The sequence below is a fragment of the Prosopis cineraria genome, unplaced genomic scaffold (genome assembly GCF_029017545.1).
Source record: "Prosopis cineraria cultivar Desert tree isolate PC_DT_omini unplaced genomic scaffold, ASM2901754v1 PC273, whole genome shotgun sequence".
In the NCBI taxonomy this organism is placed as follows: domain Eukaryota; kingdom Viridiplantae; phylum Streptophyta; class Magnoliopsida; order Fabales; family Fabaceae; genus Prosopis; species Prosopis cineraria.
The window spans coordinates 1-57,955 of NW_026555600.1; the positions used below are offsets into that span (position 1 = coordinate 1).

The 57,955-nt window shown below is 32.2% G+C and overlaps 4 protein-coding genes, 1 long non-coding RNA gene and 1 pseudogene across 12 annotated transcripts; 2 read left to right on the plus strand and 4 right to left on the minus strand.

The window, feature by feature from the left end:
* Window positions 1–5,517: 5,517 nt before the first annotated feature.
* LOC129296171 (uncharacterized) lies at window positions 5,518–13,709 on the minus strand. 5 transcript variants are annotated; one of them, XR_008589712.1, is made up of 6 exons: window positions 13,501–13,709; window positions 12,641–12,756; window positions 11,791–11,916; window positions 11,501–11,674; window positions 9,874–9,984; window positions 9,473–9,527 (listed from the first exon to the last, which is right to left on the minus strand). It is a non-coding gene; the product is annotated as an uncharacterized LOC129296171 (long non-coding RNA). The 5 variants fall into 5 exon arrangements; XR_008589709.1 differs by lacking the exon at window positions 9,473–9,527 and adding an exon at window positions 5,518–6,004 and having other exon boundaries at window positions 11,501–11,916; XR_008589708.1 differs by having other exon boundaries at window positions 11,501–11,916.
* Window positions 13,710–17,047: 3,338 nt separating this feature from the next.
* Window positions 17,048–20,258, minus strand: LOC129296169 (shikimate O-hydroxycinnamoyltransferase-like). Of its 2 annotated transcripts, none has more exons than XM_054934759.1 (3): window positions 20,135–20,258; window positions 19,576–20,004; window positions 17,048–18,172 (listed from the first exon to the last, which is right to left on the minus strand). In XM_054934759.1, the coding sequence occupies exons 2-3, from the start codon at window positions 19,984–19,986 to the stop codon at window positions 17,276–17,278; spliced, it is 1,308 nt and encodes a 435-aa protein (XP_054790734.1). In that variant the 5' UTR covers window positions 19,987–20,004; window positions 20,135–20,258; the 3' UTR covers window positions 17,048–17,275. The 2 variants fall into 2 exon arrangements, with proteins under 2 accessions (XP_054790734.1, XP_054790735.1); XM_054934760.1 differs by having other exon boundaries at window positions 19,576–19,999; window positions 20,135–20,250.
* A 4,799-nt stretch (window positions 20,259–25,057) lies between these two features.
* LOC129296173 (probable protein phosphatase 2C 21) lies at window positions 25,058–34,093 on the plus strand (annotated as a pseudogene).
* A 6,700-nt stretch (window positions 34,094–40,793) lies between these two features.
* Window positions 40,794–43,298, plus strand: LOC129296168 (chaperone protein dnaJ 8, chloroplastic-like). 3 transcript variants are annotated; one of them, XM_054934757.1, is made up of 4 exons: window positions 40,794–40,851; window positions 40,982–41,396; window positions 41,626–41,694; window positions 42,529–43,298. In XM_054934757.1, the coding sequence occupies exons 2-4, from the start codon at window positions 41,181–41,183 to the stop codon at window positions 42,712–42,714; spliced, it is 471 nt and encodes a 156-aa protein (XP_054790732.1). In that variant the 5' UTR covers window positions 40,794–40,851; window positions 40,982–41,180; the 3' UTR covers window positions 42,715–43,298. The 3 variants fall into 3 exon arrangements, with proteins under 3 accessions (XP_054790732.1, XP_054790733.1, XP_054790731.1); XM_054934758.1 differs by having other exon boundaries at window positions 40,824–40,851; window positions 41,203–41,396; XM_054934756.1 differs by lacking the exon at window positions 40,794–40,851 and having other exon boundaries at window positions 40,858–41,396.
* Window positions 43,299–43,305: 7 nt separating this feature from the next.
* LOC129296167 (uncharacterized) lies at window positions 43,306–44,229 on the minus strand. Its single transcript, XM_054934755.1, has 2 exons — window positions 44,053–44,229; window positions 43,306–43,968 (listed from the first exon to the last, which is right to left on the minus strand). Exons 1-2 carry the CDS (start codon window positions 44,195–44,197, stop codon window positions 43,337–43,339), a joined length of 777 nt encoding a protein of 258 aa, XP_054790730.1. The 5' UTR covers window positions 44,198–44,229; the 3' UTR covers window positions 43,306–43,336.
* Window positions 44,230–45,089: 860 nt separating this feature from the next.
* LOC129296172 (uncharacterized) lies at window positions 45,090–51,216 on the minus strand. The gene is made up of 4 exons (XM_054934761.1): window positions 51,037–51,216; window positions 50,538–50,610; window positions 49,641–49,744; window positions 45,090–45,614 (listed from the first exon to the last, which is right to left on the minus strand). The coding sequence occupies exons 1-4, from the start codon at window positions 51,214–51,216 to the stop codon at window positions 45,090–45,092; spliced, it is 882 nt and encodes a 293-aa protein (XP_054790736.1).
* Between the last annotated feature and the right edge of the window lie 6,739 nt (window positions 51,217–57,955).

The window sequence follows — 57,955 nt, forward strand, 5'->3', positions numbered from 1 at the left end:
TATTGACAAAAAATTAATTTATTCCAAATTTAAATTTTATTTATTAAATTATTAAATATATAATAATCTTAAAATTTTGAAACTACAATCAAATCTAAAGTACTTAATTGAAAATTAACTTGAAAATTTATAATTAGTATTTGTTCAATTAGTCCAAAAATTAAATGTACTGTTTGTTTAACAAAAGTTTATGATCAAAATGTAACTATACTACAAATATCACAATAAAAATAAAAGAAAGCAAGAGGCAACAATAAAAAAATTGATGGATAAATTTAAAAATAAAATTTTTTCTCTAAATTCTCCCCATATCTAAAAAAAAAAGTTGGAGGTAAAAAATATAGGTTCATATATTTCTCTTACTTTTCTCTCCCTGTCACTTTTTCCTCCTACCAACCATAGCATAAGGGATGAAATTCTTTTTTTTTTTTATACTCATGGATATCTTCTTATTGAATACAATTATATTTAAAATAATATTAGGTATTAAATATATGCATATCTTTCAATAAGAACTCAAACCTTTGTTGTGAGGAACTATAACACTTCTCCATAGACTCAACCTCCTTAGTCCTTAAGGGATTAAGTTTTGTAACTGAATAGAAATTATGGAGGTTAAATAATTAATTTTTCCTTTATTTAAAGATATGATTTGGAAATCGGCTAATGAATCCCATGTGGTGATGGCGCTTATATTCTAATTTTGTCAAAGAGTATTATAATTCAAGACTGGCGGCGCATGAATATTCTTTTTTTTTAAGTTTAATTTAATTTTACTTGAATTGGTATGACTTTGATATTAATTAAACAAAAAAGAAAGGAAGGAAGAAAGCTGGCGGCGCATGAATATTATTTGTTGTGTAAACATGGAGGGTGTTGCATGGAAATAATTAAACTGTGTGGCGGGTGGGTGTCAAGGGGTGGTTGTGGAACGATGAGGTGTCAGAGTTAATTGCCGGTGGTCTCCGCCGCCTAAATGGGTGGTGTTGGTGGCGCCATATTAATTCCGATCACATGCCTAATTATTCTATGCCTATTTTTTGTTCCCTTTTCATGTTTAATTTGTTCCTAATTTTTTGGGCTGGCAGCCTCAGACCACACCCCCACCCAACTCAGTCGATCACATCCTCCCAATTTAAGAAATATTTTTCCATTCCTAACATATATTCTTTTATTATTAGAGATAATTTTATTCAAGATAAAATTAAGTATTAAATATGAACATTTTTATGAATATAATAGGCTTTGTTTCATCCTTTTTTTTTTTCATACAATCTATAAATTACCGATATTTTAAATGTTCATATCTTACTTCACAAATTCCTTTGTGCTTAACATTTCGATATGTATCTATAAAATATCAAATATTATTTTTAATTAAAAAGTATTTTAATTTCTGACATGTATCTAACATTTTTAAATTGTGAGTCAATAATACTTCAAAACCAAAACTTTTAGACAATTTTTTTAAGAGATTAAGTTTTATTCAAGATTGCTATATTAATCTTTTTATTTTTAACATCATTTCATGATTTTTTTTAAAATTGAAGATTAAAATTGCTTAAAAAATCGGTTCTTGTATTGTTTTTCAAAAATAAATATTTTCTTTATTTGTTGTTATCTTTCTTTATAAGCAAAAAATTTAGAAAAATTGGGTTTCAAGAGTTTACTGAAGTGAGAACATATCTCTAAATTTAAAAAACATTTATAAAAATACTTACATATTACCCACCAACAAAATATATTGACAACAAAATTTAATCACATAACCTTGTAAATTATGAATCAAATCTTTACCAATCTTTTTATGCTTACTTGCTAATATTTTTATTATTTACTTTAAAGTATTTCTATACTTTTTGGTTATAAATTAGTTTTTGGATTTTTATTTTATTTCAATATCTTCTATGATAAAGAAAAAGTAATATTTTGAAATAAATGATTTTATTTAAATATATATTTATAATATGTGTGTGTCTCTACATAATTTAGATGTATCGTATCTTATATCTTTTCATAATAAAAGTATTGATGTATTGGATTTGTGTTGTGTCCAATTCACATATCATGTTTGTGCATCATATAGGATACAATGATACTAATTTTATATTTAAATTAAAAAAATACCAAATCTATTTGTGTTTTACTAGATATATTTTCTTGAACAGATTACAATTAAGTTCTAAATAAGGAGATTAGTTATTTTTTCAACTTATTTACAAGTCAATTTTTTTACTATTTACAACAAGTTGGGACTTGTAAGTAATTAATTTTTTATATGAAACTTATATATAAATAGGCTTTGGTACCCGTGCATTGCACTGGCAGTTTCATGGACAAGCATTTATAACAACATGTAGTTGTATTTATTTTTTTAAATGTTGTAAACATCTATCCAATCATATTACGTAAGGGTGTTCATAGATTTGGTTTGGTTTGGTTTTAAACAAAAACCAAATCGAACTGAACCAAATCAATCGGCTTACTTATTAATGGGACCTTATTGGTTTTTGTTGAAATTGATTTGGTTCGATTTTATATTCGGTTTGGTTAATGTCTGGATCAAATTTTAATAAATTTATTTATTTTTTATCCATATTCATAAATATAACGTTGGTGAGGTGTATATTAAATTAAGCCTAATTTTTTTGACTCCTTTTTTTACATAGAGGTATAAAAATATAATAAAATTTTAATATGCTAACAAGAATTAATCATAAAAATTGATATTAGTAATAGTATTTAGGATTAAAATTATTTAATGTTATGAATTTTATTCAAGGTCATTTAAAAATATTTATCTACATATCTATATTTTAACATGTAATATATAATGAAAAATAACTATAAAAAAATCTAAACAAAATGTTTCTTGTAAATAAATTGAATGTATGAAACTTTTAACTTGTAACTAATTAAAGGATAATCAGAGCAAGTGTGATAAATATATAATTATATATGATGAGGATTATTAAAAAGCTGTTGACCCCGTTTGAATTTTCTATAATTATTATTAAACTCTCTTAGTTAAAAGCATAATTATCATGCGTATTAGAGAAATGTGCAATTGTGCATGTCTGCTCCATGCTATTGCTTTTTGACTTCCTTTAAGGTGTGCATGTGATAAGCCAATAAATATTCAAACATAGAGAAGCAAAAAGTTGCCAAGTGTTGCTGTCTTAATCTGAAGCAATAAGATGATACTAAGTGTTAGATTCTCATTTCTCAACACATACAACTTATGTAACCCCATGTCTTTAACAATCATTTCTCAATATCATAATATCTATCATAATATCCACTTAAACTATATATCAAATGTCTAGCATCCAAAAAAAAATTGACATATTTAATTATAACTTGTTCTTAAACCAAAAAGAGACATTCATATGCTCGAAACTATCCAAAAAAAAAATCATTCCATCTCAAGCATTAATCAATTGTTATGTGAGGTATAACATCTAAAATGAAGGAAGAAAACAAGTTAATACCCAAATAAAAAGAATAATTTTATGACAAATAAAATAATTGTCACATATATAGTACATTAGTACTTACATATATAAAAAGAGGTTAGAAGATCGTGATAGCTAATTATCATCATCTTCATTCAAAGTGACAACACCAAGATCTATAATAATAAAACAAATTATCAAAGCAATGAATAATCTAATAAATAATTAAACTAAATAAACATCACTTTTAATTTATAAAATATTACCAATTACATATACAAAAAGAGGTTAGAAGATTTTGATAGCCAATTATCATCATCTTCATTCAAAGTGACAACACCAAGATCTATAATAATAAAACAAATTATCAAAGCAATGAATAATCTAATAAATAATTAAACTAAATAAACATCACTTTCAATTGTAAAAATATTATCAATTTCTATTTTCTCAATTTCATCCACCTTATCTTCAACATCACTTGCTAATGAAGTAGATCGAAACTAATTATTTGCACAAATAAGGGCTTCAACCGTCTTGATATCCAATGAACATCTATACTCATTTAATATATGACCCCTAGTGCTGAAAGCAGATTCAGAAACTATAGTGGAGATAGGCATGGCCAATACAACTCTAGCAATTTGTCCAATGATAGGATATTTACATGAATTCACTTTCCACCAATTAAGTATGTCAAATTTGGGATTTGTTTTTTCTCTAGTCTCCATCAAGTAGAGGTCCAACTCTGATTGATTCTCAATATTATCATCTTCATTCATAACTTTATCAAACTTCATTGCAAATGAATCTTTTTCACCATCATCATAGGAAACACCTCTTTTTACTTGGGATTGAGTATTGGTTGAACTTTTTTTAAGGCCATGAAAAGACTTGTATCTATCATACATCTTGAAGAGCAACTCTTTCACCTACCTAGTGAAATATTCAGCCATATCTTCATTACAGAGTTTTTTCAAACTCCACTCCACAAATTTTAACTTGTACCTAAGATCAAGCACTACAGCTAAAAAGATTATCATATTCAAATTATCAACATTCCCCCAATACTTGTCATATTTTTATTTCATCTTCCTTGCCATTAAATTCAATAAAGGATCATCACTTAGACACATATCATTCAAAGTTTTTATTACCAAGCAAAACTCATGAAAATATTGAGAAGATGTAACATACAATGAGCCAGAGTCTTTTTTAGTGACATCAAAAAATATTTTCAAGAACTAGACAAAAACATGTGCATTTTCCTAATCTTTTATGGTTGGGGGTCCTTCCTTATCAATTGCAAAAGTAGTATCCTCTTCTTCTAATCTCTTGAATGCCTTTTGAAATTTCAAGGCACTTTCAAGCATCATGTAAGTGGAATTCCATCTTGTAGGACAATCTAACTTCACAATATCCTTTTCTTGAATTCTTGTTTGCTCTACACAAGACTTGAACTTTTGGAATCGTAATGATGATGCACGAATATATCGAACTGCATTTCTAATTCTTGTTAAAGTTTCACCAATCTCTTTCAACCCATCATTAACAACTAAATTCAAGATGTGTGCACAACATCTAACATGCATGTATTCTTCTTTCATAATGTGCCCATTCCAATCAAGTATCCTATCTTTAACATAAGATATAGCAGTGTCATTACTTGAGGCATTATCAACTATAATTGTAAAAACTCTATCAATTCCCCAACTCAACAAATACTTCTCAATCAATTCACCAATAGTTTCACTCTATGATTAGCAATTTGACAAATGTTCAAAATTCTTTTATGCAATTTCCACTCATCATCAATGAAATGTCTAGTGAGACATAAGTAATTCATATTTTGTAAAGATATCCAGCAATCAGTGGTCAAACAAACACTTTGTTTTGATTTACAAAATACATTCCTCAACTTAGCTTGTTCAGACAAGTAAAGACTCAAGCAATCTCTAGCTACTGTAGTACGTGATGGAAAGGGAAATAGAGGTTATGCAATGCTCATGAAATACTGAAAACCTTCATTCTCAATAAATTTAAAGGCAACTCATCAACAATTATCATTCTAGCAAGAGCTTGCTTACAAGAATTAAGATCAAATGTCATCCCCTTAAAACTAGTTCCACAACCTTCTCCTTCTCCTTTTTTTTTCGGTTGGAAGGAAAGTTTAGGTTGTTTAGGATATGTATCTCTAACACTAAATTTCTTGCATCTTTCTTCTAAATGTGTTGCCATGTTAGAAGTGCCATTTCTTTTTTTATGACAAGCATAATCAAAGCCACACCAGTTACATGTTGTCCTTGAAAATTCAGGATCACAACCCTCCATCAAAGTAAAATGACTCCATACCTAAGATTCAAGTCTAGTTAGTTTTCTTTTACCTGTAACTTTTGAATTTTTTGATCACCTTTGTCTTTCTCTTGATCTTTCTCTTTTTGTTGATTTGAGTCTATAGTTACATGAGCATTGTTAATCAATTCCGGCTTGTTATTCTTAGGTTGCTCATCATCATCATGAACATCCATCAACTCCATATATCTTTCTTGCTGAAAAAAACATAAAAAATTATATCAATCAAATATGATACTAAATGCTTTTTGTAAAAAAAATACCATATAAAACATTTACCTCATTTTCACTCATATTGAAATTTTAGGATATGCACTGTGCAAGTGGCTTCCCAAGAAAGATAAATAGTCTATCCTACATTATATTATGAAAGGAAACCTAATTTAATAAAGTAAATTAAATTAAGTTGTTCTATTAAAAAGACAATATGCTATCCTCTTTACTAAAAGGTTAAAAATTATGTTTACTCTATTGCCTATTGGTATTCACGTGCATATCATTGATATGATATCAAAATAAAACAAGTGGTCCCTCTTGGCCTCTTTGCTCTACCGGTCTACCCCACTTGCTTATATTGTTTTAAAATCAAAGAAACAATCTTTATCAATTGCAGAGCAAGTCAACCTAATTAATCAAACACATCATATAAATTATAAATTTAAGTCAACCTAAACACCAAGATAAGAATGATGGCGAGGCAATCAGGTAACGACAAAGTAGGATTAAGAAACAAGAATATTATACCAAAAGAAGCTCGGAGCAACTGAGATGGGGAAGTAAAACTGCAAAAAGTGATTTAGACTGTGGCTCAAATAGGGGTGTTTAATTTGGCCCCGTCCCGATTAGCCCGGTATCGTCCCGATCATATCGGGACGGGTCTTGCCCTGGCCCGAAAATAATCGGGACGGGACAAGAAAGGGGTTCGAGACGGGACGGGACACGGGATTACTATCGGGACGTCCCGTCCCGTCCCGAATATTATATATATTATTTTTTTATTTTAAATATATTAATTATATTAATATAATTTATACTTATATTAATTATATCAATTATAATTTTAATATTTATAATTCTTATTTAAAACTAAAGTATTTTTATATTGATAATTTTAATGGCATGGAGTAAACATGGCAATATCTTTTTTATAATATATTAATTATATTAATATAATTTATTCTTATATCTATCTATTTAATAACTTTTATTTATAACATACTTCTTGCTTATTTTTAGAAGAGTAATTAGCTTAGTATATCTTCACTAAAGTAAAGAACAATTATTTGATGTTGTATTTGACTTGCCTGTTGTTGTTAATTTTATAGCATAAAGATCACTTGTATTTTTTATTATAATATGTAGTTGTGATTAATATAATTCAATAATTAATTTTAAATTATTGTTATTTATGTACTTGTGTTATTTTGATTTTAAACTTAATAAATTATATAATTTAAAATTTTAATGAACATTATTATCCAAATCTTTTTTTGATATTGTTTCATTTATCGGGACGGCGGGACGTCCCGATCTTGTCCCGATCCCGTCCCGACTCTTAACGGGACGGGACGACTTTTGGGACGGGACGGGACACGGGACCAAAATTCAGTCCTGATCATTTTTTCGGGACGGGACACGGGACGGGGGTGTCCCGGTCCCGTCCCGTCCCGTGAACACCCCTAGGCTCAAAGTTGGAAGTGGAACTGTAGAAGCTGAACTCAAGTGGACTCTGTTTTAGGATGCCGCGAGTGGCTGACGGCTATGGCCTGTGTGAGTGTGCGCGACTTGGAAGTGGAACTACAAAAAGTGAAAACCAAACTTGAGTAGCCGACGATGAACTCTACTTTGCGACGAATTCTTTGGTCTGCAATGTTGTGAGTGACCGGCGGGCAATAGCTGTGGCCTGTGTGCGACGCTGTGAGTGGCTGACAACTGTGGCTTGTGTGTGACTGGGGTACTGGACTTCACGTTTGTGTCCGTCGTCCAAGATTGACTCTGTCTATCTCTCGCTTTGCGTCTACATCTTTTGCTTGGTTCTGAGGTTCTCTGCAGTCTGTGTGTGATGCATATTTTGCAAGCCTCAAGGCTCAAGCAACAGGGAAACCTAAACCTAAAGTGTGAGCCACATGTAAAGGAAGATAGGACGTTGTGACTCTAGCTCGTGATTTGTTGAGGCTAACTCGTGAGTTTGAACTCTAATCCTGATGGCTGATGGTCTCGCACTCTCACTATCTCGGACTCTCGACTTGGTCTGATATGATTTAGTGATTAGTCTCCCAAGTCTCAACCCAACTCCAAGCTCTAAAGTCTAAAGTCTCAAGTCAGGCCAGGCTGAAGCTGAACCAGTGAACCACTCCGTGATCGTGATGAATCTGTGACCGTGAGCCATGACGTGAAGTCGTGAAGCCTAGTCTGAGTCTGATGGCCTCCTGATCTCATTTGGGCTTGGAAAGTGGGCTACTAATTAATAAGTTTATTTATTGGGTAATGGGTTGGGTAAGGCATAAGGGGGTTTGGGTTTATTTGGATTGAGATTAATGTTAAATATTTTATAAATAAATAAATAATATTTTGTTAATTAGGTCTGGTTCAGGTCTGGTTGGGTTTTTAATTCTCAAAATCAAAACCTGAACCAAACGATTCGGTTTCCTTATCATAAAAACCGAAGCAGACTTGATTATTGATCAGTTTTAGTCGGTTCTTTTCGGTTTGAATCGGTCCGTTCGGTTTGAATCGGTTTTGAACACCCTTAATATTAGGTTTCAATGCAAAAGAGATATAGAGGTACTATATGTCAGAATAATCATTCATAAAATTTGGTTAAATAAAATTCATTTTTTATTATATGAAATTTTCGACTAAGTAAATTAATTAAAACTAAATAATACATGAATTAATCACACAACACATCATACTTACTTCTTGGAAATGACAGCATTCGTTGGATAAATTATTTATAAAATAGAGACTGAAGTAAATAAGTGTATTTAATTTCTTGATCCTTTAAGAGTCTTGTATGATTTTGCATTTAATGTGTATTAATGTACTGACTAATGGGTTTAATGGAAAACTTATAAATAAAGTTATACAATTTTATATAGTGTGGAGAATATTGTAACATAATTTGTAGCATATTAAATACAGAAAATCATTGCAATAGTGATGTGGGTTTGGTTTTTTCTTACAGTCACGTGGGAAGATAAAATAAATGTAGACATATTAATTTTTAAAAAATACAAGTCAGTCTTAAAACGGGGTCACCAAATAATTGTTAGGACGGTGCATGTCCTTTTTTTTTGGAAAAAAATATTTTTTGTTTTAGTTTTTGGTATATATGAATATATGTATATTTCCGTAGACATCGTTTGTTACAATGTAGTAGATAATGTAAAATTAATAGACAGGTCGCTTTTTATAAATTAGAATGACAAGAATTGAAAAAAAAAACCTAAAATTTGAAAAACCTCGCAACTTATGGTAATTATTCAGGTGTTCATCCCAGTGACCAGCTTTTCTTTTTCTAAACAGAGAAACTATACAATCAGAAAAATTTACTCAAGATATCACACAATAGTAACCAATTACTTAGATTACGTAGTAAATCAGACAAAAAAAAAAAAAAAAGCCAACCAACCAAGCTCAACTGAAACAAAGGAATATCGTTGAAAGCCATATCCTGTTTTCCACTAGAATCTTCAATATATGGGGTGGTCAAGAATCCTAACATGCACAATGGAAAAAACATTCCCAAATCAATTTTCATATAAAGTGATGTCGTCTGTTTTTTGCTACACACTTTGAAATATAAAGTATTAAAATAAGAAAAAGGACCATCAAATGCACGAACATACAAAACAAATATTTTAAATAAATCTATTAATGATTCCCGATGGAACTCAAAAGACTAGATAATAGGTGAAAACTAACCAAACCCTATAAATAGAGAGTTCTAGTTTTGTTTCAGTTGCAACTAAAACAATTCAACAAAAGGATAAGTAATTGGAGCCACATGACCGATGTCATAGGTCATAAGAATAAGGAATAAACGTAAACAAAAATTACAAACCTCCAGAAAAGGATTGGCAATTCTTTGAACATGAAACTGCAGGCACTCCTTGAACTTCTATTGATTTGAGGAGGCCCAAGAATGAAAAGGTTTTTTAATATTATTCATAAGCTGACCTTGCAGGATGAAGGAATGGATTAAGCAAACAATCATGAAAATTGAATTGAAGTCCGAGTAGGGAAAGCATTTCAGAAACAAAATGGGAGGAAACAAAAATGGAGGCGCTTGAGGTTGGGTTTGTATTTTCTGAAATTAAAAAATTTACTGGATAGGACACATTTGGTTTAGTGATAAAATATCTCTTAAATTTTTAATTACTCATAATTTTTTGTTTAGAGGACATGGAAAACATGATAAAATAAAATGTTTTGCATAACACAACTGATTTCTCTTTTTAAATTTATAAGTCAATTACATACAATTAATTTCATAGTTAAACAAACTAGCCATTACTGAATAAATCAACGGGTGACACAAAGGCTCTACATAAGGGAACCTCAACCAAGTACGTAACAGAAAAAAAATATTTCATTCCAAGCACATTAAAATCAATTAAAAGAACAACAAATAGAAATAAAATAAATTACAGATGAAGGAATTTGTGCATGTTAGGATCGAATGCAGTATAACATTACATGTTTTTCGGCCTTCAGCGCTTTTGCTATTGTTCTGATTTATTCTTCTTAAAAAATTAGTCGTGACTTGTTTTGTTGGCATGGACTTAATTGACCTCTTTAAGAAAATTATAGGCAGATAGATCTGACATAAATTTATTTTATCTAAGAGGATATGATTTAGTCTCGTCATAAGTGCGGTGATTGGTGCTAGAAAACATGTACGCACACAAGTATTCAGCAAAAAGTGTAGTCAATTATAAGAACAGAGTAAATAACACAAAGAAAATAAAGATTAAACCTAAAAGAAGAACAATACATTGAATAGAGGATCAGTTTACTTGAAAGAGAGATCTGGGAGGAATAATTACGTAGAGTTGGGAGATTAAAAACGGATAGCAGGTCATACGGAGCGGCGGAAAACAGAGCCTCATTTATATATGTAGCATAAAGCAGAAGATATTGAAAAATGGGAGTTAATCATTTCTTCCAGAATATTCTAAAATGACCTAGACAGATTTTAGAAATATCTACATACTATGGAAATTTAAGATATACTTCCTCCGGTCCTATTTATAAGTTATTTCTACCAACCTCATCAATACCAATACAATAAAAGTACAAGAAATAAAAGTAAGTAAAATTTCAAACATGCCCCTATATAACATATTTAAAAAGTAATATTTTGTTACTTTTTCTCTCTCATAAAGGGTAATTTTAGAAATACCTCTCAAATATTATCTAAAAAAACGGACCATGACTTATAAATGGGACCAAATGAACCTTCTAAAATAGGACTTATAAATGGGACGAGAGGAAGTAATTATGAAGCTAATATATGTTTCTAGAATATTCTAATTATTAGGCGTTGAGATATTTTTGTTTTATTTTTCATCCAAGGTATATGTCTAGATTTATAAACCAAATAGCAAAAAGAAGACTTAATTTGAGAGAGGCAAGGAGGGAGGGAAAGGGGGTAGAGACAAAGAGAACATGGTGTGTGAAAGAGAAACCTCATATAATCGAACAACATTTGGATGCTTGATTAGCTTCATTGTTGCAATTTCCAGGCTGATCTTTAAAATCACATTCAAAAGCATAATGTTCATGGACTCTGTATACTGAAACAATGAAGCCATGTCAGCATCCTACTCTCACGTGCAAAAGCCTTCAGTTTCCTTTATTCTCTGACAAAATTACATAAAGCAATTAGCCTTTTTTTCTTTGTAGGAAAAAAAAACGCAATTAGCTTCATGTTCAACAAACTTGCCATGAAAGAGTGGCTTTATAAGTGTGGATCAACCTTGACATTACACAGCACTTTCAACGATTTCGTGGCTTAGCAGCTGCAGAACTGGCTGTTGTCATAAAAGATTCACCACAACCACACTGATCTTTAGAGTTTTGATTTATAAAAATGAACTCAGATCTGCCAGAAGAAGCAAAAAGATGATTATTGAGTAGGGCAACAAGGTAAAAAACAAAGTCAACATGCAAAGGAAAATTAGTTGGTGCAGGTTGTAGAATCAAGCACAACATTTAAGCAACAAAAACATCCACGTAACACTTCATAAAACTCTTCCGGGTCCAAATGTTTTTCACTCATGAAATCTGCGTTTGGGAAGCCGCTGGCTACCCTCAAAATCAATCATAAAAAACGATATGGCTAATAGCAATAGTCAGTGCCTTTAGTAGTGATGCAAAAATCTGCCACATGTCACATCCAGTATTGTAAAATCACCAACTATCCTGAAAATTGCATATTATTCCAAGGTCCGGGCGGAAAATCACAAATTACTCACTGCACGAATATTCTGTGGCCACATGGCAAAATGAAATTTGCCAGGATATTGGCACGGCAATACTAATTCACTCACACTACAAAAGCACAATGCAAATTAAAAAGAGAAGCATGAATACAAGTTCCAAGCATAAAGGGGGATGAAATTTGTTCACAATTGTAATGATAATTTGTTTGGCATTCTATGTTCATCTCAGAACAGACACAATTGGAAAAGTACGAATATTCTCAGGTAAACATCCAAGGGGCATTAAAGTCATTAAAAAGGGACAGATCTGACTTCTACCCCACAACACAGTACAACAATTCCACCAACTGACCAACATAAAGCAGGATTAAAGAAAATAGTTACCTTAGTTTGTCATGCAAAATTCATTTTAGTCCTAATAACATGCATGAGAGCCTTTGGATCAATCAATATCTTCACACCCTTATCCTCAACCAACTCATCAAATTTCCACTTTTCATCTGTCAAAACAACAAAAATTGTATAGTAAAAAGTCATAATGCATCCATCTCCAGCTCCCCTCAATTGAAAGGCATTTTATGCATGCAAAAAAGTAAACGCACAGGATGATAAGTTTCCATTATGTCAGATACCTATAAGGCAAGCAAAATTCTTTTTCCTTGTTTGAGAACAAAATCCTGGCAGGTCTATTGGAAAGTTCATCAACAACTTGAAGTACAAATGAAAGTAAAACTTAAAACATAATTTTTGTGCAAAATTAGGATGAGTTGTGTTAAGAAATGCTGCTGCTGCTGTTCGAACAACAAATTAAAGATGAAGCTCCAAGATTCATATGATAAAAAAGTCAGCTATTCATTCTGTATAAATTCTACAAACATTATGTCCCAATGTCGACCGGTAAAGCGGCACGCCGTAAAGACCCAGAAGAAGCATTATAGATTGGATGAGGAATAACCTCAAGTTCTGTCTAACAGCATTCAAATGGGCAAGAGAAGCATAAAATTGCAATAGCATGCATTTGATAAGCTAAAAAATAAATGTTCCTTAAATTGCCTGTTCAAGGCTTAGACTACCGGACGGAGAACAAAACGAACATGGAACGTCAAGGGCATTACGGGTCTTCCACTCTGAATGCAACTGAGACCGACTGAGCCAAACAAATCCTTTCAGAAGGGAAAAAGGAATAGGAAACAGACCAAATACAAATGACCCACAATAGTATAGCCGGAGAACGAAACACTCACTTGGAAGGGGCACACACCAACGATCTCTGGTGCTAAAGATCCACCATACTATCATGAACACTAGACAGATCAAGCGAAGTGAGGGACGCTAGTGGAATGAATGAAATGGGCAGACAATCAAAAAGGGAAAGTTCGATTCCGAGACCGTCGGCCTTGTCCAGAATGCAGACGTCGTCGGGGCAAACCAACTACTGAGGTCCGTAAGGGGTTAGGCGCTTCATGGCAGGGTGTTGATAGGTTCGGTTTGATTTGATTACGGGGCAAAATCAGACCGAACCAAATCAATCAGTTTGAACATAATAAAATTTGATCAGTTTTAATTGTACTCGATTTGGTTTGATTTTTATTTTGATTTGATTTAATTTGGTTAAGATTTAGATCAAGTTTTAATAAATTTATTACTTTTTTCTTTTTTCCTATTGCTGTAATAGTAGGATTTTTTTATTTTGAATTGATTTATACATTATTAGCTGTTTTATTATATGAAAGGTTTTTACTTATCTTGTGCTTTATTTCAATCACAATCATAATATATTTATGGCAATTAGAAAGTTTTTAAACTTTGATTAATTACATATCATATGCATACATGTTCATTTTTTTTTTTTTGCTTGGTCTTAAATGTATCAAAGATAAAAAAAATGTTCATATCATATTAATCTTATTCATCTCTTCATTTCATTAACCTTGAATGTACTATATTTTCATGATCTCATCAATCTTCTTCTGTCATCCAATATATATATATATATATATAATGCAAATTAATTTTATGATTACAAGCAGCAAAAAATTAAAATAATGATGATCAATTAATCATCTTCATAATCATATTAGATATATTATTTGAATCTTCGTAGAAAAAATTCATCACCTAATAGTAAGTAGCAAACATACAAATATCTAAAGACTAAATATTCAAAATTTCAAATATCACATTATTTAATATTAATACTTACACCTATAGTTTCATAAATATATATATTCAAAACACAATATCCAATATCCATCTCTCAATGTCATAATATCCACTTAAATTATATCAACTACCTATTATCTAAAAAAGAACTTATATATTTAATTAGATACATATTATATAAATAAATATTATTTTTAATCAAGCTTGGTTCAGTTTTCATATCTCAAAATCAAAACCAAACCAAATCAATCAGTTTGTGTGTCATAAAAACTAAAACAAACTTGATCAATGGTCGGTTTTTATCGTTTTATTTTAGTTCGGATCAGTTTGATTTGGTCTGTTTGGTTTAAATTGGTTTTGAACATCCGTACTTCACAAGTGTTAGGTGCTTGACCCTAACAGACCAAGAATGAAGAAGACGACAGAAGGACCAGGAAAATTCTAAAAACTGAATAGTGAGGCAAATTGAGAATTAATGGGAACCACGTGAGTGGAAAAAAGAAAAAGATGTTGGTTACCTTGATGAATAAAATAGCATCACAGTGTGAAATTGAAGGGTTAAATTATAAAATTTATTAACATTGCTAGTAAATTATTGATAAATTTTATAATTTATAAATATTAATTATAAATTATTAATATTTTTATTAATAATTTATAATTAATATTAATAAATTAATAAATAAAATTAATAATTTAATAACTGATGTTATTATTTATGATTAAATAACTAATATCAAGTTTTATATAATTATTAACATATCAATTCATGTAACTTACAACCTATATTCAAAAATTAATAAGTGAAATAAGAAAATTAATAACTAGTGATTTTATATAACAAGTGAAGAGTATTATAATTTTTAATCTTTTTACCATCGAAATTCTTTTGACTTTCCTCCTCTAAACTAAACTATAATTTTAAAATTTTTTCGGACTCACCAGTTATTAAATTTCTACTATGGTCCTTAATTAAAATTTTCCCTCCATTATATTGATATTAATATCACCAAGTCTTACAAAATTAATTTCTCATATATGATAAATTCATTTCAAGAGGCTAACATTATCACTATTAATATCATCAACATATCATCAATACAAAATATAAAAGCAGAAGAAAATCATATATCATTCATAAACATAAAGCTCTTTGTTTTTTTTTTTTAAATTCTATACATGTGTCCTTTTATTTTTAAATCTTAATTTGCTAGGGTGTGAAGAATTAGCTCATTTCATTGAACTAAACTTCTGTTGATAACATAGAACTGATAACTTTATATAGATATTCCAGGTATATCCTAATTTAGGTGTTTTTAAGTCTATTGCAAAAGATATATAACAAATGCGTCATAAAATTGCATTAATTGAAGTTCACTTTCATATATTTGGAACACCTTTAATAGGCTAGTATGTGCATGCGTTTGTTTCTTTACTCACTCATACTTTTATTTTTTATTTAATTTTTTTACATATTTAAATTTTCGAATATCTAAACTTATAAAGCTTATCCTCCTTGTTTTTGTCCCTCTTTATAACTTAATTTTCTTAACTGACCATCAAAGCGATTCAGATATTTACATTTATATGATCCGTTCCTCTCCAAACGTTCACTTCTTTAGATTTTACTTGCTTCTGTTTTTTTTTTTGGACAATAGCCTTATATACTTAATATACTTCTATGCAATTAAATCATAACATGTGGATCTTAATATATTAGTTTAATAAATAATAAGAATTTATTATAGGATAAATGACTTATAAAAAGATCAACATGTCATTATTTAATTGGATACAAACATTTTAAGTATATAATGTTAAGTATATAAGTTTTCTTCTTTTTTTCCCTTCATCCAAAATATATAACCACTTGATGATGAGATAGAATCCCAAATTGTCTAGATATGGGACCTTAAAAGATGTAAAATGCAAGACCGAGTGTTAAATATCTTATTGGTAAAAGTGCATCTTTAATCTTTTAATTTTATATAAGGTTCTATTTTGGCCTTTTAATCTTATAAAATATTTTTTCAGTTCTCTAATACTAAAACCATTAATTTTATTAATAAAAAAAATCAACATTCAACTTTGATAAATGCTATTAAGTTGAATTTTTTAAAAATAATAATAGGTAGCACAAAAAGTCCTTACATTAGATTAATGATATTAGAATTAAAAGAGTGAAAAATATTTTATAAAATTAAGAAATCAAATCTAACTAACTGAAACCTTAATATACAGTTAGATGACAAAAGTACAATTTCGCCTATCTTATTTCAGAACTTGTAAATTTCTAAGCCTCTGAATACAGCCATGCGTGTGAAATTTATTTAAAAAAAAAACACAAGAAACTTGATTGGCGTGCATGAAACATAAATTTATTTTCTAAATAAAATACAATTAAAGATTTTTTTTTGCAATATATATAATTAAAAAGATTTAATTACATTACCAAAAAAAAGTATTTGGCATAGCTCTTATTAGGAGCTGCTCTGTAAAATTGGTAAGAAACCCCCTTGGACTTCAACGATGAAGTTCCCTATTCAAATTATTTAAATAGGAGCAGTTTATAATGAAGATATAATAATATTGAAATGGAACATGAACCATCCATAACTCTGGAACATGTAGAAGAAGGCTGTATGTTATTTAATCAAACAATTATGGGCAAAAATAAAACAACTAAGCTCATCCATCATCACTCATGATATTCCTTTAATACAATTATCTAGCTTTTCAAGCACTCAGAAGTCAGAAGCCTTCATTTTTTTTTTCCTGAACTTGTAAATGGTTTCCTGGTCCCTATATGGAGTACACTCTGCAACTTCATTATAATCTAATGAAGAAGAAAAAGAATTAAATGTCATACAACAATTCCTGAAACACTTTCATATGGTCAGCCTGGAGAGAAATGGCCAAAGACAAACTACCATCGTCTGATGAGCTTGGTATTATAAAAGACAGTCCCTCGCACGCAATCATACCAGGTCCCATGAAGATAGGCCTTCCCCACCCAAAATCAGCATCATGTATTGGCAATCTAACCCAACTTGTGATACCAAGATTCGGACATTTATACGTATGAGCACCCCGAATAAGCTCTTTCAGATTAGGTTGAAGCTTTAAGTAGTCCAAAGACGATCTCAAATACTCATCGTCCATTCTCACCAAGGAATTATGAATTTTGCTTCCGGCATACCAAGTTGGCTTTGACATGAGTTCACCTGCAAAAGCCATTGGTGTGGCTGCGAATATCACATTTCCAAAGTAACCTTCTGGGAGGGCTGGCTTAAATCTAGACCTTCCATCAGTAGCAATGTACAGTTTGGTTTCTTGATCGTGGGGTAAGGCACGTGCCTTGCACACAGATTTCCACACATGGCCAGCCAAAATCTCATAAGAGCTATAGTTCATTGTGTTGCCATTTTCTTTACACTTAGATTTCAGAAGATTCAGTTGGTCACGAGTCATTTTGAACATGGATATAGCTGGTGCTGATGGTGGCGGCTGCGGCAAGGAGTAGGGAGTAATCATTGCCGGAGGCGGTTTGTATTCGATGTGATCGAAAACCGGCCGAGGAGGGTCACGAGCTCGGAGGAGGGTCCGGTCGAAGAAGGGAGGGATGGTGAGATGATGAAGGGCACGAGCAATCTCAGACCATGTGTTGATGAAGTGAAGACCGGAATATCCATCCGCTACTTGATGTTGATTACCAACTCCAAGTGACACCCCTCCACATTTGAAATGCGTCACCTGAACAAATTTTGTCAGTTTTTAGTTTGCAATTAATACAAATTTAAATATGGATTTAGAGCTTTGATCCCATATTGCTTTTTATTCCCAAAGGTTGTGTTTGGTTTAGGGCATTTGCATTGCAGTCTACTATACGGTTGATTTTATTTTTGTATGAACAGTAAATATTATTTTACTTTATTATGAGATAATATCTTCTAGAAGATGAGTTCACCAGCATTGAAAAAAAATAAAGCATAATTCAATAGTAGCTATTGTAGGTGGCATGTGCGTGGGGCTTAACACAAGTAAATAAGGCTCTGATCAAGTTTTTTAGTGTTAATTTATCTTTGAAGTCTTTTTTAAAGAGCTCTAGATGCCTTAAAGTCATGTTAAAATAAAATATAATACATATTATAATGTTATAACACCTGAAGTCTATGAGAATATTTTTATATATAATATTTATTAAATATTATAATATTTATTAAATATTATAATATTTATTAAAATAAAATATCATAACTCTTTGCGGGGCTCCGAGAATTCTTTTTTTACTATGCAGAGGGATAGTGAGGTAATTTCATAAAAAAATTCTCATAGAAATCCATTATTGGTACCTTAAAGTCATTAATTAGGCCATTTCAAAGTTCTAATAAAAATTTCTTATAGTTTATAAGGATTTTTTTTTTGTTTGGTGATTCTCCCCATAGTTATTAGCATTATAATATATTGAGAAAATCATATTCAAAAACCTCTGAAAAATGTCCGTTACAAAAAAGGATTAAATAATTTTGAAATCATTCTACATAACCAAGAAGTCTAAACAAAATTAAATTAGGTTGGGAAAAAACTAAACTAATCCTCATATTTTTATTTTTAAAAAAAGTGAAATCCCATAGTCACCGGTGTCGGAGATTCTCCGCCGGTTGGCAGCACCCCGGTGAGCGGCAACACATTAATTCCCAAGGTCACCATGACACACACACACACACACACACACACACACACACACACATAATGGAGGGGCTCGATGATAGCATAAGCTTTTGATGGTCAAAGGGTCCTGTTTTCAAAACCCAATGGCCACCTTCGGGATTTAACGAGTTGTTGAGCGGTAATGTGAGATTTCACCTTTATTGTTCTTGCGAAGCTATTTCAAAATTATTTAATCCTTTTTTGAAATGAACATTTTAAGAGGTTTTTAATTAGATGCGATTTTTCCTAATATATTTAAAATCTTCACATTTAACTTTCGTTTTTCTCACAAACTACCATCACTAGGCACCTGAGATTTTCTTAAGCGCGCGGTGAGGGAATTGAGTAGCAGGGACTGGAGAATCAATCAGAAAACTCATTGAATGGTCAATCTTCTTAAAGATTAAATAAAATGTAAAAACCAGAGTGAGGTCACAGGATGGTACCTGCACCACGACCAGGGGATAAGTTTCGATTCCACTGGAATAATCAACGGTGGGGATGAGCTGCCGGAGTTCAAGCGTTGGAGCGAAGTCTCCGAAATCGTCAATGACCATGTCCGTTTCGGCCTTCACGAAGAGGACGCCTTCGCCGTTGCAGTCAATTTCAATGCGGCCGTCATGGTCCCGGCGGAGCCGCCCGGCCATTGGGTAGAAAGGCACTAGAACCTTGCTCAGAGCCTCCTTCAGAACGTTGCCGTCGAAGAAATCTGATGCGCCGGCGGTCGGCCTGTAGAAGTACACGCTCGGCATGTGGATATGCATCACGAGCAAGTCGACGTCGGAAATCCATAGTACCCTCCGCGGCGTCTTCGCCGCCGGTCGGACTATTGTCGACTCCTTCACGTTTATCACCATCGTCGACTCCAACCTGATCTATATATCAAAAGAACAACAAAAACAGAAAAGCTCGTTACTTATTCAGGAGGAGATATGCAAGAAAAGATGAGTCAATGGAAGGAATTGAAAAGGAGATTATGAAAATGGATCGGGAAAAGAGGATCACCGGAAAGGTACAAGTTTTTCTGGTGTGAGGAAGCGTATGGACGGAGAGCTTGCAAGGATAAGCAAGGAGACAAGGAACGTGAGAGCAGCAACCCTAAATTACCAACCTAGAAAAACTAATAAACAATGCAACTGACCATGGCCACGCGCATCAACAATCACTAACGTAACTTTTTATAATTTTATAACTCTTACTCCGAAAAAAATAATTTAAAAAAATAAATAAAATTTTTAACTATATAAAATAATTTAAAAAATTATCATTTAAATGATTGGGAAAATTTTTTCTTATGCACTGTTTTTAAAATTTTAAAATTAAATAAAAGGATTCAAAAGATATTTAAGAAATTAAAGTTCCTCTTTTATATATAGAATGGGAAATAAATGCTATAGGATTGAGAAATAAAAGGAATAATAATGAAGATGTGTTAATTTTAATTATTAAATTATTTTAATTTTGTATTTTCATAAGTTTTTTTAGATATATATACAGCTTATCTTTATAAAGAATGATGTTATTAAGCTAGTATTTTAATATGATATAAGTAAAATTTTGATGGGTGATTACTTTTAATTATAATTAAGCTAAGTTATTATACATAAATAATTATTTACATACAAATACAAATAATTTTTTTCGATGTTGGTTTGGTAATTTTTTACTATGTTTTTACAAGATGATTTCATTAACTTTAACATATTATTAATTTCATTAAAAAATTTTATTCAATATGAGAAAACAATTGTTTCTTTTCAAACTACATATAAATTAGTTTATTATATATAGATAAATAAGTACATTAGGACCAACAACAATTTAGAAAGAGTTTAAGAAAGAGATTCCCAAACAACAAACATGAACGGCCAATAATTGTTGTCTTTTGACTTGATGCGAAAAAAGGTGGGGAAAACTGAGAAAGTCTTGGTGGAATAACTGAGCAAGACGAGAGGCAAATGGGCAAGAGTGATACCACTTATCCAGTACAATTATTGATGGGTAGGTTTGTGGGATATTTGAAAAAATAAAAATAAAAATAAAAATAAGTATCAGTGTTTTAGTGAAAATTAAATGTGACAACTACTTTTCCCTTTCTCCAAAATACCCCATTTTGGATGGGTGCTTTGATTTATATAGGGAGAAAATAATGTTAGGAGAGAAAATGACTAAAAATAGTAAAAAAAAATTATAAGTTTTGACAATTTTTTCTTGTATTCTACTCTTGTTTTTAATTTCCTCAATCCAAATCAAATATAGGATAATAGAGATAAGGGAGAGGGGAGAGAAGGAAAAAAAATTGCCTTCCCTCTCCTCGATTAATTTCTCCAACCAAATAAACTCTCAACCATTCAAGTTTAATTAAGTCCTTTATTAATTGTTGCTTGCACTTTCAAAAAAAAATTATCTAATCATTTAAAAACTAAGTTATAATTGAATTATAAAGTATGGGGATTAATGAATCATAAAACAATTACTTTTTATAGTCTTATGTATAAGTTACTTCAAATATATTTTTAAGAAAAAAAATTTAAAACTCATTAACATTGTGTAAAAATTTAAGCCTTTATACACAATTTAATGATGTAATTTCTCTATTTTTAAATATAAAAAAAATTTAATAAGCTCAAATAGTTTAAGAAAATTAGTTAATCCTAATATATATCTAAAACTGAAAATTTTGGACTAAAATGACCTTGTAATTTAATCCTTCATTTTACCACGTTTAATTATGCTATTATCATTTAATGAATAGCGATTAAGGAAAGATGTCATGAAAGTTGTTGTTTTCCTTATAAAAAATAAGAAATCATAGAAAACTTTTGCTTATATTTAATCATGATGCAGTATTTTCTATCACCAACATTTAATGAGAATAAAAGAAAAAACTTATAATAAAAATTTGATGACATAACTTGAAAATAGAAGCAAATTTTTTTCTCTCTTATCCTTACAAATAATATCAAGGAGTGGACCATTTTTTTTTTGCAAGAAAAAGAGCAAATTTTATTGATCACAAAAAAAAATTACAAAGGCTAATAGCTAAAGCCAAAAAAACATTACAAAAAAAAAAACCCTACACATACAACCTAAAACACGAAAGCACACAAAAAAAAAACCAATTTAACAAAAATAAAAAATCCAAGAAAAAACAAAAAACTGACAAAAAATAAAATATAATAAAAGTCATCAACCAATGCCTTTCTTTACAGAAGATACATTTCTACTAACATTATCAATATTTAATACTTTAGCCTTATCAAAAAGTAAAATTTGAGCTAAGGTAGATGGAGATAACAACAACAAACCAATCGATTATATCTTCCTTTTATCATCCATTGCCAGAAAATCCGCAGCTTTATTCCCATCCTTGCAAACAAGGGACAAACAATAATTCTTCACAGAAGGCCATAAGCAACAAATATCATTGATAATGCCAACACTTTTCTGATCACAAGTAATAGCCATATCATCAGTAACAACCTTGTATAAGATCTCATAATTCCTTTCAACATATATACTCACAGCTCCTAATTTTTTAGCAAGTAGTAGGGCTATTTTTAAAGCCAAAGCTTCAATCATCAAAGCTAAAAAACCTACCATTTTCACTTATACCTATCACAAAGTTATCCAAATCATCTCTTCCAACAATCCCAATATCATCACAATCTTTTATCTCATCAAAAGCTCCATCATAATTCAATTTCATCCTACCTTTACTAGGAAAACACCAAGGCAACTTTACTTTCTTATTTACATCAACCTTTCTCGCAAATTCAGAAATCGGCACATTATTAATTTCACACAAAAGTCTGTCAACCAAAACATTCACCTCAATAGGAGCAAAATTTTTACCTTCAAACACAAATCTGTATCAAAGTTTTTAAATATACCAACAGGTAAAAAATATTCTACACTTAATCGTATCATAAAGGTTGTTATTCATAACCCAAGTAGTATAACCCAATCTTCAATACTACTTACTAAGAATCTTTTAATTTTCCATTCAAGATGACCCCCAAACCAAAAATTTTTAGCCAATGAGATAACAAAATCATATGTTCCCTAGTTTCCTCTTAATTTCCTGAGATGGCTATTTATTATGACTAATTTGAGAATGTCATCAATGAAGGTCCCAGATAGTCTATTAAAATCCTTTTCAGCATTAATTTTTAGAGCCATAAATCCTTTTTTTTTTGTCTTGTTTCTCATAGAATGTGGGAGTTTTGAATTGCCAAGTATTCATGGGTCCCCTTTTGATTGACTCAAGGTGCAGACATAATTGAAAATTTAAATTCCCTCATATGTATGTCTTAAATATTTTTAGTATTATGAAAATGTGAAATGTATATATTCACTTTTGATGTTTTATGCTTTGTTTAGATGGAAAGAAAACACAAGAGAAAATAAATTTTTTCCAATTTGGATAAGAAAGAAAAAGTGAAAAGAAAGAAAAGTAATGAAAAAAATGAAGGTATGGGACTCACCATATTTCCTTCCAACTTTTCTCTCCAGAAGTGGATAAATTTTGGAGAAAAATTTCATTCTAACATCTACCTTTTACTCTTCAACCTTGGTAGCAACATTATCTTTAGTGAGAGCATATTCTTCTTCTCCATCATGTTCTTTACTATGCTCTTCTTCTCCTGCCTCTTCTTTGAAGGTTAGTTCTTCCCATTAGCTTGTGGCTCTGATTCTTTCTTGTTTTTATGATTCATTTCCTGCCAATATTTTTAGAACTAGACCGGATATTAAATGGAAAGGCCAATGGTTTTATATATATATATATATATGTATATATATATATAAAATACCTTAAATATAAGAAATTAATATAAAATTGCTACTTAGCTTAAAAATAAAACTAAATATTTTAAGTTTATTATAATTTAATAGGTCACATGATACAATATAATATTAAATAATTAAAAAAATGAGTCATTTAAAAAAAAAGAGAAAAAGAATTTTTTTTTAACTGTCCAATTTTTAAGAATCGAATCTGATTTTTCGGTCCAAAAGCTGGTCCAAAGTAATTTAATTTGACCCAACTCTTTAAATGATTTTTTCAGCCTAACTAGTCAATGGTCGGACTTTCGGTCCGATTTAATTTTTTAATCATTGTTTCCCGCCATCATTCCTCCTCTCTCTCATCCCCATAGTCTCCGTTCTCACGATTTCTTGTTTCTATCCTCTTCAAGCCACCCTCTTCATCCAACTAGAAACCAATGCCTTTATCTCCAAGCACCAATCCAGCTTCCACATTGCATCAAAGGGATCGCCAGTGACGTCATTGGGTCAGCCCATCGTCGAAGGAGTTCAATGTGGTTGGTTTAGTTTCCGTGTAATTTTAGTGAGTGTTTTTAATTGTTTAGTGATTGTGATTAATTTAGTATCCATAAAAAAAATATCCTTTTTTATTTTGATTATTTTTGAAAGTTTAAACGAATATCATAAAAACTCACAAAATAATTTTTTAAAAAAATAAGTGATTTTTTTATGAAATAAGTTAAAATAAATTAGCTTGCATAAAACACGATATATTTTGATAAACGATAGTCAAATTGATTGTAAATAAAATATTTTATTAAACTAATTGAGATACTGGTTTAATAATTTCTTGATTCAATTGGATGGGTTGACTCGAATTTTCATATGTATATTGCATAGAAGTAAATATAGGGATTCAATAAAAATAATAAAATTTAAGAACTAAATAAAAAGGTAAGCAAAATTATGAGGTTTGGCAGATTAGTTTTTCCTTTTTGTAAATGAAATTAATAAATTTTATATTTTAAATTAAATTAAAATATTTTATGATTTTAAAATTAATTATATAATTTTTATGACTCATAATTTATGTCATCGGGTTATGTCTTCTAAATAAATTTTAAAAATGACCATCTTTTGGGAAAGAAAAGAGGCATCTGCACGGCGCGTGGGAGCCGCTGGTTTTTAACACAAAACTACTTTTCCGACGTCAGATTGAGAGGCATAGCAACTGAAACTGTTTGCGATCATTCATTCTGTTTCATCTTTTCACCCAAGGGACAGATCGCTCACTCTGTATGCCTACTCCCTCTCTTCCTAGAACCCTAGAACTCTTAATTGTGCTTTGTGAAAACTTTATTTTGTACATGGTGATTTCAATCGTTGGCGTTTTGAAGTTCGATTTTCTTTTCTTTTTTTTCTTTTTTATGGATTGGATGCGGGAATTGCTCTTCTGACATTTATATTGCATCTCTAATGCCTCTTCGTCTCCTTTGTTTTCTTTTGTGGACATATCTTTTTTGAGATTCTGATGCTTCGGATATCTTGTTTACAGGATTGCTTGGTATGATTTGAATAAGTGATGATCGGCAATTGAGTCGGTGCTTTTTTTTTTTTTGTGTGTGGGGGCACTGGAGTTTTTTCTTTTGAATGAAAAATAAAGCAGAGCGGACACGTAGTAGTCTTTCTGCTGTGTCTGGCTTTGATTCTTTGTTACTTCGTTTTGGTTGCAGTTAAAGATGGGCATATACCTCAGCGCCCCGAAAACAGAGAAGGCCTCTGATGATGGTGAGAATGACAGTCTTCGCTACGGGTTGTCTTCCATGCAGGGATGGCGTGCTACCATGGAAGATGCTGTAAGTACTCCATTGACTCAATTCATTTCATGAAATGGCAGTTGCGATTTCTGTGTGGCTATGTATTTTTGTTTTCAACACGCAACTGCATGATCAATTCCCCCCCACCTTGACTTTTGACTTGGGTATATCATATGGTAATGTTCTATTGTTAACTGCCACAATTACGAGTTTGGATTTTACTTTTGTGGGCATAAATCAAGTTCATGGAGAAAGTATAGTGGGTTTAAAACCAGTCTTGCCCGTTACCTGGTAATCAAGTGGTGAAGAAAAGGACGAACCCGAGATTGACGATTTAATTCATTGTGGCTGAAATAATGTTAATCTTTAGTTGCTAGAAAGTTATGAAAATTTTATTTTATTTTATTTTTTCTCGTAAGATAAAAATGGAGTTAGATAGGTTGTTCTAGTTAAAAGGAAGGGTGCATTGCAAGTGGTGAATGTCTGCCAACAAAGGATCACTAATAGTAATCTAACTGAACTGCTGAAGATCCTTTGATCATGCACCTAGATCCTACCAGTTGAGCCGGTCCTTGTTGGCTTTTTATAATCTTCCTGTGTTTCAAGTCTTGTTAGCGTTCTATTTTCATCTTGCGCATTCAAGGTATTGTGATATATGAAACTTCTGATCTGATAAGATACGCTCAATAAGTCAGTTCATTTATAATTTATACAATCTTGCGCTATTAAAATGATTCTTCTAATTTAACAACATATTGTTGCTAAAAGTAAATACACAGTTGTGGTAGGATGTCTGGCTGTCTGCTCAGAATAAGTTTTTTTTGGACTAATTTGTTACTTGCATTGAGAATCTCTTTCTGGCATTAATGGGCATGTAATACACTTGATCAGATATATCTTTTTAACCCTTCACAATACTTATTTACAGGATTTGGTGTAAAAGCTTCAAATAATTTTTTTTTTCTTTTAAATCTGGTAAAACTCCTTGCAGTAAGAAGTTTCCTAATTTGTTATTCTATTAATTGCTTTGGGAAGTTTGTAATATGCATGGTATTTTTTTGTTTTCTTAATGAACTTGTAGATGATTTTTCCATCATTAAAATGCTGTAATTAATAGAGCAAAAGTTCTACATCTTAGTTGCAAATCAGTAATAGTATTTCTTAATCAGCTACTGCTACGAACATGATACTGTATGAATAATAATGTTCCAGATTTTTTTAACATACAACATGCCCTTGTGCTTATATGAAAATTCCTATCATTTGAATTGAATCTTGCATGGACATGATGTTGATGATTCACTAACACCTGGGTTCAATGCTAGATCAGTAGCCTCATGTTATATTACAAAATTACAATCTATTAGACGGGTCATACAAAATTTTCTTCTTTTATATTGCTTGCCAGCATGCAGCCCATCTAAATTTGGACGAGTCAACATCTTTCTTTGGTGTTTATGACGGCCATGGAGGTCAGTATTTTCATTATGATCTTTTTAACAATGGTTATTAAATGATCAGAAATATAATCCATTTTAAATTATTCAATGTTTCAATGTATCGTTTTTTAAAAAAATGTTTCAATGTTTCATTTTAAATATCGTTTTTTAAATTATTCAATTTTGCTTGCAAGAAACAAAATGGCGTGGAGAAGAAGCTAAGGATATTCAAGGTTTCAAACTTTGGTATACAGGAAAAGTAAGTGCACGCAATGGAGTAGGCATCATTATAGATAAGGAGTGGAAGAAGAACGTTGTAGCAGTTAGCAGAATTGGAGATAGAATTATTTCTTTAAAAATGATAATTGGACGTGAGACTGTTAATATTGTTAGCGCTTATGCGCCGCAAGTCGGGACAGAAGCCAGTCTTAAGGAATTATTTTGGGAGGATCTAGAGGGGTTGATTCGACACATACCACAGAGTGAAAAGATTTTTATTGGAGGAGACTTTAATGGGCATGTCGGGAGGGAAGGCCTAAGAGATGGTTTGGGCACCTATTGAGGAAAAAATGGTAGAAAATCGGTTGAGATGGTTTGGGCATGTACAAAGAAGACCAAGGGAGGCACCAGTGAGAAGAGTGGAACATATAACTTTGAGTCCGATTAAGAGAGGTAGAGGAAGGCCTAAGAGAACACTCTTGGAAGTTGTTGAACGTGATCTCTTAATTAATAATATTTCTAAAAGCTTAATAAATGATAGAGCACAATGGCGTCTTGCAATCCATGTAGCCGACCCCACCTAGTGGGATAAAGGCTTGTTGTTGTTGTTGTATTTCTTAGGGAGAGTTTTTTCAACACTATATATTTATTTATTTTTTAAATAGAAGCCATTTGAATTATGTTAGACCTTTCTCTTATATTTGGAGTTGCTTGTGTCCACTATAAATAGGAAATCTTTTTCACCACGTGGCAAGCCGACAGCCTCAAGGGAGGAGTATTGAATGCTTGATCTGGCATGGAACTTGATTTTTTCATTCTTTAGTGAATAAGATCCATACAGCCAGGGGGAATGGGGGTCGGATTTTGGTTTTTCTTTTTTTTTTATTCTCTACCTGAATATGGTTGACTTCTACAATTCTTTGATGTTTGTGAATTTGTTCTGGAAGAAATTGATAATTTAATTATCCATTTTTGAGAGTTTCCTTGCAGAGACAGTGCTATTTTGGTATTGACGAGTCTAATTGTAGTGTAATTCCAGTTTTGACAAACAAGATTCATGCAGCCTTATTATATCACACAACATCATAATGCTCTAAAATCACCTGAGGTCTGATTGAGTACCAGTAAATTGACACCTGGGGGCTTTTGGTTCATGTTTTAGATTCCCCCCTCCCCTTGTTATGCTTTGTCTGCTATAAATTATTTTCAGATTTCATTACTGTTGATTACTGATTATAGCTTTCTAAAGGGCTTAATTCAGTAGGCCGACATGTCCCTCAGATCTATGTCTAGTATATGATTTTGAAGTCTTCCATACAATCTGCTGCTTTTCAGGTAAAGCTGTTGCTAAATTTTGTGCCAAATATCTGCACCGACAGGTTCTTAAGAATGAAGCTTATGTAGCTGGAGATGTAGGCACATCTTTGCGGAAAACTTTTCTCAGGTTATTATTTAATTTTTGTTTTTGTTGTTTATGGCGGCATTCAATCCTTGTAGCCAACCCTACTTAATGGGATAAAACTTCTTGTTGTTTATGATCTACATTAATATTATATAATTCTTTAATTATGAAATCCTAAGGATGGCATTGTAAAGTAGTTGTCTTTTTACTAACTAGCCCCAGGCTGAAGCATCATCATGTTGTGTTCTACTGTTTTTTGTGTGATGATCTGTTATGTTGGCAGCACAGATATTTAAAAAGTAGATGTATTTTTATCAGATACAAATCTGGTATGATATCTGTACCATACTTAATGATAAGAGTACAACATCTATATATTTAGTTTTTTTTTTTTTTTGTCTCTCAAGTTGTTTCAAAACTGATAAAAAGCTTATAAAAAATCTTAATGATACAAATAAAAATGAAGGTTGACATTTAATTTATCTATACTCAGACAGATGCTATTCCTTAAAAGTTTTAAAAGTTTAGCTATATTGTCATCAATGTTATGCAAATTAACATGTCTCTGATTAACATCAATATTATGCAAATAATTTATTAAGAAATTAGATATATATGTCTCATTGAATGTGAAAGACCCTTCTAAATGATATTTTTGATGCAGTTGGATCTGATTCTTCTCTGATAAAAGGATCTACCTTAACTTTTAGTGGTGTTTTCCGTCAAACAATGGAGTTTATAATTTGCCTAGGTTTCTTTTCTCCATAGGTAAACTTAGTTACACATTAAGAGTTTTCATAGATCTTTAGTTCAACAAACACAGAACAATGACTGGTATTGGGATACAGTTATGAATTTCAGACATAAATTACTTAGTCAAATCAAAGTGTTGCGCAATTTTCCTTATCAATGGGCCCACCATTTTAGAACTATTTTGGGTGGTTTTTGGACAGCTTTGGCAGCAGACTGGTCGGTTTTTTCTTTTCTTTTCTTTTCTTTTTTTTTTAATGGGAAAGGTGAATATCAGGGATGATACTCCTATATATCATCGGCAGGGTCCACTTAAAGACTCATTGGCCCTTGAGTGGTAGGGGGTCTCCCTGTCTAGATTTGCTACCAATGCAAGATTTGATCTGTCATAGGTGAATTTGAACCCTCACCCAAGGGCACGTGTAAGTCTTATTTTGGTTTTTACAACCACTTGTGACAGCTTATTGGCAGCAGGCTAGTGGTTTAAAAACAGTTTCAATGTTTCATAACTGTTTTGGACAGTTTTAGGTATTTCTTTGGGCATTGGATGCCTTTATAACTGTTGTAGACAGTTTTGGGGCGGCTGAGGAGAGTGGCAGGTAAATTTTCAAATAGCATAGGGTTCCTAGCATCTCAAATAATAGGGAGTTTTTTTATTCTCCTGCTCTTTGTAAGAACTACTGTTTCATTTCATATGAATTCCTAGTTCTCTGTTTTGGTCTCTATTGCTTACATATGTCATTTTCTTCCTATTGAGAAAGAATGGATGAGATGATGCGTGGACAAAGAGGGTGGAGAGAATTGGCAGTCTTGGGAGATAATATAGAAAAGTTATCTGGCATGCTGGAGGGCTTTATATGGTCTCCCAGAGGAGGTGAAGGCAATGACCATTCTGATGATTGGGTTCATGAGGAGGTAACAAATAATAACTGCATTTTTGTTTTTCTTGCACAGTTGCTTCTTTTTCCTTAATTCTGATTTACTCATTCTGTTGTTGGACACACATTTTTGGGAAGATTTTAATGCCATATACATGGCCTTTAATTTTAGTGTATAAAACTTTTGGATTGGAAACCTCAATAAACTGCTCCATGTTTTTTCATATTTTAACGCATCAAAGAATTGTCAACCACTTTTTGTCAAAAGCACTTTGGCATCTGTTATATTTTCTAAACAAATGAAAATTTTCAAGAATTGAAACCGTTTTAGTTTGAAGTTAACAGAGATGGTTATGTCTCTTGATGTTGATATTACATTTTGGTTACTTGCGCATTGATCTTTGTTGGAATTGCTTACTAGTTACTAAGCAAACTAAACAATATTTAATTCATTAATTTCCACCAGTTCTCCCTTTCTAAAATCATTGGATTCTGTGGATTAGGTGTCCTAATGTTTTGATATCTGTGCTTGTTTCCAGTGTCTTCTAAATGTCTATATTATGGTTTTGGAGCTTAATGTATTCATATATTGTTAGTTTTTATGATATGTGGCAGTTTGACAACAATTTACTTTTAGAATGACTTTGTAGACTGGAGAAATTTATCAACCGTTTCCATCTAAAAAAATATGTTGTGATGTCAGGCATATTCCCTTTTGATCCCTAGCATATAAATATTTTTCATTCAAACTGAGGGTGTGTAATGATGCAAATCAGGGGCCACATTCTGATTTTACTGGACCAAACTCTGGATGCACAGCTTGTGTGGCAGTCATTCAGGCAACCGACTTGTGGTTGCAAATGCTGGTGATTCTCGCTGTGTAATATCAAGGAAGGGCCAGGTACCACCTCTCCCTCTTGAGTACCCTTTTCACTTAATTTGTAACATGCATGGAATATTGGGTACAGACATTGAAGGTGTAGGTGCATGATGTATCCAAACTATGTATGCTTTAATAGGTGTTGATGAGGGTACCAATTTGGAAAGGGGATATGAAGAGTGAGGAGAAAAAAGCAGTTATTTAAAGAATAAGAAAATGAGAAAGGTTGCCAATTTGCTGAGTACGATTTATGTTGCTGGATGGATATTTCAGTAGCTATAAAATTGCAAGTGGTTGATTCACCATTTTTCATGCACATATGATTTTGCAACAGTTTGAAGAAGATTGTTCATTAACATGTCTTTACCCATGATGGTTATGTCATGAAATGATTACAAAATCTAGACATTTCTTTGCAGAGTCCAGACTGCCTTTTCTCCTGTTTGCTCCCTCTATGCATGTGATTTGGTTTGCACTGAATCATATGAATTTACTTGTCTATGACTTGGTGTCTAAAACATAGTTATTGTTCAGTATGATTCTGGTGTCTGATTCTTTGATGAAATTTTATCTGTAGGCACATAATTTATCTAAAGACCACAAGCCTGACCTTGAAGTTGAGAGGGAGAGAATTCTAAAAGCTGGTGGTTTCATACAAGTTGGGCGAGTTAATGGAAGTCTAAATTTGGCCAGAGCAATTGGTAGTTCCTTTTATCATGATTCGTCAATTTGTTAATGTAAAGGAAACAATGAGAGACATTTTTTTATTCCCTGATCTACAATTCGTATGGTCATAGATTTCATCTTTCACCCTACCTTTTTGAAGTATGAAATTTTACAGGAGACATGGAATTCAAGCAAAACAAGTTTTTACCTGCTGAAAAGCAGATCGTGACCGCTGATCCAGACATAACTTCTGTATGTACTGCAAGTATATAGTACTATTCTTTATTAACAGGTTGATCGTTGTGGAATGATTGTATTTGATATGAGCCTCTGGTCATGTTACACTGATACAACTTATATTTATCCGAGCAAAAATAATATTAAGATTACGTGTTTCATAGAACAAATATATTGTTCTTCTGTAGTCATCTAACAAGTTTTCATTGTTTTACAATTTTCTACTTTTTTTATTTTTTAAACATTTTTCTGTAATAGGTTGAACTTTGCGATGATGATGAATTTCTTGTAATAGCTTGTGACGGGATATGGTAAGCTGCTTGGTTGCTGAAACGTCCTCTAGAAAGTCTGTTGACAGTATTTAATTCTTTTTTTGGGCCATGGACAGTATCTAATTCATTTACATAAAAGCATGCCTCCAACAGATATGTACATATTTTTGCAACTATTTTCGCTTCTTGTAACTTTTTCTATTTTTGTAAGCCACCTAAAATTATTAGTACACATTTGAACATAATTTTGTGACTGCAACAGTTAATTAAAATGTCACATGATCTAGCCCACATTTACTTTCTGAAAATTTGTTCTGATTTGATGCCCTGTTTCATTAGGGAATCTTTCTGCACAGTACTCTATGTTGACAATGTTACCTTTCTGTTTCTAAGATACTTGAGAAATCAAGATGGCTGCTCCTTTCTCTTTTGGTGATGAAATAGTTGTTATATCCAATGCTCTGCTATGTATTAAACATTGTTGAGTTTGATATATATATATATATATATATTTATATTAGGTTGGTCTTTCTATCAATATAGTTTAAGCCAATTTGATGGGACTTGCCTTAATGTTTTATGCCTTCAATTCATTCTTTAGTTAATCAATGTGGAATTTTTCAGTACATTCTAATACTATGACCTTTATTGTTGGTCATGTTGTGTGCGTAGGGATTGCATGTCTAGCCAACAGCTTGTGGATTTTATACATTCACAGTTGAAGACGGTAAGTTTTCTCTGGCCACATTGTTATGTTTTTCTGGATTTAAAAAACCTACTAAAATAGTACAAATCTCATGGTCTGGTTGTAACACATTTATATCACTGCTATGTAGGAGGATAAACTCTCGGCAGTTTGCGAGAAAGTATTTGATCGGTGCTTATCACCCACAGCCGGTGGCGAGGGATGTGACAACATGACCATGATCTTGGTTCAGTTCAAAAGGCCTTCAAGTCCTGATGATTCCATTGTGGACAAGTCTCCATCATCTGCTCAACCATCCAAGGATGATGAGAGTTCAAATCACCCATCTAATGGCGAAAGAAGTTTAGACCAACCAGTCTAGTTTCAAACTTCCAAGGCTGGTAAAAGTTTATCAGAATCAAAGCGAGAAAGAATTTTAGGCCCAAGTGAGGCCAGATGGTCTGCAATTTGTTGAAGCAACCGAGAGAAGGAAGAAGAGTGATTTTCAATCCAGAAATGAAATCATGATGTTGATTCTCAAAAGCGAATTGTATGTTTTAATTCTTCTGTTTATTATTGGCTTTTGTACATAGGCTTTGATATTTAGAATACCGAATGGCAAAAAAAGAGGGGGGAGGGTGTTTGGGGGTTGAGCAGGCCTGACAGGGAGCAGTTTCAAGGAGGATTGAAGTTATCTTTAGGAAATTCAATCACTTGAGGGGCTTTAATTCTGTCTTTTCCCCCTCAAATGAATACGTAAAAGAAAGGCCTGGAGCCATAAGATGTTGGTCTAAGCCATGGAGGTGAACTTTGCAAAGGATTATGATGTTTTCTGCATTCACTTTCTTTGTGAACTTAAAACATCATGTACGCTATTGATTGCATTTGTGTCAACCACATGTTCCTTTGATGTCCTAATTTTATGTGATAATGATAATGAAACTTCTAGCTATTGATTTGGTTCATAAAAGTTTAATTTTTTATTACTTTGTTTTTTCTTTGTTTTCTGAAGTTACTGCACGTTAGTCCTTTATGTGTTAAAAGCCTTTCCTCATTTGAACCTCTCCCTTAACTTGAAGGGTATGTCATCTTAAGGTGTTGCTAAGTGAATGGATTTTATCAACGTGTATGAATAATAAATTATAGCAAGGATCGAATTGCTACAAATTAACTTTCAAATTAATATGATTTATTAAGTATATTAAAGACTTGACATGTATATATAGTCAAGTGAGAACAAATTATTGAGGTCTTTTGTTTTTTAAAAGTGTAAATGAATAAAGTATTATCTAAATTTTAGATTTAATAGTATCATAAATCCTGAACTCATTTACTGTGCAGATTGTTTTATTCAACTTTTGAAAACAGTACAAACTAACTTCTGTGGTTGACAAAAGTTAAATTTGACTATTAGTTGATTAGAAAATGATAGAAAAAAATATCAAAATTATAAAAAAAATTACAACAAAGGATCCAAAAATTACAGGCGATAATGAAAATAACATGCCTTATCTCATTATATAAGGTCGGTTATGTAGATTGTATGACATTTTTGTGATCTATTATATACCAAACTTTTAAAAATGTTAATTAAAAGATTGTGGTTAACAACTTGCAAAATTACAAACAAGGACAAAGAAATTTTTTTTGTCATTTCTATAATTTTTTATTTCCTTTTATGTCATTTTCTAATTAACTAATGATTAAAATTAATTTTTGTTAATGGAAGAGGCTAGATTGCACCCTTTTAAAGTTGAGTGAATCATTTACACAATAAATGAGTTTAGAGTTCATGGTTTTATTAGATTTAAAATTTATGAGATAATTTACTCATTTACCCTTTTAAAAATCTCTTAAATTGTTTTCCTTCTTTTTAGAAAGGTGTCTAATTATACTTTTGTTTTATTAATCTATATACCTGTCAACTCATTATATTATTATTCATGGTATGGGATTTTAACATTGTTATATACTTTTTGAATAATAAAGAACAAATCAATAAAAATTAAACTAGACAATTGATAATTGAGATAAATTCAAGGGACTAAAAATTTCATTATCTCTAATTTTATTTGGTCTTGCCCCTTTTTTTTTAATATCATCATTCGTCTCTATTTTGATTGAAATTGCCCCTTCTGTCTTTAGGAATAAATGAAAAACCTTTTAAGAATATTGATTATATTATAGGTTGGCGTGCAAAGTTTTAGAAATTTCAGAAAGGGCCGAAGTCCTTGGTTGAAACTAAAATTATTTCAGATTTGTTGTTTTAGTACTTATCTTTCAATTTTCCTGTAATTAGTTTTGATTTTTTTAAAAAAATTGTACTTAATATTTTCAATATTCAACTTTTAAAACCCATCTTTAATCAATATTGAAAAAAATCAAGATGAATGCTAAAATTGTCTGAGGAAAGTATTAAAAAAAAAAAGTCAAGATGAGCATCGAAACTGAAAAAAAAAAGTACTGAATATTATTTAAGTAAAGAAAAGATCAAGTTGAATATAAAAAAATTTTAAAAAAAAGGACTGAAAAAATCAGTCCAGAAAATTAAGTCCATATATATGTATAATAAAGTTACTGATATCTACCTCTTTACAACTCATTTTTTTTAAATTTATTATGACATCTAATTATCATTAAATGGATCTTTTGAAATTTAACATTTCTATTTTGAAGAGTCAACATTTTGCCAGTTGTGCAGCATGGAACTCTGCCTAACAGGGAGTGAATTGAGTTTTATAAAAATTTACTAAATAATAATTAAATACAAAAGATAAGTTTAGAGAGATATCACCGAACACCAAGAAAAAAAAAGAAAAGCTTGCATAGATATTTATCCTGATTTAGCTCCAATCACTTGAGCTTACGTTCAATTCTCAAGTTTGCTTGAGATTTCTCCACTAATTTTACCAAGATTAATCCGGACTCTTGGTAACTATAGTACAATCCTAGGTTTAAACTAAAGTCTAAATTACTCCTCCTTACAAAGGTAATGATAAAATCCACTTAAACTGCCCAAGTTTAAGTTTCTCTGTGATGAGTCAGAAAAATAGAGGCAAATAGAGTATGTTCAAAGATGAACAACTATTATTAAATACTCTCACTTGGAGTTGATATATAATCAATAAAGCTCACTCGTAATACATATAAACTCAAAAATTTGGTAAACAATAAATATGAATGTCTCGAGTTTGTTCATGTTCATTCATCTATTTACCGTCTTCATAAATGCTTGTATTTATAGTTGGAGTTCGTAAAAGATTCATTATACTCATGGATATAGCCATTAGAGTCATTGTCTTTTTTTCTTTGAGTTGTTTGAACAATTGTTGAACTGAGGCAATGGAACAATGTTTTTCGACAAAGCTTTCTTTGTTACAGTAAGTAAGAAAAATAATGGCACTTTTCATTAAATGTTTTGACAAAGTAGGTAAAAGATTATTTCGGTAGAACAAAGCTATTTGAGAATAAGTAACTTTTGAATAAACTCAAGCTATGTTTATAAGAACCCTGAAACGTGTTTAGAAAGCTTATAGATAGTTTAGATAACACGCATTACTCTTAAAAGAAGAAAAGAGAATGAATCACGAGAGCTTCAATTAACCCCTATTTTACTTGCATGAAATAGAGCACAACACGTTAGGCTTATTTCAAAATAATAACATTTATTTTGAAATAGAGTAGAAGCTAATATGTAAGAAGGATTAGACATATTTCGAAGTAAAACTTTTATATCAGAATATAGTTACCTAAGCGTTACTTTGAAAATCATTATTTGAAAATAAGGAGTGCTATTACCAAATAGTCTACTCCTAAATAGACTAGTTTTGAATAGCTTATTCTTGAATAAGAAACTTTAAAAGAATGCTGAGCGAATAAGCTTTGAAAAATATAGGATTATTCTGAAATAAGAACAACTGTTCCTAATTAAGCTATATTTGAATGGACATGAGAGTTGATAATTGGAAAAAAGGAGAATTCACTTAGGAATACGCTATTTTGGAATAAGTAAGCTATTTCAAAATAAAGGCCATTTGAATTGAAAAACGATAAAGGCTCTTAGACTTGAATTATGTATTTTAAATCCACTTGAGACACCTTCCAAGGAATATAAGAGGTCCTTAAGAAATAAAAATTAAGTCAAATACTCAATCTTTAGAGAGAAACACAATATGAATAGGTTTAAAAAAAAGCTTACGTGTTTTTCGGCTATTTGAGAACAAGACACATACTTGAGAATAAGAAAATATATGGCAATAAGATGCAAGATTTAGAAACATAAATCAAAGTTAATCAATTTCCTTACAAGCCATTATTTCTTGATTATTAAAGCTATTAAACACAAACTTATCTTAGTTTATAATCATCAAAATTAAGGTTCAACACTACAACAATTATCTTGTATTGCAAAATGGGCATAACTATCAACCCTATTTTGATCTCATTCATGAAGTTTGTTTGCTTTTTATATAAAGATTGGTGTATGTCTATAGAGTTTATGCAAAGGGAAGCAAATTTTTATGCTCATTATTTAACAAGCAATATTTCGAACAGCAGTGTTTTCAAAATTGAATTGATCAAGGCGATCAATTGGTTAAATTGTCACCTAGGCATGAAGATGATTCAATTTAACTTATTGAACCCTTTGGAGAGCTGACCTATTTTGAATCGCTTTGAACTAAGCAGTAATGATTAAAAAATCGGATTGAACCAAATGATTGGATCAGTCAGGCTAATAGCTTAGTTAAGCCTAAAAATTTTTTGGAGAGTCGGGCTGGATTAGGCCGCTTTAGATTGGAGGTTGAATCGAGAACCAGGATCAAACTAGTAACTGGATCCGATTTTCAAAAATCAGATTGTTAAAAAAAATGCACTTTTTCTTTTTTTATCAATTTTTTAGAAAATGACTAATTTTTTTAATTATTTGATGTTATGTTACATTATGTGGCGTGTTAGATCATAACAAACTTAAAATACTTGATTTTATTTTTAAGTTAAGTAACAATTTCATATTATTTCTTATATTTATATAATTATATACATATATAATTTTTTAATTTAATGATTGCGTCATTGGTTCGATTATTGGTCTAACTTGATTGGACTATACGAACTGTGAATCACTAACCTTTTTGATTTGATATCGAATCCAGTTTTGAAAACATTACAAGGCAATTTTGAGTGAGCTAGAGTTAGATAGGAACTTAGAGTTGGAGCGGGTTGAAAGCAGTTTTAATAGTCGTCTGAAATCATCTTCTGACTCCTAAAAACCATTCTTTGACATCATTTGAGATTATTTTTTGTATTTTCCTTTCTTCCCTCAAGCTTCGATTGATCATTTCAACACTACTCCACTCTTCCCATCTGCAACTCGCTACTCTTCTAGTCCACTACTCTTTGTGTGACTACAACTTGCTGTGATGCCGTCTTGGTTTTTCATTACTCTAACCTTGATTTATAATCTTTTCTCTAATCTTTATTGTCACCCTTCATTTATGGGAACAATTAACTAAAGCGAAGAAAGAAAGTTCAAGAGACACAGGCAAGAGACAGAACCAGTGGAGGGAGGACAATAAAGCCTTAAGAGTGAATAAAGTCAAAAACGAGAGGCCAGAAAGGAAGGTCTTTGGAGTCAAGAGTGAAGGTAAAAGAAGTATCTGTTTGAATTTCAATTGAATATAATAAATTATAAAAATAATTAATTAAATGATAGATTTTAATTTTAATTGATTATATTATAATATAATTAGTTTGGATATTATTTTTTTAAAATAATTTTAAAAAAATTAAAAATATTTGGATAATTTATTCAGAATCAATTTTAGTTGTGTAAATTATCATAAAAAAACATTGCCTTTCAAAATTAAATTATTGATAAATTTGTATCTAATATTTAAAAAGTAAAATATATTATTTAAATTATATATATGATTAATTATAAAAATTTGAATTATATTAATATTAACAATTTTGATTTATATAAATAAATAACTCAATATATCTTAGTTCAAATAAATTTAATAAAAGAGAAAGATTTAAATCTTAATATCAAATATCAATTTTACAATAACTAATGAAGATAATAATGTACAAATTAATCTCTAATGACATCATGAACATAAGTTATATCTAATAAAAATGTTAAGCATTGCTTAGAAATTTTGGCAACATAAAAAATTTAACAATGTAACAAATGACTCAAAATCTCTCTCTCTCTTTGAACTTTTATAATAATCTTTGTAATGACCCTCAATTTTAAATTAAATTAAATTAATCTTTTTCTACCAACTATTATTTTATTTAAATTAGTTTTATAGCAAGTGCTAAGTGAAGGGTGATGGTTAGCAGGAACTTATTCTAATAATTTTTTTGAGTATCTAAAGTTTGAATTTTATTAAAAAAAAAAGAAAAGAGAGTTTAATTTTATTTTTATTAAATTTTGTGCCTTTCTTATAATTTTTTTTTGAAATTTTTTTTATAATTTTCCCCATATGCCTTTGTGATTTGAACGCATAAGCTGCTTGTGATAGCTTTGCCCAAAAAAAAATAATTTTTTTTCGAAAAATTGACATTTGAATAATTGATTGTAAAATTGATTTTTCGCCTCAAAAAATTGATTAAATGAGCTATCCAAACATGCAAGAAGTGTATCTCATACGCTTTGGTGAAAGAAATCCCACAATTAATAAATTATATTAATAGTAATTAATTCTATTGAAAAATATTATGGTAGTTATCAGTTTTGGGATTTCATCTTTTATAATAAATTAATTCATAAGCCTTCAAGATAGAGGATTAAGTTAAGTTAATTGTGGGATTTAATTTCATCTATCCTATAATTGTAGCAAAAAAATTTGATATTATGATTTGATTATTATTTTTAAAATAAAAATCACTACAAAAAATTTAAAGTATGAGCAATAAATCATCTTCTCATTCAACAACAACAACATTGACCTCGTCTGATTTCTATTCTGCATTGAAATGGATCATATAGGATTTTGGTCCACCAGGCTTTGTTTGATTTAATCATAGTCATATAGCATTATAATTATTTTTAAAAGAAAAAAGACTAACATTGTTAAATTTAAAAATGATTCAAAAGTGATAACAATTAACTTTATTTATAGGATAAGAAATGAATAAAAATGTGCATAGTTTGAATTGATTTTAAAAAATAAATTAAATGTATAAAGTTATCTAAGTTTTTCCATATTTTCAATTTGAATGTTTTATAATTAAAAATCACTTCATAATAAGAAGATAATGATCTAACAAATAAAGTAAATGCCATCTTTTCTTTTGCCTGTTTCTTTTCCCTACAAAAATATTTTACAAGTCTGTCCATTATGTTAAAATAAATATAGCCACTATAGTATTTTTTTTTTTTTCCACTTTAGTATGTCAAAATAAATAAGATATAGATAGATGCACGATTTTGGCGGCTAAAAAAAAAAATTAGAGACAGATGTAACTTATTTAGAAGGATATTACCTAAATTTTGTTTATCTCATTTGTTATAGGACGACTAGGGATTTACAGAAATAGAAGGGGTTGAATTAGTAAATTCATACAAACCAGGAATATACCTCCAAATAAACCGAAAGAACAATCTTCCGCATCCAATTCAGACCAATTATGAAACAAAACGGATAAAGCCCAGGAATCTCTCTCTTCGTCAGCAATTTTTCATCTACATGTGTATAAAAGGTCTGAGTTTTGTTCTCTCTTAAACAATCAACATTATTTCTCGACGGATAGTTAATATCTCGCCTTCGTCTTTAGATTCTAGTGAGTTTGTTGTTTATCCTTTGATCTATTCCTCAATTATATTATTTAGTTTTCAAGGAAGCCACATTTTAGAGTTCAAACACGCCGTCTCCATCAAAGACCAAATAAACGTGCGTGCCCTTTGATCCATTCTAAATAAAATCTTCCTTCAGAAAGATCATAGCTTTGTTATTTATAGCCAAAGATTCTTCTGGGTATTTGTGGGTTTTTTTTTCTCTTTTGATTTTGGTGATTTCTGACGAGTTACAATGGCTGCTTCCGTTGCTGGAGTTATTGGTAGTAACAGGTCATGTTCTTCCTGGATTCAATTTAAAAACAGTGAAAAGAAGCAGAAGCGATTGAACAGAGTTAAGATTTCTTGTTCTTCCTCTTCTTCTGTGATGGATCCTTATAAGACCTTAAGAATCCAGCCTGGTGCCTCTGAATCTGAGGTTAAGAAAGCTTTTAGACAGCTTGCCTTGCAGGTTTGATTCTCAATCTCAGTGCCATAATTGTTATCCAGAAGTTTAGGTTGTTGTATGCACGCATGATGTTTGATATTTGGCTTCCAATTTGATTTTTCGTTCTTGGGTTTACACTTTAAAGTTATTCGTCTCACCAATGTCTAGGGTTTGGTTATATTGGGATTTCTTTTTTCCAATGGAAAATACTGATTGGTTGTTTTTTTTTTTTTTTAAAAAAATTATGCATCAGTTCCATCCAGATGTATGCAGAGGAAGCAATTGTGGTGTACAGTTTCACGAAATCAATGAGGCTTATGATGTGAGTTATCTTAATCCCTTCTCTCTAGAATTTTCATAGTTCTGTAGGTGAATTGAATATTGGTTAATCATTTTCTCTGCACTCCATTGAAATTGAAAGAGAGTGAGAGAGAGAGAGAACTATTGCTTCTGAAGGAGCTCCTTATCCAACTCAATGGCTGTTCTGTGATTGTCATATTTTTGTTTTTGTAGCGAATTGAATATTTAATATTGCATCAGTGGCACGTATGATTCATTACTCATTGCAGAACCATAAGAGTGAAGATAAGATCAGTCATTTGATGTGTATATATACTTCCTTTGGTCTTAATTATATATTTAGATTTGTTAAAAATACATAAATTTCCAATTTTACCCATTTTTGGGATTATTACTATAATAAATTGATGTATAGGAATTCAAAGGATGCCAATAACTTATTGCAATTAAGGAGGTTTAAGCACTACAATTTTGCCCTATAATTATGCTTGTCTTTAAAATTTTGCCCCATAATTAAGACCAGAGAGAGTATATAAATGTATATATATATAATTACTAGACATCCGTCTTGCTTTGACAAATTTGCGGTTTTATGTTTATGTGAAAAATGAAGCTGCTGAAGATTGAAGAAGTGAATAGGAGTTAATTGTTGAACAAATTTGCAGTTGATTGTTGGAACTAATGTTGAAAGAGAACAGTAATGGAATGGTTAAGTGAATGAAACTTATCTCATCCAAGGCTTACACATATCTGCCATACATACATATATATATATATGTATGATTTGGTCATGTTATTGTTGGTTAGTTGAATTTGAATGAAAGCAACAACTTATGTTGAAAACGTATGGAAGCAGATAGTGATGGAGAATTTGAGAGGAGGAGCAAATGGAAGTGAAATGTATGGTGATGATGAAGATGGAGAGAATGATGAATCAATGAGAGGAATGAACGATCCTGATTGGGACTTGTGGGAAGAGTGGATGGGATGGGAAGGAGCTGGAATCCGGGACTACTCATCTCATATTAATCCCTACATTTGATCATTTTCTCGTCGCTTTGATGGCTCTCAAACTTCACAAGCCATGTTAATCCTCAACCAATTCAAGTTGGGGTGAGATGTATCTAGTGGTTGATGTCCTCACTAATTCAAGTCAAATTGGATCCACCAGGTCAGATCTATTTGGTGGTTGGTGTTCTTACTAATTCAAATGTTGATCAGATAAGATCATATGTATATGGTGGTTGGTGTGATTCCTAATTCAAAGTTGAATCAATGTGTATGGAGTGGTTGGTGTTTGTATATAGTGTCGGTAGGTCGAAGGTCACTCTCATCTGATCAATAATTAGAGCGGAGTGAGCAAGTGACTTTTTGTGTATATATATATGAATTATGAATACATTTCAAAAGGGCAAGTCAATACTTTCATTTTCTTCATTTGGTTATGTTTTCCCATCAGCTAGGCTAGGTGCTATATCATGTCATATATATATATATATATATATATTATTCTTGTAAATTATTGAAACTTGAGAGAGTGACAAGTGAAGTTGACATGACCTATGAATTATAATTATTACAGACAAGGGCTGTAAAATTATTAGAAATTTCAGAAAGTGACATGAATTCGTGCCCCACATGCTTTTCTGATCCTTTCTTAACTCTTAATGGCCAGCTGGGGCATAATGGTTTTCAATGTGTAAATGGTCTGAATAGTAGTGAAGAAGAAATGTAGCTGCCCCAACTTTGAGGAGCATCCACGTGTCACGAATGTACTTGCTAAACAAAAGCCTAAATAGGATTTTGATGGTGTATCTGATCCGAGGTCCTAGCAGTTCCAGCAAACGCTGGGAATGATGCCACTTCATGGTCCACCATCCTGTCACAGGGACACCATGCTGCTTCACTGCGTTCAATTGCGTACACATAGCACTGTATCTGTTATCCATATTTTCAGCCCCGGCTGTGATAATCTGGAACAAGGCCAGTAATTTCTGGGCGCTGATCCCAAAATCTTCATCTGCTACAATAATGTTCTTTGATTTAAGCATTTGGATGTCTTGAACAGAACAGACTAGGCGTTTGAGAAAATACGCGTAGGAGTTGAACTTGTAGCTGATTCCTGTTAATCCGAGTTGCTCCCAAGCAATGAAATTCCTCCACTTCTCTTCCTTTCCTTCTTTTATGCACAGCGTCGGGATTATCAGCTTTTGATCCCTTTGCTTAAAATCTATATAAAAACCGAAACTCTCCACAAATTCCCTCAGTGCAGAAGCCACAATTCCTGTTTTGTTGTCTGCAATATGAGCGAGATTTTGAAGGTGAATTACTAATTAAGTGATAATTCAATAGTAATGAAGATAAATTACTTCAACATTACTGGTAGAAGCGTTTATAATGGTTTGCGCAGTGGAATGAATTTCGAGTCCCACAGCTTGGAGCTCCGTGGCGCAGCGCTTCAGTTCTTGTTTAGCTTTCATGGATGTCACGTCTTTGTCATAGGGATCTGGGGAGCACGAGTGCATGAGATGAAGGAAATGAGAAACACCCTTGGAGAAGCCAGCGCTGTGTCACGGATGATATGAACGATCCGCTGGTTAGCCTCGCACAATATGGGTAAAGGGGGCGACATTGGCATTGGAGGTGTTCTGCCTCAGTCTTCGGACTGAGTGCACAACTGGTCGGGGCTAGTGCTGCCTCCCTGATGAGCCCATGGCAGGGCAAAACCAGTGTGATTCGTATGTGATAAGGCTTGTCCTGAGAATTATGGGGTCCTCCAGGACGCCGCATGGGCGCCGTGTGCTGCATCAGACTCTCAGCCCATGACAGAGTGGTATCAGAGCAGGACATACTTTACTATCGTGTGCGTGTGGGGTTCCACGTTGGCACTGGTCGACCTCGGCACCGCTCCAGAAAGGCCTCCGAGCAGGTGGGTCCAAAAGTGGGGACTCGGACGGGAAGGTTGGCCGTTGTCGACTCCACTCCTGTTGGCTCGCGGGTGCGAGTGGGTCCGACGAGTGCAGGACTCGGGTGGCCACTCAGCAGTAAGCTGATGTGTTTGTGGCAGTACTGTACGTATGATCTTTGGGCGGAGTCTTTCTCCCCTAGCACGAGGGCGTGCTAGATTGGGTGTGGGAGAATGTCACGGATGATATCTCCGTGACCGTGTACAGACCAATGTAATGAACGATCCGCTGGTTAGCCTCGCACAATATGGGTAAAGAGGATGACATTGGCATTGGAGGTGTTCTGCCTCAGTCTTCGGACTGAGTGCACAACTGGTCGGGGGCTAGTGCCGCCTCCCTGATGAGCCCATGGCAGGGCGAAACCAATGTAATTCGTATGTGATAAGGCTTGTCCTGAGGATTATGGGATCCTCCAAGACGCCGTACAGGCGTCGTGTGCTGCACCAGACTCTCAGCCCGTGACAGTTGGCAACCTTGCATTCAAAGTGTGACTCGGCAAGTTTTTCAGGAGAAAGTTCTTTTTCTGTAGCAAAGGGATTTGGTTCTCGAGCAGCGTAAGATCAGTGAGAACACGCAAGATCTTTTTCTTGTCGTCGGTAAAATCCAGAGAAGGATCACTCTGATTGTGACGGAGCGGCGGATCTGTGATGACATTTTCTTGGAGTTTGAGCAGAAGCTCCAAGAGAAAGCAGCCATCAAGTAGCATTATTCTGGCAAGCTCCTCTGCTCCCAATTCCATTGTCTCCCCATCGGCATAGCTGGCTCGAATTATACTGTCAAAGCCTATCAGGAGCTCACAGCAACTTCTAAGGGTCTTGCACTGCAAGTTTCCAGTGGGACGCGAAAGAAGATGGTGCATGTAGCGCCATTTGGTCTCTTCCATGATTTGCAGTTCGCTTTCGGTCCCACTGTGAATGGGTCCCATGGCTACAAGTTGAGGCCTGTAACTCGTAGTTTCTCTGGAACCCTCCAAATACTGCACGTCTTTACGTTGTTTTCATTCGTGAATTGCAGTATCATTTCAATCTTAATGATCCATTCATCGTCCCTCGACCCTGACATTAGGCCTTATACATACGATTTATTAAGTTTATTAGTCAAACCAAATTTTCAAAATGAAATTGAAAGAATGACATGCTGGGTATACTGGGAAATTCATTTCAATGTATAATGAACATGACTACTTTAGTTATACTTTATTGATAAATAAATTTACAAAAAAAAAATTAATTATTTTTTATTTTGTTTTAATCAGTAGTCATTTTTTAATATATAATAATCATTGATAACAAATATGATATTTTGTCAAAAACCAAAATGACACAGGCTGGGGATTGAATAATAATTATTGCATTTCATGATAAGTGATATTTTTTTGGGAGAATGACAATTCCCAAAAGATTGAATTAATGATAATAAAGTTCTTGACAAAAATTTTTAAGAAATGAATTATAAATATCAATTTAAACAGTTACAAACAGAAAATACTGTTATAATATTAGATATATATTTAATATTTAAATACTTATTTATAATTGAAACTTCTTAATGTGTAATTATTTTGATTGATATTTTCAACTTCTTTTTCAAAAAAAAATTTATCAGGAATTTAATTGTTATTAATTCAATATTTTGAGACCTAACTATAATTCTTTCTTTATTTTTTTTTTGGGTCATTATCCCAAATTTAAAATCCATGGTCTATTAATTTGATTTAAAAATGTATCTTTAAGCAATTACTCCTAGTTTGGCTGGAGAGACTAAGGAGGCCATACCCTTCTTTCCAAATTAGGGATTTTAAATATTTAAGCTGTTAATTTTATTATATTTAATATACTTTTCTCCAATTAAATTAAAACAAATGAATTTTAAAATATTAATAATAATTTTTAGGCAATAAATAATATATAATAGATTCATATGTCTTATTTTAATAAGAAAACAAATACTTTAAGTAGACAAGATTAAGGGCATATTTGATCTCTTTTAAAAAAAATAAAAAATTATTTTAGTAAGTATATTGCATTTAAATGTTTTCAAAAGGTTCTCATTTTTTGTTTTTTAAAAAAGATGGAAACAATTTACAATTGTTTTCACTTTTTTATTTTTAAAGCACACTATATTTGACTAATATAAATTATTTTCAATTATGATCAACCATATGCCATTATTTTTTTTATAAGTATCATAGGCTATTATTATTAACCACTAGCAACTATCATTATCCATCATTTTCTAAATTTTAAAATTGTTTTCAAAATTAACATGGTCAAATACATTTTTATTTTGTTTTGTTTTGAAAAAATAGTTTGTAAAAATTGGTTTACAAAATAGTTTTCAAAAATAAAAAAGAAAATATAATTTTTGATCCCTATACTTTGCAAAAGTTTTGATACAAGCCTCTTACTTTTTTTTAATGTTCCAAATTCCTATAGTTTTTGTTATCTACAACATTAATTTTTATATTTTTAGAAGGACTTTGATGTGGTACAAACAGTGTTAAAAATACTAGCATGTGTTAACGCCATTAAGTTTGGAGAGATTTTTATACAGACCTGTTGCTTCAAGTCATCTATATTTTATTTAATAAAATTTCATCTATTCAATCAAATAAAAAAAGTTACGTCGGATAATAAAATGCTGACCTGGAATTAAAAACAAAAACCCTCTGAGTATCAAACGATGAGCAAATCTGGGAGAAGGGCCAAGCCAAAGAAAGTCAACCCAACCGGCAGCGAAGAGGGAAGCAGATGTGGGTGAAGGAGAAAGGGCTTCTGGGCACAGAAGGATTCAGAGCAAAATTCCCATTATTATATAGAAACAGAGGGCCACGTGATATACTTGACTTGATGATAGGAAAAGTTGGAAAAGATAAAAAATAAAAAAAGGACCAAGGGGGACGCGCTTGTTCAGCAAAAGATATAGTTTTTTTATAATGTTTGAACTTTGAAGACCGGAATGGTTAGACCAGTCGATCAGTCATTTAGAGAAAAAAAAATTAATTTGGTTCAATTATTTGGCTTGTTCTGAAAGTTAATCTAAGTTGACTTACTTTGATTTGAGTGGTTATTGAAGATCTAAAGCAAAAATTCAAAACTCAAAGTGGTTGAATCATTTTAAACTGTTTTTAAATATATATATATATATATATAAATATTATTTTTTATTTAATTATTATATTACTGATTCAACCATCAGTCTAACTGGTTGAATCATGAGACCCGTAACTCACTAATATTTTTGATTTATTGTCTGATTTGTTTTTTAAAACATTGGTTTTTTGTTATCCCTCCACAAACATGCTAAATTTCAATTCATTCCCAATGAGGACAACATAGAAGATGTGCAATCTCTTATGGAGACCCTATTTGCAAATGATAAATTTAGCTTTGAATGAGATTGAGATCAAACGGATCTGACCAGAAAAAGCATAGCTTGTGAGTTCGATAAAAAAGGAAATTAAAATTGTTCTTTTTATGCTTCCTGCTCAACAATGTAGAGAAGTCGACATAGAATAAACTATTTTATTTTTTTATGGATGGAACATAATAGAGGATTTAAACTATCTAAAATAAATAAATAATATTTTATTATCTCAATTGAAAAAATATGAGAAAATTACCTTCTATCTTCATCTAATGGATTGTATTTGATTTTTTTTTTTTGCTAAAGTTTTTTTTTTGGCTGAAGTTAGTATTTGTTTATGATATGATAATGGTTACTGTCTTTTTTTTTTTTTTTACTGAATAATGGTTACTGTCATTTGTTCTTTCTTTTTATATCTAATTATTTTTCCCCACTGAGCTTGAGTCTTGAGGCTGCCACTGCACATAAAGTCATAACCTATCTTTAGAGTGACAATCAACACAAAAAGTCATCCCAAAAACCATTTAAGTCACATCCCATGTATAAAACATGTACCACAAAACATCTCATTTCCATAACTACAAGAAGTTGACATTGGAAATCAAGGTTGATTGTTCTCTGGAGGAGTTGCATTAATGGACTTAGAATGCCTCAACTTCATTGCAGGTTGCTTATTGAGATCCTTGCAAGTCCTTCAATTGTGTCCCTACTTCTCACAACTTGAACATTTAAGATTTGTATTTTCTCTTGTCAGCTTCGTTAATGTTGCATCCTCATCTACCCCTCTCGTTTGTTTCTTAAATGTAGGTGGCTTCTCTTATGGTCTTATAGTCACTAAACAAATAGTTGTCTACAAGCTGCATTTCTTAATTTCATTATAATGATCTTTCATATTATGATATTGCTCCTTGTAATTGTCATCAATTGTTACCCTTGCCTTTTTCCTTGTCTTGAATATGCCTTTCACATAGACGCATTAACCATATAACAGTCCCTTAGTGCAACAATAATATCAAACAGTTTAATGTTTTTGTTTGCCTTCACAATGCCAACTATCTTTCTTGAAATCAACTTATAAGAAGCCATTTTTCCATTAATGGACAGCTCACATGTGTGTTTAGACCCAAATGTCTTTAAACAATATGTCAATTGATCACCAACTTTACTCACAAGAATTAACCATTTGTATTTCTTTTGTACACACTTAACTCGACACTTCACCTCATCATTCTTTATAAGCTTCACATCCATTAAAGTAAGGCATATTCTCTTAGTGCATCCTTAAACTAAGTGAAGCAAACTCTCCATGCCTAACTTGAATTGAAACTCTTTGTGCATATCAGAAGGGTTGTATTTTTCATACTTACCTTCAGGCACACTCTCATCTTGATAGGATTCAAGATGGGTAAAGAGAAATAAGGAAGATAAATTTTTATTAAAATATGAAATTATAATCTTTTTTTATAACAAAACAAGCAGCAGGTTAGCTGCTCATGCTAATACAGTCTAAATCCAAAAGCAAATTAATATCCTGAGTTATGCTACGTTTATAGAAACCTGGTCATTTTTGAGCTGTTTGCCGAGCTAATAAATCAACAACTCTATTGGCCGTGCGATACACATAAATGAAAGAGACTTTCCACTCTTGTTGAAGCATCGATATGATCTCTTCCAATGGCAACCTGTCTTGCTGAAGATTGAAATCTCCTCCATTAATAAGCTCCATCACTTCCTGTGCAGCTGAGGCAATAATTATCATATGTTTATCCAATTCCCAAACAAAATTAAGTCCTATTAGTATAGCCCAAGTCTCCATGTTGAAGCTATCCATAACGGCATGACTGTGTGTGAAGCCTTAAATAAAATTGCCTTGGTGATCTTAAATAACACCACCACAGCCTCCTTTCATAAGAGTAAGAATATATGACCCATCTACATTAACCATGAACCAATCTTAGGGGGTGGAAGCTATTGGTTTGCCTCACTTCTTGGTTTGATTCCAAACCAGTTCAACTTCCTGCTTTGAAGAGATAAATCCCTTAAGCTTTTGAGAACTGCAAATGTCTCAGTCATGATGCCTTCATTTAATATAGACTTGCCTTTGAAAATTCAAGCATTCCTCAGCTTCCATAAGAGCCAGCAGATAGTAGTGAACATGGCACTCTAATCCTCAATTGACTCATTCCCAGAATATCTTAAATTCCACCTTAACTAATCCTTTAGGCCTAGAGAGAAAATATATGACGTTTCCCAGGTTTCACCATACCTCTCCATAATTCATAAGTTAGTGGGCAATCTCAAAGAACATGCATCAAATTTTCATTCTGCAGTAAACAACATGAACATGTACTATCGTTTGTCATCTTCCTCTCGCACCTCACCACATTTGTGAGAAGCCTATCATGAGAGCACAATTATAGGAAGGTCTTGCATCGCTGAGGAACTGTAAGCTTCCATATTCTATTCCAAGAGAAACTGGTGTCCTGTTTGGATGGATAAATAGCATTATAAGCAGTTTTGATAGTAAACAAACCGTGTTCCCATTTCCATCGAATATCATTGTTGCCTGCCATCTTAATTCCTTCCTCAACCATATGCCAGATTCCCTTAATTCCCGACCAAACATTAGAACTAAAGTGTTCAGTATCAATAATAGGAAGAAGATTCGTAGCATACTTATATTTAGCTTTAACAACACGTACCCATAAATCATCAGGCTTTTTGATAAGATTCTATTCGAGTTTCATCATAAAGGCTTGGTTCTGACCTCTTGCATATCTAAGACCTAGTCTTCTATATTTCTTCAATTCACAAACTTTATCCCAAGCAAGAAGGTGGCTCTTCTTTCTTTCATCTATAGAACCCTATATGAATTCTCTATCACACCGATCTGAGGAATTACAAGTGCTAATCGAAAGCAATAAGGTTTGCATGGAATAACAAGGGATTGCCGAAGTGATAGATGACACAAGAGTTACCCTTCTAGCCATCAACAAAGCAGAGGCCTTCCAACTAAAGAGTCACTTCTTAACCTTATCAACCACTTCACCAAAAGTCTCCTTAGTAACCCGTTTATGATGGAGATTTACACTAAGATATTTACCCAAGTCATCTGTTCTAGAGAAACCCAAGAATGAACTCAATTCTTCACGTTTGCAATTATGAATATTATTAGAGAAAAACATTTTGATTTTGCTAGCATTCACCTTCATTTCCGAGCTTGCACAAAAGCACTTAAGTAATCCTTTATAACCATAGCTTGAGCCATAGAAGCCTCTGCAAAAAGTAAACTATCATCTACAAAAAAAAGTGGGAAAATAGAAGGGTCAGTTTTACCTAACTTAATAGGCTTCCATTCTTGCTTTGCCATTCCTTGCTGAATAAGATGAGCAAGTCTCTCAATACAGATAACAAACAAGTAAGGAGAGATGGGATCTCCTTGACGAACCCCTCTGGTAGGAGTAAATGAATCAGTCCTTTTGCCATTCTAAAGAAGTTGCATAAAAGTAGGCACACCACATAATCAGTTCAACCATATGACTAGGGAACTGTAACTCCTTCAAACAAGATTGCAAGAACTTCCAATTAACTCAATCATACGCTTTTTTGAAGTCAATATTAATAGCCACAAAACTTTTTTTCCCTCTCGTATGCCTCATAGAATGAAGCAATTATTGAGCCACTATGATATTATCAAAACTATGTCTGTTAGGAACAAAACAACACCGATTCGGAGAGATAATACTCGATAGAAAACTTTCATATGAGAAGTAACCAGTTTAGTAATTATTTTATACACCACATTACACAAACTAATTAGGTAGAGATCTCGAATAGTTTTAGGAGGGTCTCTCTTTGGGATCAAAGTAAGTAACGTCTTAGTAAGATTAGCAACAACTGGGAGGTTCAAGAAAATGTACTTAATAAGTCTACAAACAGGAGGTCCCACCCACCACATTCCAGTTCCACTCATTCTGATAAAAAAAAATAGCTCCACAACCATCAAGCTTCGGAGCCTTCATACCCCCCATTTCCTTAATAGCCTCCCAAATCTCTAAATCCGTAATATTTCGACCAAAAGTAGTAATGACATTCTCATCAATATTCAGATATGAGATATTACACTCAAAAGGTGGAGAATTTTTCGTATCATTTATAAATAAAGAGGAAAAATAATCAATAGCCATACCTTGAAGTGTGCGTCATCATAAATCCAAGAGCCTTCATTATTGCATAAAGCTCCAATTTTATTTGCTCGACATCTATTATTGGCTATAAAGTGAAAGTAGCATGAGTTTTTATCACCAAGGAGAGCACAATTACTTTTAGCTTGCTAAGCTTAAAGAATGCTATCTTGTATCATTACTGTTTCCTGTTACAACCTAAGTTGCTTCTGGAGCTCCTCAAGATAATTCTTGTTTCCACCATTACCTAAAGCACAAGTAATTCCATCAAGCCGAAAGATAAGTTCTTTTTTTTTCTTTTACTTGCATGCCCAAAGACTTCTTTATTCCACTTTTAACAATCTATTGTAAAGGAACTAATTTGATTTGACCACTGCTCATCTTCCCTCCAAGACCTCTTCACAAACTCATTAAACTTATCATGAAGCACCCAAAAGGCGATAAATCGAAAAGGTCTATCTGACACACCCTGATCATGCAACTGCGTCTGAAAACGGACTAATAAAGGATGATGACCAAAGAAAACCAGTGGAGATGGGTTACAGAAGCATTCAAGAATTTCTCCAACCAATCTGAGTTGGCCACAACATGGTCAACGCGGCACTCTAAGTCACCTCGACTCCAAGTAAAAGTCAGGCTAATAAAACCAACGTCATTCAAAGAGCATTGTTGCATGAAACATGACATAGCAGAAATCTCTATCCACCCCTATAAGATAGACAGCACTAGATCTATGCTCGTGTTGCATGAGTGTAGCCTTAAAGTCATCCGCGATGCTCCAAGGACCTGTAACTCTATCACAAATTCTTCCAAGTGATTGCGACAGACTGCGCCTATTATTAATATTAGGACTAGTGTACACAAATATCATAAACCAAGTTTCCTTCTTCACGTTCTCAAAGTGTATATGAATGAACTGAAGATTTTTCTCCAACACCATAACCTTTAAAGCTTCTCATTTCCACTTGATGGACCCATGAAGTCACAAGGCCTAGTATCCAAAATAGCAAAAGAATTCAGACTATTAAAAGAATTGTGCCCATGATTTGAAGTACTTGTAAAATCTCTTCTCGCCACGCGTTGCCCAACAGCTGGAGCAATGTTCTCCTTCCTCTCCCTCTAACCCTCATAATTGCCTTTCTTTTTTCCCCAACCAGGACCCACACTAATTTGAAAGCATTAGTCTTAACTTCAATACCAAAATCATGGGATTCCTCAATTGACTTTCCTTTTTTATTTATTTCCCATTATCCCCATGTTGCCTTGAATAATCACCACGTGATCCCAATTTTTACTCTCCAAACACCTTATCATTCTCCTTAATTTTTGCATCTTGATAAAGAGATCCCTTAGAATTTGATTTATCATTTCTGTTGCGAAAATCCCGCTTAACCAATAACTCATGTCCATATCTAGTCATTAGAGACTCACACTCAACCTTGCCAGAAACCACCACTCTCTCCGCCATTGGTTCAACATGTTTCCACCCAGAATTCATCTGATCATTTTGTACCACATCCTTGACCTCACTTGTGTTCAGGTATTGGGCAAGAATTATATGGCAAACCTCTTGATGGTGTCCATATTTTCCACAATGGAAGCAAACCAAATGCAACCCTTCATATTGAATCTTATATTCCTCCCCACACCAAGTAAATAATGGAAGGAGAGGTTGACTTAGATCAAGTTCTACACAGACTCGACCAAAACCTCCTTTATCAGAAATTGAAGTTGATAAGTCCAATTTCAAGGTATCACCCACCTTATTACCAATCCTCTGAAGGTGTTCAATATTGTAGATTTCTATAGGGATATCCAGTATTCTGATCCATTCAGCAATTCTATGCTGTCTCTCAGCTTTCCAAGGGTTGAAGTTTGGACGCCATTTTTGAACTAACAAATAATGGTCATCAATCATCTAAGGTCCCTCCTGATAAGCATATTCCAAAACTTCTTGGGTAGAGAATGAAATGATAAAATAACCATTACTCAAAGGTGTGATCCGCATAGGCTCTTGATTCTTCCACATCCAAGTCAAGTGAGGACGTAAAAATCGTAACGAAATATTTTTTCCCAGAAGCTTAATGATCAAAGCATTTACCCAAGGCCTGCACCATGCCTCATATTCTTCCTTTGAAACCTTAAGCTCTGGTATCCGTCTTTTGCCCGATTCCATTACCTCCTCTTCCATATCGAAATTCTTCGCCGCTGCCACATGCTCCTGCTCTTTCAGTTTAGCTAGATAACCCTTCCATCCATTTATAATATCATAGTTTGGTTCATTCTTCGACAAGAAGCCAACAAAATTTAAACTCAATAGTGAGTCTCTATATGAAATAACTTTCCTTGGATTTTGTGACCCTTTCTAATTTTGATCCTTATCTACCAGCGTAGGACTCGAGAAGATCATCTCACTACTTTCCGTCTCTCCCTATCATTCTGACCTCCTAATCCACCCCTTGGCCCACCACTGCTGCCCTCACTATTACCAGACATTCTCTCACAATTCGAAGATCCTACTCGAATATCTCTCTACCTCAATTCTGACCCTTTCTTTTTTATATAAAATTATAATCTAACTTTATATATTAATAAAAAAATATAAAGCTGATAAAAAAATAAGAAGAATAATTTTATTCAGATAATAAAAAATAAAAATTTTACTCTATACTTCTTTAATAGTCATACTTAAAAAAATCTTCAAAAAGTTTAAAAATCTATTTTATTTATGGCATGCTAGCTTTTAAATTATTAATCATATTTATAATACTAAATACAATTCAAAATAATTGAATATCTGAATAAAATTTAAATAATTATATATTTGGATAAATATCCAAATAAAATCTAAATAATATTATTAAATAAAAAATATTTAAAATAAATTAAAAATAATACTTATTCCTAACATTTCTCTGACTTCCTAAATCACCCATTATCTCTCATTAATCGGTACTCTGTCACATTATCATCATCACAAGATGCTTCATCGTCATGAAGCTCAGATTTGTAATCAGGTAATAAAGCTAATATCTTCTCCTCTATAACCTCACGTAAGTTCCTATCCTCAACTAATTGATCAGGTGCAGCTATCATTTATCGCCTACTACTTCATCTAACATATCACGAACACCAACACCAACATACTGGTTAAAATAACGATCATCAATATGTTCAAAATCACTAATATCAATGTCTGGCAAATTCTCCTTTCCACTGCCCTTCCCTTCGCTACTGTCATTATATTCATTCTCCTAGTCCATATTATACCTTGCAGCAAATTAGAAAACTTCAATAATCATTCTTAGTAGAAAAAGAGAGCAAAAGACAGAGCCATATAAAATGCAGAGCGACGAACATACCGTAAGTGTGGAGGATAATAGACCAAGTGTATACAGACGATGATCAGAGGCAATGATGAACCAATAAACATATTCCAAAATCGATAATCACAAGACAAGTGCGGAGGAGTGAAATGCCGATTCTTGCCTCGTTGGACTCAAGGGATACAACACACAGAGAACAGAGACGACAAATGAACGATCCTCACCTCTGTTGCACGTGTCAAATGTTGAAGTCTTGGCTCATCCAAAACATTGTCCGGTGTTCATTCACCACCGTTGACTATTGCGGAGGCATCATCCGACGGTCTTTTCCGGCATCCTGGGGTTGTGGGGTCACTGGGTCCCGATTTCTCTTTTCCACGTCGTTTGGTGCCAAGGTTGTGCCTGGAAAATACTTGTTAATATGTTGCTGATCGTTTCATACTGAGAGGGTATTTTTTAATTCCATGTCAGAGTTTTTTAATCTAATCTAACCTTTGCTGATTGAAAAGTACATCTCAGGACCAAGTTAACCCCTTAGCACAAGGTTAACAGTATTAGTGGACTTATTAGTATTTTTAATAGCGTTTGTATCACATCAATGTGCCTATGAATATATAGGAGTATTGCAGATGGGGAAAACTACATGAATTTGGGACACAAAAAGTAAAAAAGTATAAAGACCTATACTAAAATTAGTGCAAAATATAAGAATCAAAAGTTATGTTTCCGAAGGGAGAGAAAGAACAAAACCAAACAGACTCTACATGTAAGTTTTCTCTTTCTAAGGGCATCACTTATTTTAACTAATCTCACTTGGTAATCGTGCATTTAAGACGCTTTTAATTTGAACAAGAATTCATTCATCCATTCTTACAGCAAAAACATGAATTTATAAAGCTACTTCGAGAGCTACACTAACAAAAGAAGGCAAGTCAGAGATGGCACCATTCAATTTTGTTGTTAGATATTAACAAAAATTGATCTAGTTATTACAGATTTGGCCTAAAATCTACAAGATTGTGAAACCAAATTTTGCTACTGATATGAAGAACTTGTTGATAAGCAATTTATAAATATTTTTATTGGCATTCCTTATACCTGAAATCATGCCTTGACTCTTTCAAAATCAAACTCACCTAAATTCTATTCCAAAAAAAAAAAAAGATCCCCGTTGGATTTGCTCAATTTGTAACCTCAACCGGCCAGAAAGTGTAAGCTGGATTATAGAATTCAAACTTTCAACGTACAAGAACTTCCTTGAAAACCACGTGATTTTGGATTAAATGGTGCAACCACGTCGTCTACTCAAATTACTACAAACTAGATACAAAACATGGGACGTCTTCAAATTCAGATGCTGGCACTAGAAGAAGCTTTGGTTTTCATTAATAATCAACAGGGACTCTTCAATGTTTGTTGTTCCCCCCACTAGGTTTACTTTTAGCTAAATTCTTTCATGCTCAATATTTCATGGATAAACATTCAGTCCCCTGACTGTTACAAAACCTACATTGGACAGAATTAGCTTTCTTTCATTTCCCTCTCTCCCCGCCTCCTCTCCACTTCTCATCTCAACCATCAAATCATTTTTTGAATGCTTGAAATTTAATATTTTATAATCTTAAATTTTGAATTGTAAATTAAATAAAATTAATTATATCTTAAATTTATTTATTTTTTCATAAATTTAATGTTTTAATAATAAAAAATGATTTTATAAAACGAAAAATCTCAACCATCCAAAGATGAATTTGATGGTTGAGATGAGGAATAAAAAGGAAGTGGAAAGTGGGAAAATTAAGAAAAGCCAACTCTCACGTAGACAATGCCACTTTTCTTGGTAGATACACTTTTGTACAATATATTAAATAATAATACTATCTTGTTTTATTAAAAAACAAAAGTATGATTCTCATATAACTCGTGTCTATGCCTTAGAGATTATGGCAAAATGTTCCAAATTATGTAGATTTTTTTTAATATTCCTTATTAAATACATATTTTTCATTTGTATAAATTATTTCAAAGCTTTATACAAGATGATTAATCAAATACATTCGGACTATTTTTTATTGATAAAATTTTTTTTGGGGTGAGTTTTTTCTCTTTTTTGTAGAAATGTTTAAATTAGTTTAGTATTATTTTTCAGCTACGTCTAACAAGCCTCAAAGCTCTGAGTTTATAGAAATATCAATACGAATATATTGATATTCATAGCAGGATTCAAAGTTCGAACCTATACTTTTAGAGTATGAGCTGTATCCTCACCAAACTGAACGATATTCATTGGCTGTTTAGGTAAACTTTATTTATGGTATTTACTACCAATCATGTTAGATATATCAACCAAGCCAATGGAAAGTATGACGTTGAATAGAAAGCTGTTAACCATCAAATTTTGCAAACGAGCAAAGCAATGAGCAGTGCTACATGGATTACAA

Coding starts and splice junctions, on each gene's coding strand:
- LOC129296168 (XM_054934757.1), top strand. CDS start 41,181: ATGGCTGCTTCCGTTGCTGGAGTTATTGGTAGTAACAGGTCATGTTCT. Junction 41,397..41,625: donor TTAGACAGCTTGCCTTGCAG/GTTTGATTCTCA, acceptor ATTATGCATCAG/TTCCATCCAGATGTATGCAG. Junction 41,695..42,528: donor AAATCAATGAGGCTTATGAT/GTGAGTTATCTT, acceptor GTATGGAAGCAG/ATAGTGATGGAGAATTTGAG.
- LOC129296169 (XM_054934759.1), bottom strand. CDS start 19,986: ATGGTGATAAACGTGAAGGAGTCGACAATAGTCCGACCGGCGGCGAAG. Junction 18,173..19,575: donor ATCCCCTGGTCGTGGTGCAG/GTACCATCCTGT, acceptor AAATTTGTTCAG/GTGACGCATTTCAAATGTGG.
- LOC129296167 (XM_054934755.1), bottom strand. CDS start 44,197: ATGCACTCGTGCTCCCCAGATCCCTATGACAAAGACGTGACATCCATG. Junction 43,969..44,052: donor CATTATAAACGCTTCTACCA/GTAATGTTGAAG, acceptor CTCATATTGCAG/ACAACAAAACAGGAATTGTG.
- LOC129296172 (XM_054934761.1), bottom strand. CDS start 51,216: ATGAAGGTGAATGCTAGCAAAATCAAAATGTTTTTCTCTAATAATATT. Junction 49,745..50,537: donor TCGATGGAAATGGGAACACG/GTTTGTTTACTA, acceptor TTATTGCCTCAG/CTGCACAGGAAGTGATGGAG. Junction 45,615..49,640: donor TGCTTCAACAAGAGTGGAAA/GTCTCTTTCATT, acceptor AAAGACGTGCAG/TATTTGGAGGGTTCCAGAGA.